Genomic DNA, 60,948 nt, shown 5'->3' with positions numbered 1-60,948 from the left:
CAGTTCTCAGGTATCAGTGACTCTTGTCTAATTGTCCTTTGCATTTTTAAGTGTTTGTGGTCGTGAAGATTGAACCTAGGTTCATTCTACCTCCGAGCAACACCCCCTGCCCTACTCTTAGTCAAACAGGGTCTCACTAAGTTGTGAAGGGCCTCTCCAAGTCGCAGAGGCTGTCCATGAACCGCAATCCTCCTGTTGCTGCCTCCCAAATACTAAAATTCCAAGCATGCACCACCAAGCCCAACTTAGACCATGAGTTTTTATTTAAGGTGTTATTTTTTTATTTATATATTTTTATATATATTTTATTCATTGTATTTTGTGGTACTGGGGTTCCTGGAAGCCATCTACCTCCAGGCTACACTCCCAGACCTATTTTATATTTTTTTATTTGGAAATAGGATCTCTTAAGCCAGCACGGCTGGCTTCGAACCAGCACGATCCTCCTGTCTTTACCTCCCAAGCACGGGAATTACAAGCGTGAGCCACCACACCCGGCTCAGATGTTATGTATGTATGTATGTAGTTATGTATGTATGTATGTGTGTAATCATTTATTGTGGTACTGGATATTGACTCTAGGGACATTCTACCTCCAAGCTGTACTCTCAGCCCTGTTTTTTATTCTTTTTCTTATTCCAGTATTGGGGATGGAACTCAGGGGCATTCTACCTCCGAGCTACACCCCCAGCCCTATTTTTCATCCCTTATTTTGGCACAGAGTCTCTAGAACCGGGATTACAGGTGTGTGCCACAGTACTTAGCTCGTAACCACTTTTTGAGCAGCCCTCTACACGGGCCCTCTCCCAGTGCAGATGACTGTGCCCTCTACCTATCTCTTGATCAGACGAGCACAGTTCACTGGTTAGCTAGCTCTCAGTGAGAAAAAAGAACAAAAGTTTCAGGTTGGTTTCTGTGTGTGTTGCTGTGCGTTGGAAGGTTATCGTAGTGAGAATCATGTAGACTGTCGATGTTGTCCCTATTTATACACCCAAAAGTGCCTGTGATGCCTTGGCTGTTATCTGTCTGTTGAGCTGTACTGTTGGGCTGGAAAGTTGCTCATATAGAGTACCTCTTGGAGCCGGGCGTGGTGGTGCACGCTTGTAATCCCAGCATCTGGGAGGCTGAGACCTGAGGATTGCAGTTCGCGGACAGCCTGAGCTACTTAGTGAGGTCGTCTGCAACTCAGTGAGACCCTGTTTCAAAATAACAAGAATAAAAAATTGGGCAGGAGGTGTAAATTTGACGTCAAATGCCTCTGTGTTCCAACCCCAGACCAAATAAAGAAAGAAAGAAAGAAAGAAAGAAAGAAAGAAAGAAAGAAAGAAAGAACCTACCTCTTGGTCAGTAACATTTGCTATTAAGGATTTGAAGAATGTGGTCAAGTCTCACCATCAAATGAGTTCCATCTGACTTGGGCTTCTCTTTCTCTGGCAGGACCAAACCCACCCCTGCACTCCATTACTCTCTGCCCTCCTGATTTCTCCAACCAGAAATCTCTGGAGCAAAATGTGCTGTGTGGCCACTGCCCCTGCGTCTTCACATGCTTATGTGCAGAAAGACTTGTTGCACCTGGGGACCCCAGCAAACTCCTGGGCCGATATCTCTGCTGGCCGACAACCAGGTTTCTTTCTCTCCTGGTATTTATACAATTTCCAGCTTTGGGTTGCACAGGAATGCAATCATGAAAATCCAAAGCACATATATCACTTTGCGAGTCACACGGGAGCCTGGTACTACATAAACCTAATCTTAACTAGCAGACAGAACAGTTAGCATCAGTCATTCTGAGGGGTCTTATTTACTTAGATTCCATGACTCCAGACCTTGGTGACTCTGGGAAGCACAGTCAGAAGGGCACTTTTGAGTAAGGGTGAGACAAGATAAGATAAAAGCCTTAATGGCTCTCCACACACTATTATGCAAGATGAAGTCCTTGGAAGGCGTAAGGATCGAGTCACTCATAGATCATAAAGTCTGCTTTTGTGTGGAGAGAGACTCTAGGAACTATATCGAGAGATTTCAAGTGAGGAGGAATCTCCAGGAAGAACGGCTTCCTCCTAACAAGTCCCACCTCAGCTGCCTCTTCTCTTGCGTTCTGTGATGTTCCCTTTCTTGCTTTACACTTAGCTCTCAAATATCTGTGTCGTCCTGTCTCAGACTCCCAAATACTGGAATTACAGCATGATCCGCTTTTTAATAAAGCTTGTATTGTAGTTATCCTATCTCTGTAATAACACTGTAGTTAGATGTGCATTTTTATTTCAATGTTCTTAAAACATCTCTGCACGGAGACTTGACGGAGATAACAAGGTACAATGAGAGAAAGTCTTGTTTCCTTCCTTGTGGATCTGGGACAGGCTTGTCAACTTGCCTGATCAAGCATAGAGCAGAGCCTGGCACGCACTTAGTGAGACTTGTAGCAACCTAGGAAGACCCTGTTTCAAACCAAAAAATAAAAGTGCCTTGGCATGCAGCTCTGAAGTAGAATGCCCCTGAGCTCAATCCCCAGTACCACAAAACAAACCACCACCATCGCCACAACAACAAAAAGTAGAACCAAAGGTGTGTTGGTGCACACCTACAATCCTACCCCTGAGGGAGGCTGAGCCAGGAGGATTGCAGGTGTGAGGCCAGCCTCAGCAACTGAGTGCAAACCTCAGTGACCTAGCAAGGCCCATTTCAAAATAAAAAAGCCTGGGGTGTGGCTGGGAGATAGACTGCCTCTGGCTTCAGTCCCAATCCCACCCTTGGCCCCTCCCCTCACATAGCAGAAGTGATATTAAGGGGCCCCTGCGCTCGGTTCAGGAGAGGCCTTAAACTCTCCTCTTCAAACCCTGTTGCTGAGCTTGAGAACTCCAGCCACGGAGCGGCCTCGTGGACACCGGGCAGCGAGCGAGCCACGTGGATGCTCTGTCCTGCCGGGGCTTCACAGGACGGGATCCCAGCCGACGACTGCAGCCTCATGGGAGCCGCAATGACGACCATTCAGCCGAGCCGAGTCAACCTGTAGAACTGGGATGAGGATGATACTTGAATTTCTGCTTTGAGTTCTGAATTGCAGGGCCGTCTGTAACACAACATAGAGAATTGACTTTTGTAAGCGGGAGTCAGTCTTAAAATCATAATAAAAAAAAAGATCAAATTTGTCTGTACACAAATGAATTCTGAACTGGGCATGGTGACACATACCTGTAATCTCAGTACCTAGGGGGCTCAGACCAGAGGATCACAGGTTCATCAACCTCGTAAGACCCTCAGCAACTTAGACCTCATTTCAAAAAAAATAAAGGTGGTGCCCGGTAGTAATCTCAGCATTCAGGAGGCTGAGACAGGAGGATCTTAGTTCATGGTCAGCCTCAGCTACTTGGTGAGGCCCTCTGCAACTCAGTGAGACCCTGTTTCAAAACAAAAATAGGACTGGTGAGTAGCTTGGAGGTCGAATGCCCCTGGGTTCCATCCCCAGTACTGTCAAAAAAAAAAAAAAGTTAATTCTATGATGTACTTCAATGGTGAGAAATCTGACCCCTACCTCCTCCTGTCCACTTACTTAATTGTCTAGTGCAGGTGTTCATGTATTTGGGTTTGAGAATTGTCAAAATATACCTCAATGAGAAACAACGTTTTTTTTTTTGAAAAAAGACTTCTTAAATTTCTTTTTTTTCTTTTTTTTTTTCAGGTGTGGGGATGGAACCCAGGGGCATTTGACCTCCGAGCTACACCCCCAGCCCTATTTTTCATCCCTTATTTTGATACAGAGCCTCTAGAACCGGGATTGCAGGTGTGTGCCACAGTGCTTAGCTCGTAACCACTTTTTGAGCATTCCTCTGCACGGGCCCTCTACCCAGTGCAGATGACTGTGCCCTCCAAACAAGTGCAGCGAGCCCACGCCCCCTCAGATCTCTGCTGAGGCTGTGCAAACTACAACTCCCGTGAGGCCTCGCGGCCGCGGACTACAAGTCCCAGCATCCTCCGCGAGGCGCCTGCCTGTCAGGGAAGGAGGCTGGGCACCGGAAGTTAAAGAGTGGAAGTGACCTTCTGAGATGGCAGCCTCTGAAGGGACACCTGCGGCTCAAATAGATCATGTGGATATAGCGGGAGGCCTGGAGAACTTGCCCATGAGCGTGTGGCCGCCGGGGGCGGGGCCAGCGCCCTTCCAGGTAAGGGAGTGGCTAGTCAGGGGGCGGGACTAGTTGCCCCGCCAATCTGCGTGCCACTCTCCCGGGTAGGGGCGTGGTTAGCCAGGGGGCGGGGCTAGATGCCCGAGACAGCCTCGTGCTGCCCTCCCCTCGGGGGCGGGGCTAACCAGGGGGCGGGGCCAGGTGCCCAAGACACCTGCGTGCTGCCCTCCCAGGGAGGGGCGTGCCTATCCAGTGAGGGGCGGAGCTAAATACGTGAGAGTGGCAGGCAACCCCCACAGGGCGGGGCTGGTATCCTCCTGGGTAGAGGCGGGGCTAGGCGCATAGGGGCGTGGCTATGTGCCCGATAGCTGCAGGCTGCCCCGTGTGTGGGGCTCGGCTGCAGGGCGGGGCTCGGCGGCTGCTCTGATAGGGTTGAGGCGTCCACAGGTGGCATTTTAAAATTCCTCCCCACCTTTTCCTTATCCAGTTTCAGAGCTGTTGGCACGTGCAAAGTTCTTAAGAGGCACAGGCTGAGGTCTTTATAAACCTGTCGTCAGACCTTCGCAAGGATCTTGCCCTCTGCAGTCTGTAGACTGCTGATTCCTTGACGTCAAAGACCCTTTTTGTCCAACTTTTTGTTGACAACACGGTGAAGCATCCACAGAAAATCATTTACCTCTCTGTTCTCCAAAGTCTTATATGAGAATAAGGGTTAAGACCTATTAATAAGTCTGCCTGATGTTAAAAAATAAATCAATAACGGCTCTAAGAAGTCACACCTGGCCGAGGCTGATGCCTTCCTCTTGCTTGGAATTCTTGGGCAAATATAAATTAGCTTCTGCAAAGCCTTCAAACCCTCCAGGGTACAGTTTAAATCATAGCAGCTCTCTTCACACCTGCAGTTTGGAGAACTATTGGCCTGATGTATGTATTGAAGTTAACTCATTTAAACTGGACACCGCGGTCTAGGCTCTAATTCTGGCTACTCAGGAATTAGGCAGGAGTTTCTTGAGATTGAGGCCAGTCTCAGCAACACAGCCAGACCCCCATCTCCCAGCCCAAAAAACTAAAAATGGCTGGGCGTGGTGGCACATGCTTGTAATTCCAGCACTTAGGAGGCTGAGATCCAGGAGGATCGCAGTTCGCAGACAGCCTGGGCTACTTAGTAAGGTCCTCTGTAACATGGTGAGACCCTGTTTCCAAATAGAGAATAAAAAATATGGCTAGGGGTGTAGCTCGGAGGTAGAATGCCCCTCGGTTCCATCCCCAGACCCGCAAAATGAAATAAAAGAACTCACTTTATTTTAAGGATGAAATTAACTCATTTAAGAATAAACGCCAGGCGTGGTGGCACACGCTGGTAATCCCCGCGCTTGGGAGGCGAAGACAGGAGGATCGCGCTGGTTCGGCCTTGCTGGCTAAAGAGACCCTGTTTCCAAATAAAATATAAAAATAGGTCTGGGAGTGTAGCCCGGAGGTAGAAGGGCTTCCAGGAACCCCAGTACCACCAAAATATAATAATAATAATAATAATAATAATAATAATAATAATAAATTAATTTATATAACTCTTCTCTTTAGAATCATCATAATCATTACTGTCCATAAAGTCATGGGTTTTGCTTCACTCGTTATAGTTTCCAAAATGCTCATGAAAATAATACTTGTTGCCGGGCGTGGTGGCGCACACCTGTAATCCCTGCACTTGGAGGCGGAGACAGGAGGATCAAGCTGGTTCGAAGCCAGCTGTGCTGCCTTAAGAGACCCTGTTTCCAAAAATATATATATAAAATATGTCTGGGAGTGCAGCCCGGAGGTAGAAGGGTTTTCAGGAACCCCAGTACCACCAATAATAAAACTAATAATAATGAAAATATTTGTCTATTATATATACATATATATATATATATATATATATATATATATACTTTTTTTTTTTTTGCAGTACCGAGATGGAACCAAGGGGCATTCTACCTCCGAACGACACTCCCAACCCTACTTTTTTTTATTCTTTATTTTGAAACAGGGTCTCACTGAGTTGCAAAGGGCCTCGCTAAGTAGCTGAGGCTGTCTGAGAACCGTGATCCTCCTGTCTCGGCCTTCCGAATGCTGGGATGACAAGCATGCGCCGCCACGCCCGGCTCTATTTGTACTTTTGCTGGCATGTCTCACGCTGACTTGCACCGTTTCTATGTTGACAGTACACCCCGGATCACGTCATGGGACCTGGAGCAGCCACGGACCCCACTCAGATAACCTTTCCCGGCTGCAGGTGCGGCGCCGCCCCCTGCCTCCCCGGCTCTTGCCCCTGCCTCCGCCAGGACGAGAACTATGACGAGCACTTGTGCCTCAGGGTGCTAGGCCCGGGAGCCAAGTACTCCAGGCCCGTCTTTGAATGCAACGCCCTGTGCCAGTGTGCGGACCATTGCACAAACAGAGTGGTCCAGAGGGGGCTGCAGTTCCGCCTGCAGGTGTTCAAGACGGACGGAAAGGGCTGGGGGCTGCGGACCCTGGAGTTGATACCCAAAGGGAGATTCGTCTGTGAATACGCCGGCGAGGTCCTGGGCGCCTCGGAAGCGCGGAGGAGAACTCACTCGCAGAAGAGGCAGGACCCCAACTACATCATCGCCGTCAGGGAGCACGTGTGTGGCGGGCCGGTCCTGGAGACCTTCGTGGACCCCACGTCCATCGGCAACGCCGGCCGGTTCCTGAACCACTCCTGCCAGCCCAACCTGGTCATGGTCCCCGTCCGAGTCGACTCGATGGTACCTAAACTGGCCCTCTTCGCAGCCACGGCCATCGGCCCGGGAGAAGAGCTCTCTTACGACTATTCGGGAAGGTTCCTTAACCCCGTGGAAGGGGGCGAAGAAGAGAGGCCCCAGGGCGGGCAGCTGCGGAATCCCTGCTCCTGCGGGGCCGCAGCGTGTGCCGGGTTCCTGCCTTTTGATGGTTCACTGTACTGCCCTTAGCCAGGTGTCCATCAGGAAGAGTGCAGGGGGAGGCTGGCCTCGAACCCGCGCCCCTCCTGGCTCAGCCTCCCAGTCCACACTCGGATCTCACAGCTCTGATCTTTTAGGAGAAACAGTCTCCTGGTTGAAGCTACCAGTACTGGGCTCTCACCCGAATCCAATCCGTACCGGGACTGCGAACGCATCCCACCATGCCCGGTTGCTTTCTTTTCCTCTTCGTTTTTACATAGATACATAACTGTTCAGAATACTCGCTTTCCCAGTTAGATGCGACTAAGTGTTTTATTGCTTTCAGGATAAAAGCAAAAAATTGTGTGTCCTTAAGTTGGGTATCTTGCCCTTATCTTCTTTCATCCTATAAGCAGAAATGTGTATGTGATGGCCGGGGTAGGGGAAGCAATCCTAGCAGGCCACTCTCCAAGGTGATCCTCAGAAAGGGTCCTGCAAGCCGGGCGTGGTGGGCACGCTTGTAATCCCCGCGCTTGGGAGGCGAAGACAGGAGGATCGCGCAGGTTCGAAGCCAGCCGAGTTGGCGTAAGAGATCCTGTTTCCAAATGAAATATAAAATATAAAATTGGTCTGGGAGTGTAGTACAGAGGTAGAAGGGCTTCCAGGAGCCCGAGGACCACCAAAAAAACAAAACAAAACAAAAAGGGTTGTGCAAACTGAGCATGGTGGTGCACGCTTGTAATCCCATCGCTTGGGAGGCTTAGACAGGAGGATCGCACGGGTTCGAAGCCAGCCTCAGCTACTTAGTGAGGCTCTCAGCAACTTAGTGAGACCCTGTTTCCAAATAAAATATAAAATAGGTCTGTGAGTATAGCCCGGAGGTAGAAAGCCTCTGGGTTCCAGCCCCAGTACCACCAAAAATAAATAAAGAATAAAAAATAGGGCTGTGGATGTTACTTGGAGGTTGAATGCCCCTAGGTTCCATCCCCAGTGCCACAAAAAAAGAGGAAGAGGAAGACAAAGAGGAGGAGGAGGAGGAGGAGGAGGAGGAGGAGGAGGAAGCAAGGGCGTGTTGAACAAATCAGCAAGGTAGAAGGTGGTATGAGTATCAGTACTGTGGAAAACGCTACGTTCTGATCTCACAGCGCTGTTTCTTTAGAAGAAACAGTCTCCTTGTTTAAGCTGCCATTATTGGGCTTTTGCACCAAATCCAGCCATGATTCAAGAAAACCCTAGTTCTGGGAGGCTGAGACAGGAGAATCACAGGTTCAAGGCCAGCCTCAGCAACTTAGCAAGGGCTCCGTAACTTAGTGAGACTGCTTCAAAATGAAAAATTCAAGACAGGTGTGGTGGCACACACTCATAATCCTAGCACTTAGGAGGCTGGGACAGGAGGATGGCAATTTTGATTGTGTGTGTGTGTGGTACTGGGGGAGGAAACCTCTGGACTATACTCCCAGACTTTTTTTTTTTTTTGGTGGTACTGGGGTTCCTGGAAGCCCTTCCACCTCCCAGACCTATTTTATACTTTTTTAAAATTTGGAAACAGGGTCTCTTAAGCCAGCGTGGCTGGCTTCGAACCTGCGTGATCCTCCTGTCTCAGCCTCCCAAGCGCGGGGATTACAAGCGTACGCCACCATGCTCAGCTTGTTTTTAATTTTTTTATTGGTGCATTGTTGCAGAGGGGTTTTTTTGGGGGGGGTACTGGGGTTCCTGGAAACCCTTCTACCTCCGGGCTAAATTCCCAGACCTATATTATACTTTTTTTTTGAAACAGGGTCTCTTAAGCCAGCTAGGCTGGCTTCGAACCTGCGTGATCCTCCTGTCTCTGCCTCCCAAGCGCAGGGATTACAAACGTGCGCCACCACGCCCCGCTGCAATGAATTTTGATCAATCAAAAAATAATCCCCATGCCAGGCATGGTGGCGCACGCTTGTAATCCCTGCGCTTGGGAGGCAGAGACAGGAGGATCGCGCAGGATCGAAGCCAGCCGCGCGCGCTGGCTTAGGAGACCCTGTTTCCAAATAAAAAATGTAAAAAAGTTCTGGGAGTGAAACCCGGAGGTTGAAGGGCTTCCAGCAACCCCAGTACCACCAAAAAAAAAATCCCCAAAGAAAAGTATAATGCAGTACATTAAGCTCCACTCCTGGGCAGTCTCGTTCTCGCTGTGATGATTCCTAAAGAAAAGTATAATGCAATACAGTAACATCCACTAGAGGGCAGTCTCGCAGTCGCTGAGATGATCCCCAAAGAAAGTAAAATGCAATACATTAACCTCCAGTAGAGGGCAGTCTCGTTCTCGCTGAAATTATCCCCAAAGAAAAGTAAAATGCAATACATTGACCTCCAGTAGAGGGCAGTCTCGTCGCTGAAATGATGCCCAAGGAAAAGTATAATGCAAAACATTAACTTCCACTAGAGGGCCGTCTCACTCTCACTGAGAAGATCCCCAAAGAAAAGTACAATGCAAAACATTACCTTCCATTAGAGGGCAGTGTTGTTCTTGCTGAGATGATCCCCAAAGAGTAATTCAGTACATTAACCTCCACTAGAGGGCAGTCTCGTCGCTGAAATGATCCCCAAAGAAAAGTACAATGCAATACATTGACCTCCACTAGAGGGCAGTCTCGCAGTCACTGAAATGATCCCCAAAGAAAAGTTTAATGCAAAATACTAACCTCCACTCGAGGGCCGTCTCATTCTCACTGAGAAGATCCCCAAAGAAAAGTATAATGCAAAACATTAACTTCCAATAGAGGGCAGTGTTTTCTTACTGAAATGATCCCCAAAGAAAAGTAAAATGAAAAAGAGTAAGCTCCACTAGAGGGCAGTCTCGCTCTCGCTGAGATGATCCCCAAAGAAAAGTAAAATGCAATACATTAACCTCCACTACAGTGGAGTCTAAACTCGCTGAAATGATCCCCAAAGAAAAGTATAATTCAATACATTAACCTCCACTAGAGGTCAGTCTCGCTCTCGCTGAGATGATCCCCAAAGAAAAGTAAATGCTAAACAGTGACCTCCACTACGGCTATTCCTTCGAGTGTGTCCACTAGTGTCCAACAGAGATGGACTCCTGGCTGAAGCCTTTGCTGCACTCGTGGCACACGTCCAGCTTCTCTCTGCAGTGCTTTTTCTCGTGGACGATTGTCGGGGCCCACTCGGCAGGACCGAGGTGGCACCCAGGCTTGTTGCCAGCGTGGACTCAAGATGGCGCCTGGGCTTGCAGCCAAGTCACGAGGCTCACGAGGCTGGCGGTGCCCTGAGCCTGCGCAGTGAGCCCTATCAGGCGCCTTACGGATAATTAGTGATGCAACGCCTCGTGCTACCACCTGCCCGCCCAGGAGAAGGTTAAAAAGCGCGCATGCCCTAGCGGGGAGAAGGAGAAGGAGAAGGAGAAGGAGAAGGAGAAGGAGAAGGAGAAGGAGAAGGAGAAGGAGAAGGAGCTAAGAGGGTTGGTGGACAGGAAGTGCAGTTCCTTGGCGGACTGCTCCAGGCTCCGAGCTGGGACGGACATGTTCACAAAGCCACCACTGTGACCGGTGTGTGCTGCAGCAGAGACGTAGAGTGCCACGGAAGAGGGTTGGTGGAGTGATGAGGGAGAGGATAGAAGACTGATGTTGTTTTTACCTGAGAGGGCGTTGAGAGAGTATTAAAGAGGAACGGGAACTGTATAAGAACCTGGGGTAATAAAACTGCTTGAGGAAGATCGTGTAAGAGTCGTCACTGCGCGCGACAAATGGTGGCCCGTACGGGGAACTTCGCTTTGATCAGAACCTCGGCAGTCCAGGGCAGCCGGCTGGTAAGTACTCCTTTGACTCCGAAAAGGGAGGAGGAGGCTCCATTAAGGAGGATATTTTCCCCGATCAAAGGGGGCTCCATTAAGGAGGATATTTTTTAGTGTAAGCAAGTTATTTCCCCGATCAAAGGGGGCTCCATTAAGGAGGATATTTTTTAGTGTTTTCCCCGATCAAAGGGGGCTCCATTAAGGAGGTTATTTTCCCCGATCAAAGGGGGCTCCATTAAGGAGGTAAATAAGGCTCGTGGATAAGCGAGGCTCGCGGAAAAGCGAGGGACAGCGCTGTATTTTCCCCGATCAAAGGGGGCTCCATTAAGGAGGATATTTAGTAAATAAGGCTCGCGGATAAGCGAGGCTCGCGGAAAAGCGAGGGACAGCGCTGTATTTTCCCCGATCAAAGGGGGCTCCATTAAGGAGGATATTTTTTAGTGTAAGCAAGTTATTTCCCCGATCAAAGGGGGCTCCATTAAGGAGGATATTTAGTAAATAAGGCTCGCGGATAAGCGAGGCTCGCGGAAAAGCGAGGGACAGCGCTGTATTTTCCCCGATCAAAGGGGGCTCTATTAAGGAGGATATTTAGTAAATAAGGCTCGCGGATAAGCGAGGCTCGCGGAAAAGCGAGGGACAGCGCTGTATTTTCCCCGATCAAAGGGGGCTCCATTAAGGAGGATATTTTTTAGTGTAAGCAAGTTAGAGAATCGGGCTGGTCCTGATTCGACTCCCTCTCCTAATCCGCCACCATAGATGGAAGACACCTGAGGTTAGTTGGAAAAGGCGCCTAATGTGTAAAGGATAGGTCAGAAGATTAGTTCCTAACGTAAGAGTTGTAAACTGCTGCTCGGTACCGTAGAGATGAGTTGTTTTCTTTAAGATCTTTGGGGAATTATTTCTACTTTTCCTCTTCCTTTACCTTGGTTAATGATAGTTTAGGTTGTTTTATTGATACCTGTTTTCTGACTTTCTGCTATGCTTCTATGCACCCTTGGAGACTTTGGAATTTCTGCTCTTATTGCTGTAATTGTGGCCTCTGTGGCCGTGGCAGTTATTGCAGCCACTATGAATGCTCTATCCTCACATGTGGCTGCTGGCATGGCTCAGCAAGCTCAATTATCTGGACTATATGTATAACGTATGTGCAGTATCAGAATTTCTCCCATGCAGGCAATTTGTTTCGTCAATTAAGCAAGACGCTTCTAGGAACTTGGAGCCGTGAATTTGAACACACCATGATTGAGCTACGAGCGTCCATCGCTGCAATTAATTCTACCCACGTGGAAGTCGCCGCAGTACAACAATGAATGGACTTAATACACGGAACATTGGGTTTTTTAAAAGACTGGGGTGGCATGGCGTTCTGGGCATTCTTGCTGGTGGTAGCATGATGTTTCATGGTTGGATATATCAGGCGAACTCGACAACGCGCACTGCAACAACAGCGCATATTGGTGCAAGCTCTGGCAGCCCTAGAAGCTGGCTTATCTCCCCATGTATGGCTCAGTATGCTGGATCGGTAGTCAGTGACGGGTAAGATCGTCCCCGGGACCTTTCAACCTAAGACAGGGAAACAATCATGCTATTGTTCTCCCAATGACGGGTAAGAATGGTCCTTGAGGGTCGGCAACCTAAGACAGGCACGATCCCGAGCCTTATTTTAATAAAATAAAAAGGGAGATATGTCGGGGCCCACTCGGCAGGACCGAGGTGGCACCCAGGCTTGTTGCCAGCGTGGACTCAAGATGGCGCCTGGGCTTGCAGCCAAGTCACGAGGCTCACGAGGCTGGCGGTGCCCTGAGCCTGCGCAGTGAGCCCTATCAGGCGCCTTACGGATAATTAGTGATGCAACGCCTCGTGCTACCACCTGCCCGCCCAGGAGAAGGTTAAAAAGCGCGCATGCCCTAGCGGGGAGAAGGAGAAGGAGAAGGAGAAGGAGAAGGAGAAGGAGAAGGAGAAGGAGAAGGAGCTAAGAGGGTTGGTGGACAGGAAGTGCAGTTCCTTGGCGGACTGCTCCAGGCTCCGAGCTGGGACGGACATGTTCACAAAGCCACCACTGTGACCGGTGTGTGCTGCAGCAGAGACGTAGAGTGCCACGGAAGAGGGTTGGTGGAGTGATGAGGGAGAGGATAGAAGACTGATGTTGTTTTTACCTGAGAGGGCGTTGAGAGAGTATTAAAGAGGAACGGGAACTGTATAAGAACCTGGGGTAATAAAACTGCTTGAGGAAGATCGTGTAAGAGTCGTCACTGCGCGCGACAGACGATGAAGTGGGACTTCCACCTAAAGCCTCACCTGCCGCACTCGAGGCACATATGGCTTCTCGCCAAGTGCGTCTTCACATGGGTGGGAAGTTGCGGCAGACTGGCTCAGCTGGGCACTGAATATGGGCACTGAGTCCGTTCGGGACCAAGTTTCTCAGAAAGGTGGGCAAAGGTTTCGGTTATAGTTCTGCAGCCACTTCTCTGCAGCGATTTTTTCCCTTTTTTATGAAATAAACTCCTTTAAGTTCCTGTTCACAGAGCTAAAAGTGGAGATTCCTCTCCGGGAAAAAAAATATCTGAAACGATTGACACGGACAAATGCCTCTTGTGCAATTGACACTGTATTCTAGGCACAAGATTTTTTGTACTTCCCTATTTCCCCGTGATTCCCTAGTAGTAAAGTGCAAACACCCAAAAAACAATAGTGAGATATACATGTAAATCACCAACCCTGAACAAGACAAAAGCAAGGCCTGTGACAGCCCAGGTCTTTGTGATTGAAATCAGTCCCATGACCCTGCAGGTGGGTCTTGTGCTTTCAGTCAGCCCCTTTGGCCTTGCCTTGGCCTTGCAGCTGCAGAGGCTTTTAGTGGGCAAATTCCAGAAGAACAAAAGTCACATCCAAAATCCCTTGAAGAATTCAGTTTTTAAGAGTTTTCTTTAACCCTTTTCAAACCTTTTATTCCTAGGGCTTAGTCCAAAGTCCTTCACTATCTAGCAACCTCCTTTGAACTGAATGGGGACGAAGTCGGAGATTCCAGCTTTCATACGTGTAGTTGGCGTAGGGAAATCCGTGTACATTTATGATGATTTAGAGGATTTTGATGAATGTCTGTTGGATTTTGTCTGCAATACCATCTGCTGTCTGAACGCTTCACCCTATTAAACACTGAAAATATATTTTAGTAGACAGGGCCCAAAAAACAACATGAAGTTTTTATTATATCAGTCTTTTGTTCTGTCTTAACTATTTTAACAAGGTGGTGTCGCCCTGTCTCCAGGCAGTGCTATTATTAGGTGCAAAGGTCAAGATTCCTCCTAGCTCTCTGCTCTATTGTAATGATTAGAATGAAGGTCACAGATAGGGAGGAATTCTGCATTTGTAATTGCTGTAGCAGGAATGCTTCCACAGGATCTGAATTCTGACTAGAATTACGTCTTTGAGCAAAGCCGAGGGTGTTTAGAGGCTTAGACAAATTACTAGAAAATTTATTTTCCACAGACTCAGTTTCTCTCACAGTCCTGATCTTATATCACCGGAGCAATTCGTGTGGAAAGTTAAAAGAATCATTACCAAAAGAATAATAGTTATGAAAGAATATCTAGGAGTGGGGGAGTACTTTGGCCAGAGACAACACTTTCCCTCGGGGCTCTGCTTTCTTTAAGCCAGCCAAATTTTTTAAAAATTATTTTTATTGGTGCATTGTAATCATACATCACATTGGAATACAAGACTTGAGAGGATATACAAGCACACATCATCCAATTAGCCCTCATCCAGTCCCCATCCCATTCCCTCCCCCTCCCTCGATCCCATGCTTGTTTGGTGATTAACTTTGATACATTTGTTTATGTTCCTCCTGCTTTTTAAAGAGGCTCCATCCTCCCCTATTCCATACCCTCTGATTGGTCACCTTAATTGCTTCACTATAGGGCCCTTTCTATAGCTCGACCACTTCCTCTTGCCCCTATCCTCCTAGTTATTGCTGATTAGGGGAAGCATCTGGGTTTAATTATCTGCAATATTTCTTTGTGCATGCCGTGTTGCAAATACCGATCCCACTCTTGACGTCCCCATTTGTGGCCTGGCACACATATGTCTTCTTGCCCGAGTGTGTCCTCTGGTGGATGATGAGGCGGAACTTCTGGCTAAAGCCTCTGTCACACTCACTGCACACATATGGCTTCTCGCCTGAGAGTGTCCTCTGGTGGATGATGAGCTGCAACTTCTGGCTGAAACTTTTTCCACACTCACTGCATACATACGGCTTCTCATCTTAGTGTGTCCTCTGGTGTCTGGTGAGTATGGGCTTCAGGCTTAAGCCGTTCCACACTCACTGCACACGCAGGGGTTCTCGCCCAAGTGTGTCCTCTGGTCGATGATGAGGTGGGACTTACGTTTACAGCCTTGCCCACACTCGTGGCACTGGAGAATTTCCCAGGCCACCCCAGAGGCCACCAGGTAGCTCCCAGCATCACATCAGAGCACTGGGGATGGAGGAGAGCCCGGCTCAGACGAGGACCCCCAAAGACTCTGACAAAGTGCTGAGGAGGGCAGAAGGCCTAGGTCTTGGAGCAGTTGCCTGTGGCCAGCGCAGACTGCGTTCCAGCAAGATGACCGGCCTGCTCAGTCACCAGAGGACACACTCGGTGGAGAAGCCATACGTGTGCGGTGTGTGTGGGAAGGGCTTCAGTCTGAAGACGTGCCTGACCAGGCACCAGAAGCTGCACTTGTGGAAGAAGCCCTTTGTGTGTGGCGAGTGCTGGCGACGCTTTACATGGAAGGCCTCCCTCATCATCCACCAGAGGACGCACTCAGGCGAGAAGCCGTATGTGTGCCAAGAGTGCGGGCGAGGCTTCAGGCTGAAGTTTATTCTCACCATCCACCAGAGGACGCACTTGGGCGGGAAGCCGTTTGTGTGCCAAGACTGCGGCAAAGGCTTTACTCTGAAGTCGACCTTGGTTAGACACCAGATTATCCACTCAGGCAAGAAGCCCTACATGTGCAATGAATGCGGGCGAGGCTTTAACCGTAAGTCCAACCTCATCATCCACCAGAGGACGCACTCGGGCGAGAAGCTGTACATGTGCCAGGACTGCGGCAAAAGATTCAGCCAGAAGTCCAAACTCATCTACCACCAGAGGGTACACTCAGGCAATAAGCCATACCTGTGCCATGAGTGTGGGCAAGGCTGTAAACGCAAGTCCTACCTCATCATCCACCAGAGGACACACTCGGGTGAGATGCCCTATGTGTGCAGGGAGTGTGGCAAAGGCTTCATCGAGAAGTCCACACTCACCAGACACCAGAGGGTACACTTAGGTGAGAAACCATACGTTTGCCACAAGTTTGGGCAATGCTATAACCACAAGTCCCACCTCATTCACCAGAGGACACACTTGTGTGAGAAGCCCTACTTGTGCAGCAACTGTGGCAAAGGCTTCAGCCAGAATTACAGTCTCACCATCCACCAGAGGACACACTCGTGTGAGAAGCCATATGTGTGCAGAAGTGTGGCAAAGGCTTCACTCGGAATTCCAGTCTCACCAAACACCAGAGGGTGCACTCAGACTAGAAGCCCTACGTGTGCAGTGAGTGTGGCAAGGGCTTCATCCATAAGTCCAAAGTCACCATTTACCAGAAGACACACTCGGGCGAGAAGCCCTATGTGTGCAGTGAGTGTGGCAAGGGCTTCAGCCGTAAGTACCACCTCATCATCCACCAGAGGATACACTCAGACGAGAAGCCATATGTGTGCAGCAAGTGTGGCAACGGCTTCAGCCTGAAGTCCATACTCACCAGACACCAGAGGACACACTCAGATGAGAAGCTGTATGTATGCAGTGAGTGTGGAAAGAGCTTCAGCTGGAAGTTGCAGCTCATCATCCACCAGAGGACACACTCAGGTGAGAAGCCATATGTGTGCAGTGAGTGTGGCCAAGGCTTTAGCCGGAAGTTGCAGCTCATCATCCACCAGAGGACACACTCAGGTGAGAAGCCGTACGTGTGCAGCGAGTGTGGCCAAGGCTTTAGCCGGAAGTTGCAGCTCATCATCCACCAGAGGACACACTCAGGTGAGAAGCCGTAAGTGTGCAGTGAGTTTGGCAAAGGCTTCATCGAGGAGGCCAGACTCACCATCCACCAGAGGACACACTAAGGGAGAAGCTGTACGTGTGCAGCGAGTGTGACAAAAGCTTCAGCCAGAAGTCCTACCTCACCATCCACCAGAGGACACACTCGGGCGAGAAGCTGTGCGTGTGCAAGGAGTGCGGCAAAGGATTCAGTTAGAAGATCTACCTCATCATCCACCAGAGGACACACTCGGGTTAGAAGCACTATGTGTGCCACGATGTGAGCGAAGTTTGAACCAAAAGTTCCACTTTCTGCCACCTCTGATTCCTCTTCCACCTCTGATTCCTCTTCCACCTCTGATTCCTCTGCCACCTCTGATTCCTCTTCCACCTCTGATTCCTCTTCCTAGGCATTTGCATGCGTGAAAGATTCACGCGCAAAAAATTGGCTGGCTTAAGCAAGGCCGGGATCAGAGCCTGCCGTGAGGCAAGGCTGGTGCTGGGGCCTCCAAGGCCGGGATCAGAGCCTCCTGAGGGGTTAGGCTGATGCCGGGCCCAGCAGCTGGCATCAGAGTCTTCCATGAGGCAAGGCCGCTATTGACGCCTCTGAGGCCAGGATTGGTGCCTGCCGAGGGGTTAAGCTGGTGCTGGAGCTAGCGAGGCCGGCATTGGAGCCTGCCGTGAGACAAGGCCAGTGCTGGGGCCTCCGAGGCCGGGATTGGAGCCAACTGAGGGGATAGGCCAGTGTCAGGGCCAACCAGACCATTATCGGGGCCTCCCATGAGGCAAGGCCGCTGCTTGAGCCAGCAAGGTCTGGATCAGTCCACCGGGTAGCCAGGCTAAAACTGGGGCCGTCAAGAGTGGGATCGGTATTTGCAACGCGGCATGCACAAAGAAATATTGCAGAAAATTAAAACCAGATGCTTCCCCTAATTAGCAATAACTAGGAGGATAGGGGCAACGGGAAGAGGTCGAGCTATAGAAAGGGCCCTATAGTGAAGCAATTAAGATGACCAATCAGAGGGTATGGAAAAGGGGAGGATGGAGCCTCTTTAAAAAGCAGGAGGTACATAAACAAATGTTTCAAAGTTAATCACCAAACAAGCATGGGATCGAGGGAGGGGGAGGGAATGGGATGGGGCTGGATGAGGGCTAATTGGATGATGTGTGCTTGTATATCCTCTCAAGTCTTGTATTCCAATGTGATGTATGATTACAATGCACCAATAAAAATAATTTTTAAAAAATTTGGCTGGCTTAAAGAAAGCAGAGCCCCGAGGGAAAGTGTTGTCTTTGGCCAAAGTACTCCCCCACTCCTAGATATTCTTTCATAACTATTATTCTTTTGGTAATGATTCTTTTAACTTTCCACATGAATTGCTCCGGTGATATAAGATCAGGACTGTGAGAGAAACTGAGTCTGTGGAAAATAAATTTTCTAGTAATTTGTCTAAGCCTCTAAATGCCAAGACATCCTGCTGCCTCGGCATCTATGTGTTGAGACCCCACTCCACATAGTAATCGGCAAGGACGCCCCGAGAAGGAGGTATCGTCTCTGGCTAAAGTACCCCCCACCTTTAGATACCCTTCACTATTATTTCTTTTAACTTTCTACACGAATTGCTCCAGTGATGTGAAATTAGGACTATAAAAAGAAACTGAGTCCGTGGAGATAAACTTTCTAATAATTTGTTTAAACGTCCTTGGCTCTGCTCAACAATAATGAGAGACTGGCCAGAATTCAGGTACTGTGATAAGCACCCCAGCTGCAGCAATCACAAATGGCCTCCGACCTTCATCGTTAACTCTGGCAAATCCTGCCAAGAGACAGAGAAAAACCTTGTGTGTGACCTTAAAGAAACAACTTAGCTGCCCGAATACAATAGACCCAAAGAAAAAGACTGTTAACTTTTACCTCAGTGTGAGCACTCCAGGAGACAGAAAAAATGGCCGCATAGTTAGAAATGAATATGACAGAATAAAGGACAGACATTCTAAATATATATATGTATGAAGAAAAAGAAATACCGTAAGAGTAAGAAAAGCATTTTTGCATGAAAAAGAGCTTATCATAAGAAAGTCCCAACTGGGAAAGAAAGGAATTAGAAAGTTAGAAGCAGGTTGCAGAGAGTTTGTGACAGGGAAGTGGATTATTAAAGATAAGTGGATTCTTTTAATAGGCTTGTTGTTTAAAAAAGAGTGCTCAGCAGTTAAGAAAATACATCTGACAATTAGAACTAAAAACCTTGTGGTGTTGTTTGTGGTATTTTGTCTGCCAAACTGTGTTGTGAGTATGCTTAAGCTTTCAGATTCAGAAGATAAGATGCCAATACCTGAATTACCAAATCTCCCCACACTTGTTATATGAACTGAGCCCAAAAGATGGAAAGTTCCAGGAAGGGTTAAAAGAAGATTCCCCTGAGAAGCTCCCAAGCCTCGACTATCCTGGGAGGCTGCCACCTGGAGCTGCTTATCTGCAAGACCTTGGAGAGAAACAGAAGTTAATTCTTCAAAGGCCAACAGCCAGCTGAGAGACACCCACCCCCCTTTCTCTTAACTTTACTGGTGAAGTGTATAAATTTCTTGGGTTTTTCATAATAAAGTGTCATTGGCTCAAGAAGCCTTTGTCCACTTCAGGTTTCTTTTCCAAAACGTCGTAACTAAAAAACTTGAGGAATTCATAGAGGGAAAGGAACCGCTGCAGATAAGGATCTGCAGAACGCCGCCTGCCTTTTGACCCATCTTTCTGAGGCCCCCGACCGCTAGTGGACTTGCCCCCCACAGAACTGAGCTAGTCGGTAACATCTAAACACCCTCGGCTTTGCTCAAAGACGTAATTCTAGTCAGAATTCAGATCCTGTGGAAGCATTCCTGCTACAGCAATTACAAATGCAGAATTCCTCCCTATCTGTGACCTTCATTCTAATCATTACAATAGAGCAGAGAGCTAGGAGGAATCTTGACCTTTGCACCTAGTAATAGCACTGCCTGGAGACAGGGCGACACCACCTGGTTAAAATAGTTATGACAGAACAAAAGACAGATATAATAAAAACTTCATGTTGTTTTTTGGGCCCTGTCTACTAAAATATATTTTAAGTGTTTAATATATCTTAAGCTTCAGCATTAAGACAGCAGATGGTATTGCAGACAAAATCCAACAGATATTCATTGAAATCCTCTAAATCATCATAAATGTACACGGATTTGCCTACGCCAACTACATGTATGAAAGCTGGAATCTCCGACTTCGTCCCTATGCAGCTCAAAGGAGGTTGCTAGATAGAGAAGGACTTAGGACTAAGCCCCAGGAATAAAAGGTTCCAAAAGGGTTAAAGGAAACTCTTAAAAACTGAATTCTTCAAGGGATTTTGGATGTGACTTTTGTTCTTCTGGAATTTGCCCACTAAAAGCCTCTGCAGCTGCAAGGCCAAGGCAAGGCCAAAGGGGCTGACTTGAAGCACAAGACCCACCTGCAGGGTCACGGGACTGATTTCAATCACAAAGACCTGGGATGTCACAGGCCTTCTTTTGTCTTGTTCAGGGTTGGTGATTTACATGTATATCTCACTATTGTTTTTTGGGTGTTTGCACTTTACTACTAGGGAATCACGGGGAAATAGGGAAGTACAAAAAATCTTGTGCCTAGAATAAAGTGTCAATTGCACAAGAGGCATTTGTCCGTGTCAATCGTTTCAGATTTTTTTTTTTCCCGGAGAGGTATCTCCACTTTTAGCTCTGTGAACAGGAACTTAAAGGAGTTTATTTCATAAAAAAGGGAAAAAATCGCTGCAGAGAAGTGGCTGCAGAACTATAACCGAAACCTTTGCCCACCTTTCTGAGAAACTCGGTCCCGAACGGACTCAGTGCCCATATTCAGTGCCCAGCTGAGCCAGTCTGCCGCAACTTCCCACCCATGTGAAGACACACTTGGCGAGAAGCCATATGTGCCTCGAGTGCGGCAGGTGAGGCTTTAGGTGGAAGTCCCACTTCATCGTCCACGAGAAAAAGCACTGCAGAGAGAAGCCGGACGTGTGCCACGAGTGCAGCAAAGGCTTCAGCCAGGAGTCCATCTCTGTTGGACACTAGTGGACACACTCGAAGGAATAGCCGTAGTGGAGGTCACTGTTTAGCATTTACTTTTCTTTGGGGATCATCTCAGCGAGAGCGAGACTGACCTCTAGTGGAGGTTAATGTATTGAATTATACTTTTCTTTGGGGATCATCTCAGCGAGTTTAGACTCCACTGTAGTGGAGGTTAATGTATTGCATTTTACTTTTCTTTGGGGATCATCTCAGCGAGAGCGAGACTGCCCTCTAGTGGAGCTTACTGTTTTTCATTTTACTTTTCTTTGGGGATCATCTCAATGAGAACGAGACTGCCCTCTAGTGAAGGTTAATGTGTTGCATTATACTTTTCTTTGGGGATCTTCTCAGCAAGGAGACTGCCTGTTACTGGTGGTTAATGTATTGAATTACAATTTTCTTTGGGGATCAAATCAGCGAGAACAACACTGCCCTCTAGTGGAAGTTAATGTTTTGCATTATACTTTTCTTTGGGGAATCGTGTCAGAGAGAACAAGACTGCAGTGCAATGAGGTTAATGTACTGCACTTTACTTTTCTTTGGGGATCATCTCAAAGAGAATGAGATGGCCCTCTACTGGAGGTTAATGTATTGCCTTATACGTTTCTTTGGGGATCATTTCAGTGGCTGCGAGACTGCCCTCTAGTGGAGGTTAATGTATTGAATTACACTTTTTGGGGGGGATGATCTCAGCAAAAACAACACTGCCCTCTAGTGGAAGGTAAAGTTTTGCATTATACTTTTCTTTGGGGATGATCTCAGCGACAATGAGACTGCCCTCTAGTGGAGGTCAATGTATTGCATTGTACTTTTCTTTGGGGATCATTTCAGCGACGTGACTGCCCTCTAGGGGAGGTCAATGTATTGCATTTTACTTTTCTTTGGGGAATCATGTCAGGGAGAACAAGACTGCACTGCAGTGAGGTTAATGTATTGCCTTATACTTTTCTTTGGGGATAATTTCAGCAAGAACAAGACTGTCCTCTACTGGAGGTTAATGTATTGCATTTTACTTTCTTTGGGGATCATCTCAGCGACTGTGAGACTGCCCTCTAGTGGATGTTACTTATTGCATTATACTTTTCTTTAGGAATCATCACAGCCAGAACGAGACTGCCCAGGAGTGGAGCTTAATGTATTGCATTATACTTTTCTTTGGGGATTATTTTTTGATTGATCAAAACTCATTGCAGCGGGGCGTGGTGGCGCACGTTTGTAATCCCTGCGCTTGGGAGGCTGAGACAGGAGGATCACGCAGGTTCGAAGCCAGCCTAGCTGGCTTAAGAGACCCTGTTTCAAAAAAAAAAAAAGTATGAAAGAGGTCTGGGAATTTAGCCCGGAGGTAGAAGGGTTTCCAGGAACCCCAGTAACCCCCCCCCAAAAAACCCTTTGCAACAATGCACCAATAAAAAAATTAAAAACAAGCTGAGCGTGGTGGCGCACACTTGTAATCCCCGCGCTTGGGAGGCTGAGACAGGAGGATCACGCAGGTTCGAAGCCAGCCATGCTGGCTTAAGAGACCCTGTTTCCAAATTTTAAAACAATATAAAATAGGTCTGGGAGGTGGAAGGGCTTCCAGGAACCCCAGTACCACCAAAAAAAAAAAAAAGTCTGGGAGTATAGTCCAGAGGTTTCCTCCCCCAGTACCACACACACACACAATCAAAATTTCCATCCTCCTGTCCCAGCCTCCTAAGTGCTAGGATTATGAGTGTGTGCCACCACACCTGGCTTGAATTTTTCATTTTGAAGCAGAGTCTCACTAAGTTACGGAGCCCTTGCTAAGTTGCTGAGGCTGGCCTTGAACCTGTGATTCTCCTGTCTCAGCCTCCCGGAACTAGGGTTTTCTTGAATCATGGCTGGATTTGGTACAAAAGCCCAATAATGGCAGCTTAAACAAAAAAGACTGTTTCTTCTAAAGAAACAGCGCTGTGAGATCAGAACGTAGCGTTTTCCACAGTACCGATACTCATACCACCTTCTACCTTGCTGATTTGTTCAACACACCCTTGCTTTTTCCTCCTCCTCCTCCTCCTCCTCCTCCTCCTCCTCCTCCTTCTCCTCTTCTTCTTCCTCTTCCTCTTCTTTTGTGGTACTAGGGATGGAATCTAGGGGCATTCGACCTCCAAGTGACATCCCCAGCCCTATTTTTTATTCTTTATTTATTTTTGGTGGTACTGGGGCTGGAACCCAGAGGCTTTCTACCTCCGGGCTATACTCACAGACCTATTTTATATTTTATTTGGAAACAGGGTCTCACTAAGTTGCTGAGAGCCTCACTAAGTAGCTGAGGCTGGCTTCGAACCCATGCGATCCTCCTGTCTCAGCCTCCCAAGTGCTGGGATTACAAGCGTGCACCCACCACGCTCAGTTTGCATGATCCTTGTTTTGTTTTGGTGGTCCCGGGGCTCCTGGAAGCCCTTCTACCTCCGTACTACACTCCCAGACCTATTTTATATTTTATATTTCATTTGGAAACAGGATCTCTTACGCCAACTCGGCTGGCTTCAACCTGCGCGATCCTCCTGTCTTCGCCTCCCAAGCGCGGGGATTACAAGCGTGCGCCACCACTCCCGGCTTGCAGGACCCTTTCTGAGGATCACCTTGGAGTGTGGCCTGCTAGGATTGCTTCCCCTACCCCGGCCGTCACATACACATTTCTGCTTATAGGATGAAAGAAGAGAAGGGCAAGATACCCAACTTAAGGACACATAATTTTTTGCTTTTATCCTGCAAGCAAGAAAACACTTAGTCGCGTCTAACTGGGAAAGCGAGTATTCTGAACAGTTATGTATCTATGTAAAAACAAAGAGGAAAAGAAAGCAACCAGGCATGGTGGGATGCGTTCGCAGTCCCGGTACGGGTTGGATTCGGTGCGAGAGCCCAGTACTGGTAGCTTCAACCAGGAGACTGTTTCTCCTAAAAGATCAGAGCTGTGAGATCCGAGCGTGGACTGGGAGGCTGAGCCAGGAGGGGCGCGGGTTCGAGGCCAGCCTCTGCCTGCACTCTTCCTGATGGACGCCTGGCTAAGGGCAGTACAGTGAACCGTCAAAAGGCAGGAACCCGGCACACGCTGCGGCCCCGCAGGAGCAGGGTTTCCGCAGCTGCCCGCCCTGGGGCCTCTCTTCTTCGCCCCCTTCCACGGGGTTGAGGAACCTTCCCGAATAGTCGTAAGAGAGTTCTTCTCCCGGGCCGATGGCCGTGGCTGCGAAGAGGGCCAGTTTAGGTACCATCGAGTCGACTCGGACGGGGACCATGACCAGGTTGGGCTGGCAGGAGTGGTTCAGGAACCGGCCGGCGTTGCCGATGAACGTGGGGTCCACGAAGGTCTCCAGGACCGGCCCGCCACACACGTGCTCCCTGACGGCGATGATGTAGTTGGGGTCCTGCCTCTTCTGCGAGTGAGTTCTCCTCCGCGCTTCCGAGGCGCCCAGGACCTCGCCGGCGTATTCACAGACGAATCTCCCTTTGGGTATCCACTCCAGGGTCCGCAGCCCCCAGCCCTTTCCGTCCGTCTTGAACACCTGCAGGCGGAACTGCAGCCCCCTCTGGACCACTCTGTTTGTGCAATGGTCCGCACACTGGCACAGGGCGTTGCATTCAAAGACGGGCCTGGAGTACTTGGCTCCCGGGCCTAGCACCCTGAGGCACAAGTGCTCGTCATAGTTCTCGTCCTGGCGGAGGCAGGGGCAAGAGCCGGGGAGGCAGGGGGCGGCGCCGCACCTGCAGCCGGGAAAGGTTATCAGAGTGGGGTCCGTGGCTGCTCCAGGTCCCATGACGTGATCCGGGGTGTACTGTCAACGTAGAAACGGTGCAAGTCAGCGTGAGACACGCCAGCAAAAGTACAAATAGAGCCGGGCGTGGCGGCGCACGCTTGTCATCCCAGCATTCGGAAGGCCGAGACAGGAGGATCACGGTTCTCAGACAGCCTCAGCTACTTAGCGAGGCCCTTTGCAACTCAGTGAGACCCTGTTTCAAAATAAAGAATTAAAAAAAGTAGGGTTGGGAGTGTCGTTCGGAGGTAGAATGCCCCTTGGTTCCAATCTCGGTACTGCAAAAAAAAAAGTTTATATATATATATATATATATGTATATATAATAGACAAATATTTTCATTATTATTAGTTTTATTATTGGTGGTACTGGGGTTCCTGGAAATCCTTCTACCTCCGGGCTGCACTCCCAGACATATTTTATATATATATTTTTGGAAACAGGGTCTCTTAAGGCAGCACAGCTGGCTTCGAACCAGATTGATCCTCCTGTCTCCGCCTCCCAAGTGCAGGGATTACAGGTGTGCGCCACCACGCCCGGCAACAAGTATTATTTTCATGAGCATTTTGGAAACTATAACGAGTGAAGCAAAACCCATGGCTTTATGGACAGTAATGATTATGATGATTCTAAAAAGAATAGTTATATAAATTAATTTATTATTACTATTATATTTTGGTGGTACTGGGGTTCCTGGAAGCCCTTCTACCTCCGGGCTACACTCCCAGATCTATTTTTATATTTTTATTTGGAAACAGGGTCTCTTTAGCCAGCAAGGCCGAACCAGCGCGATCCTCCTGTCTTCGCCTCCCAAGCGCGGGGATTACCAGCGTGTGCCACCACGCCTGGCGTTTATTCTTAAATGAGTTAATTTCATCCTTAAAATAAAGTGAGTTCTTTTATTTCATTTTGCGGGTCTGGGGATGGAACCGAGGGGCATTCTACCTCCGAGCTACACCCCTAGCCATATTTTTTATTCTCTATTTGGAAACAGGGTCTCACCATGTTACAGAGGACCTTACTAAGTAGCCGAGGCTGTCTGCTAAGTGTGATCCTCCTGGATCTCAGCCTCCTAAGTACTGGAATTACAAGCATATGCCACCACGCCCAGCCATTTTTAGTTTTTTGGGCTGGGAGATGGGGGTCTGGCTGTGTTGCTGAGACTGGCCTCAATTAAGGAAACTCCTGCCTAATTCCTGAGTAGCCAGAATTAGAGGCCTAGACCGCGGTGTCCAGTTTAAATGAGTTAACTTCAATACATACATCAGGCCAATAGTTCTCCAAACGGCAGGTGTGAAGAGAGCTGCTATGATTTAAACTGTACCCTGGAGGGTTTGAAGGCTTTGCAGAAGCTAATTTATATTTGCCCAAGAATTCCAAGCAAGAGGAAGGCATCAGCCTCGGCCAGGTGTGACTTCTTAGAGCCGTTATTTATTTATTTTTTAACATCAGGCAGACTCATTAATAGGTCTTAACCCTTATTCTACATATAAGACTTTGGAGAACAGAGAGGTAAATGATTTTCTCTGGATGCTTCACCGTGTTGTCAACAAAAAGTTGGACAAAAAGGGATCCTTGACGTCAAGGAATCAGCAGTCTACAGACTGCAGAGGGCAAGATCCTTGCGAAGGTCTGACGACAGGTTTATAAAGACCTCAGCCTGTGCCTCTTAAGAACTTTGCACGTGCCAACAGCTCTGAAACTGGATAAGGAAAAGGTGGGGAGGAATTTTAAAATGCCACCTGTGGACGCCTCACCCCTACCAGAGCAGCCGCCGAGCCCCGCCCTGCAGCCTAGCCCCGCCCCCGGGGCAGGGCGCGGCTCTCCGGCACATAGCCACGCCCCTAAGTGCCTAGCCCCGCCTCTACCCAGGAGGATGCCAGCCCCGCCCTGTGGGGGTTGCTTGCCACTCCCACGTACCTAGCCCCGCCCCTCACTGGATAGGCACGCCCCTCCCTGGGAGGGCAGCACGCAGGTGTCTTGGGCGTCTGGCCCCGCCCTCTGGTTAGCCCCGCCCCCAAGGGGAGGGCAGCACGAGGCTGTCTCGGGCATCTAGCCCCGCCCCCTGGCTAACCACGCCTCTACCCGGGAGATTGGCAAGCAGAGTGGCAGGGCATCTATTCCCGCCCCCTGACTAGCCACCCCCTTACCTGGAAGGGCGCTGGCCCCGCCCCCGGCGGCCACACGCTCACGGGCAAGTTCTCCAGGCCTCCCGCTATATCCAGATGATCTATTTGAGCCGCAGGTGTCCCTTCAGAGGCTGCCATCCCAGAAGGTCACTTCCTCTCTTTAACTTCCGTGACACCGGCCGCCTGGTGGAGCCTCCTTCCTTGACAGGCGGCGCCTCGCGGAGGATGCTGGGAACTGTAGTCCGCGGCCGCGCTGCCTCACGGGAGTTGTAGTTTGCACGGCCCCAGCAGAGGCCTGAGGGGCGGGGGCTCGCTGCACTTGTTTGGAGGGCACAGTCATCTGCACTGGGTAGAGGGCCCGTGTAGAGGGCTGCTCAAAAAGTGGTTACGAGCTAAGCACTGTGGCACACACCTGCAATCCCGGTTCTAGAGACTCTGTCAAAATAAGGGATGAAAAATAGGGCTGGGGGTGTAGCTCGGAGGTAGAATGCCCCTGGGTTCCATCTCCACACCTGAAAAAAAAAAAGAAATTTAAGAAGTCTTTTCTCAAAAAAAAAAAAAAAAAGTTGCCCCGGGGTTCCATCCCCACACCTGGAAAAAAAAAAAAAAAAAAAGAAATTTAAGAACTCTTTTCTCTAAAAAAAGAAAGTTGTTTCTCACTGAGGTATATTTTGACAATTCTCAAACCCAAATACATGAACACCTGCACTGGACAATTAAGTAAGTGGACAGCAGAAGGTAGGGTTCAGACTTCTCACTATTGAAGCACATCATAGAATTAACTTTTTTTTTTTTTTTCTTTTTTGGCAGTACTGGGGATGGAACCCAGGGGCATTCTACGTCTGAGCTACACCCCCAGCCCTATTTTTTATTCTTCATTTTGAAACAGGGTCTCACTGATTTGCAGAGGGCCTAAGTACCTGCAGCTGGCTGCGAACTGCGTTCCTCCTGTCTTAGCCTCCCGAATGCTGGGATTACAAGAGTGCCCACCACGCCCGGCTTAAGATGCTCTAGATTTTATTCTACTACGGTGCTGCTTCAAAATTCAGGACCTTATTATCTCTGTCAAGTGTGTGTGCAGATGTTTTAAGAACATTGAAGTAAAAATGCACATCTAACTACAGTGTTATTACAGAGATAGGATAACATACAATACATAGGATAATACAGAGATAGGATAACAGAGATACAATACATGCTTTATTAAAAAGCAGATCATGCTGTAATTGCAGTGTTTGGGAGTCTGAGACAGGACGACACAGATATTTGAGAGCTAAGAGTAAAGCAAGAAAGGGAACATCACAGACCGCAAGAGAAGAGGCAGCTGAGGTGGGACTTGTTAGGAGGAAGCCGTTCTTCCTGGAGATTCCTCCTCTGACTTGAAATCTCTCGATATAGTTCCTAGAGTCTCTCTCCACACAGAAGCAGACTTTATGATCTATGAGTGACTCGATCCTTACGCCTTCCAAGGACTTAATTCTTGCATAATAGTGGACCTAAGATTTCAAAATATCTGTTATTTATTTCTTATAAACATGTCAAAGTTCCAGATCTGTAATGAAGCAAAATTAAAATAAAGGCCACAAAACACAAAGACATTCTGAGACCACTGATGGAAGGTGCTTTTTATTACATTTCGTGGAATCGTAAAGAGGTTGACTACTGGTCCTCTCCTCCACCCTCACTTTCAAAGAGAACACAAGGGGCCCGAAGACTGCCCCAGACAGGCCTCTGAGTGGAGCTGGAGTGGCGGCTTGCGGTGGGCGCGCTGCATCCTCCTAGGTCTGCTGAGGGAGCCTTCTGGCCCCAGCCCTGCCCACAGCCCCTGCACGCACGAGGATCCTCCCCCCGCTGTGGCACCTGATGCAAGGCCAGGTGTGACCTGTGGCTAAAGCCTCGGCCACACTCTCTGCACACGCACGGCCTCTCTTCCAAGTGCACCCGCTTGTGTGTGAGTGAGGCTGACTTGCTGCTGAAGCCCAGGCGGCACTGCCGGCACGTGTACGGCTTCTCCCGCGAGTGCTTCCTCCGGTGCTGATGAGCCCTGCCTGGTGGCTGAAGCCTCGGCCGCACTCCTGGCACACGTAAGGCTGTTCCTTCGAGTGTGTCCACTAGTGTCTAACAGAGATGGAATCCTGGCTGAAGCCTTTGCTGCACTCGTGGCACACATACAGCTTCTCTCTGCAGTGCTTCTTCTCGTGGACGATGAAGTGGGACTTCCGGCTAAAGCCTCACCTGCCACACTCGAGGCACATGTATGGCTTCTCACCGAGTGCGTCCTCCCAGGGATGGGAGGTGGAGCTTCTGCTTAAAACTTTGCTAGCATCGTGGCACACGTAGGGCTTCTAACCCGAGTGTGTCCTCTGGTGGATGATGAGGTAGGACTTCTCGTTGAAGCCTTTGCCACACTCACTGCACACGTATGGCTTCTCCCCGAGCATGTCCTCTGGTGGACGATGAGGTTGTACATCACGCTGAAGCCTTTGCCACACTCACTGCACACATAGGGCTTCTTGCCCGAGTGTGTCCTCTGGTGTCTGGTGAGTGCGGACTTATGGCTGAAGAATTTGCCACACTCACTGCACACATATGGCTTCTCACCCGAGTGTGTCCTCTGGTGGACGATGAGGTTGGACTTCACGCTGAAGCCTTTGCCACACTCACTGCACACATAGGGCTTCTCGCCCGAGTGTGTCCTCTGGTGGATGATGAGGTAGGACTTCTCACTGAAGTATTTGTCACACTCACTGCACACGTAGGGCTTCTCGCCTGAGTGTGTCCTCTGGTGTCTGATGAGTGTGTTCTTCGCGCTAAAGCCTTTGCCACACTCACTGCACATGTAGGGATTCTCACCTGAGTGTGTCCTCTGGTGTCTGATGAGTGTGGTCTTCTCGCTGAAGCCTTTGCCACACTCACTGCACACGTAGGGCTTATCGCCCGAGTGTGTCCTCTGGTGGACGAAGAGGTTGGACTTAATGCTGAAGCCTTTGCCACACTCACTGCACACGTAGGGCTTCTCGCCCGAGTGTGTCCTCTGGTGGTTGATGAGCTGGAACTTATGGCTGAAGCTTTTGCCACACTCAATGCACGCGTAGGGCTTCTCACCTGAGTGTGTCCTCTGGTGGATGGTGAGGTGGGATTTCTGGCTGAAGCCTTTACCACACTCGCTGCAAACGTAGGGCTTCTCGCCCCAGTGTGTCCTCTGGTGGATGATGAGGTAGGACTTCTCGCTGAAGCCTTTGCCACACTCGCTGCACACGTAGGGCTTCTCACTCGAGTGTGTCCTCTGGTGGACGAAGAGGTTGGACTTAATGCTGAAGCCTTTGCCACACTCACTGCACACGTAGGGCTTCTCACCTGAGTGTGTCCTCTGGTGTCTGATGAGTGTGGTCTTCTCGCTGAAGTCTCTGCCACACTCACTGCACACGTAGGGCTTCTCGCCCGAGTGTGTCCTCTGGTGGTTGACGAGGTGGTAATTCCGGCTGAAGCCTTTGCCGCACTCACTGCACACGTAGGGCTTCTCGCCCGTATGTGTCCTCTGGTGGATGATGAGGTGGGACTTACAGTTAAAGCCTCGCCCGCATTCAAGGCACACGTAGGGCTTCTCGCCTGAGTGTGTCCTCTGGTGGATGATGAGATGGGACTTATGGTTAAAGCCTCGCCCGCATTCAAGGCACATGTAGGGCTTCTCGCCTGAGTGTGTCCTCTGGTGGATGATGAGGTTGGACTTACGGTTAAAGCCTCGCCCGCATTCAAGGCACACGTAGGGCTTCTCGCCTGAGTGTGTCCTCTGGTGGATGATGAGGTTGGACTTACAGTTAAAGCCTCGCCCGCATTCATTGCACACGTAGGGCTTCTCGCCTGAGTGGGTAATCTGGTGTCTAACCAAGGTCGACTTCAGAGTAAAGCCTTTGCCGCAGTCTTGGCACACAAACGGCTTCTCGCCGAAGTGCGTCCTCTGGTGGATGGTGAGAATAAACTTCAGCCTGAAGCCTCGCCCGCACTCTTGGCACACATAGGGCTTCTCGCCTGAGTGCGTCGTCTGGTGGATGGTGAGAATAAACTTCAGCCTGAAGCCTCGCCCGCACTCTTGGCACACAAACGGCTTCTCGCCTGAGTGCGTCCTCTGGTGGATGATGAGGGAGGCCTTCCGTGTGAAGCGTCGCCCGCACTCGCCACACACAAAGGGCTTCTTCCATGAGTGCAGCTTCTGGTGCCTGCTCAGGCACGTCTTCAGACTGAAGCCCTTCTCACACACACCGCACACATATGGCTTCTCCCCCGAGTGTGTCCTCTGGTGACTGAGCAGGCCGTTCATCTTGCTGGAACGCAGTCTGCGCTGGCCACAGGCAACTGCTCCAAGACCTAGGCCTTCTGCCCTCCTCAGCACCTTGTCGGAGTCTTTGGGGGTCCTCGTCTGAGCCGGGCTCTCCTCCATCCCCAGTGCTCTGATGTGATGCTGGGAGCTACCTGGTGGCCTCTGGGGTGGCCTGGGAAATTCTCCAAAAGTAGTTTTCTTGGGCCTACCAAACCGAGACTTGGAGCCTTCTCTGTCTTGATCTTCTGCTCTGTCACTCCAGGATCTATCATCCGAGGCTCGCTGCTCCTTCTGGTCCTCCACGTGTGGGTCCCCAGGTGCAACAAGTCTTTCTGCACATAAGCATGTGAAGATGCAGGGGCAGTGGCCACACAGCACATTTTGCTCCAGAGATTTCTGGTTGGAGAAATCAGGAGGGCAGAGAGTAATAGAGTACAGGGGCGGGTTTGGTCCTGCCAGAGAAAGAGAAGCCCAAGTCAGATGGAAATCATTTGATGGTGAGACTTGACCACATTCTTCATATCCTTAATAGTAAATGTTACTGACCAAGAGGTAGGTTCTTTCTTTCTTTCTTTCTTTCTTTCTTTCTTTCTTTCTTTCTTTCTTTCTTTCTTTCTTTATTTGGTCTGGGGTTGAAACACAGAGACATTTGACCTCCAAGCTACACACCCTGCCCAATTTTTTATTCTTGTTATTTTGAAACAGGGTCTCACTGAGTTGCAGACGACCTCACTAAGTAGCTCAGGCTGTCTGCGAACTGCAATCCTCAGGTCTCAGCCTCCCAGATGCTGGGATTACAAGCGTGCGCCACCACGCCCGGCTTCAGGAGGTACTGTATATGACCAACTTTCCAGCCCAACAGTACAGCTCAACAGACAGGGGACAGCAAAGGCATCACAGGCACTTTTGGGTATATAAATAGGGACAACATCGACAGTCTACATGATTCTCACTACGATAACCTTCCAACGCACAGCAACACACACAGAAACCAACCTGAAACTTTTGTTCTTTTTTCTCACTGAGAGCTAGCTAACCAGTGAACTGTGCTCATCTCATCAAGAGATAGGCAGAGGGCACAGTCATCTGCACTGGGTAGAGGGCCCGTGTAGAGGGCTGCTCAAAAAGTGGTTACGAGCTAAGCACTGTGGCACACACCTGCAATCCCGGTTCTAGAGACTCTGTGTCAAAATAAGGGATGAAAAATAGGGCTGGGGGTGTAGCTTAGAGGTAGAATGCACCTGAGTTCCATCCCCAATACTGGAATAAGAAAAAGAATAAAAAACAGGGCTGAGAGTACAGCTTGGAGGTAGAATGTCCCTCGGGTCAATATCTAGTACCACAATAAATGATTACATACATACATACATACATACATAACTACATACATACATAAATAACATCTGAGCCGGGTGTGGTGGCTCACGCTTGTAATCCCCGTGCATGGCAGGTGGAGAAAGAAGGGTCACGCTAGTTCAAAATCAGCTGTGCTGACTTAAGAGATCCTATTTCCAAATAAAAAATATAAAATAGGTCTGGGAGTGTAGCCCGGAGTTAGAAGGGCTTCCAGGAACCCCAGTACCACAAAATACAATAAATAAAATAAATAAAATAAATATAAAAATATATAAATAAAAAAATAACACCTTAAATAAAAACTCATGGTCTAAGTTGGGATTGGTGGTGCATGCATGTAATTTTAGTATTTGGGAGGCAGCAACAGGAGGATTTCGGTTCAAGGACAGCCTCTGCGACTTGGTGAGGCCCTTCACAACTTAGTGAGACCCTGTTTCACTAAGAGTAGGGCAGGGGTGTTGCTCAGAGGTAGAATGAACCTAGGTTCAATCTTCATGACCACAAAAACTTAAAAATGCAAAGGAAAATTAGACAAGAGTCACTGATACCTGAGAACTGCTGCGCTCTTAGGTTTTATATCAAGTAGTACTTGATGAAGAAGAATACGGAAAGTTAAGGATGTATATGATACTTGGAACAGGGGTCAGTCAACTTTTTCTTAATGAAACTAAATAGTTTAAGTTTTAAGGGCTGAAAGAAAAAATGAAGGACATTATATTAATTTTTACATAACCTTTTTTTTTTTGGTCCTCGTAATGGAACTCAGGGACACTGTACCCCCGATCCAAACCCCTAGCTGTATTTTTTAAGTCTTTTCATTTATTTATTTATTTATTTATTTATTTATTTATTTATAAAGAGGGTCTCACTGAGTTGCGAAGGGCCTCGCTAAGTAGCTGGAGCTGCCAGTGAACCATGATCCTCTCATCTCAGCCTCCCCAAGACTGGGATTACAAGCGTGCGCCACCACGCCTGGCAGTTTACATAACCATGGAAAAGTGTACAAACCACTCTTAGCTTCAGTTGCTTTGAGCACTCCGCTTAAATTTCTCAACTGACTTTTAAGCTTTATGTCTCCCACTGGGCTTTGTTTTCTTTACATCATTCAGTGTCTGCTCTATTCTTCTTGATCTTTTCTAAAAAGATGTTAACAAAAGAGAAAAAAAAAACCCACAAACATGTACAAGAGTTACCCCGGGAAGGCCAGGGCTTCCTGGAGGAGGAAGGCGACAGGAGACCCAGGGAAGCGCTCACGGGGTGAGGATGAGGTCTGGAGGGGAGGCCGAGCCAGGCAACGTGAACGCAGGCCGAGAGCTCCAGAGGCAGCTCCCTGCACTCGGGCTCGGCGCCGCCTCCCTCCGGCCTCTCGGCTGCTCACACCCTGCATCCTGGAGCTCACTGGCCCAGTTTCCTGCCACTCACCCGCACGGGAGGCTGGCGCGCATCTGCTCTCTTCTCTCCACGCCTCTTTCCCTTGCTCCAGCTGGGCGATCAGCTTTGGCTTAGAAAACGCAATTCCTGCACACAGGAAAGGAAGACAAGATGACCTTACGTCGTGGGTCAAGGGCCAGGGAAGAATTCAGAGGCAAGGCAGGTGAGGAGCTTGAAAGGGTGCGGCAAGGACCTGAACGAGTGGGGCCGATCCACTCACGGAGGCGCTGATTCTGTTCCAAGCCAGGTGGATGAACACCGCTGTCAACCATCACGGAAAATAGGTTACTAAGGAAGAGAGCCCAGCTCAGAGGAAAAGGCCCAGAAATTCAGAGTATCAGCCAGAGCGCATGTGCGTGTGCACACACACACACACACACACACACACACACACACACACATTTTGAATTTGACAAAACCTTACCTTCAAGAGAGAAACAAAATATTTTTGGTATTGAGTGCTACCCAAAGATCCAGTTAAAAATAAACATTGCTAGCCAGGCATGGTGGCACACACTTGTGGTCCCAGTACTTAGAAGACTGTGACAGGAGGATCTCATGTTTGTGGCCAGCTCAGTAACTTAGTGAGGTCCTGTTTTAAAATAAAATAGCGCTAGGGGTGCAGCTTGGAGGTAGAATGCCCCTGGGTTTAATCTCCAGTACCATAAAGAGAGCAACAGAAAGAGAGAGAGAGAGATAGAGGGACATTGTTGCCTCAAATATATCCTCAACTGGAAGAAATGACAGTCCTAAGCATACCACACTTACCCAGAGAGACCAGGTTTCTGTAGTTCTCCAGCATCACCTCCCTGTACAGGGTCCTCTGATCAGGGCTCAGCAGGCTCCACTCCTCCTGGGAGAAATACACGGCCACACCCCTGAACGCCATGAGAGCCTGGAACACAGACACGGCCCTGCTCACCTGAGGCCTGGCCTTGCTCGGGTGAGAGCCAGGGAGCAGGCTGCTCTGGAAAGCAGGGGCCTCTAGATCCAGCCTCGACTGCACCACTGTTGCCATGGGTGCCGACACCTTTAAACCCTGTTCCTATCCAGCCAGCTGCACTTGTGAACACACACATTCAACGTCCTGGGTGTCCTGCTTGGGGTATACATGAGAAAATGAAAAATCCCTAAGTTTTGAAAACTTTAGCTCTAGGCAGAAGAGCAAACAATATAAAAAAATTAAACGGTAGTCAAGTACAATAGACTAAATTTTAAATATTTAAAAGGACAGTGATCCTATTGGTGCTGGGGGATCTAAGGAACTGAACTCATACAGTTCCACAACGGCAAAGACTAAACCACAGCCCAGCCTTTTCTGATTCCCACAGACCGTGGCCTGCTCTGGCTGAGCTCATGAGAAGTGGCCACGTATGTACAGCACAGTGTCTGAGGGGGAGGCCTCCTCCCCACCAGTGAAGGCCGCCATTCTCTTCCACTATGCAGTGTGAGGGCCATGGAAACCCACGACTGAATGTTGTTCAAAGCAGCACACAGCCAGGCAGGAGAACCGACAGCTGCCGAGAGAGGAATGCGGGACTATGGGTGGAGGAGCAGTGAGGGGAGCACCGGGCTCCGTGCTCCCTGGAGAAGCTCTCACCGTTAGAGCCTCTTTTCCTGGAGGAACCAGCTGGAACTCCGATCCGTGGAGAGAACACTGCGGGAAATGCTAATATTGAACGCAGAAACCTGCGCATGGTTCAAGAGGCAAAGGCAGAGGCACCACCTGAGCCGGGCAGTCAGGAGCCCAGGAGTCCTCCCTCTCCCCAGCAGGCAGTCCTCCTGGGCAGACAGGGTCACCGGACACAGAGCAAGAACAAAAAGTGTTCAGCGAAGTCACTGGGAATCCTCCAGGGCCAACATGGCGGCACCTCCTCCTCCTTAAGCATCAGGGGGGATCTGCCACAGAAGACAAGGACAGGCTGCGAGCGGCTTCCTAGCCGCAGAGCTGGGATGTGGTCTAGGAGCTGAGCCTGCCAGCGGCGGCAATGGAGTTCACGTGTAATCCCAGCATCGCAGGAGGCTGAGGCAGAAGGATTGCAACCTTGAGGCTAGCCAGGAAACTTAGTGAGACCCTGTTTCAAAATTTAAAAAGATAAAAAAAAAATAAACATCTGGGGTGCGACTCAGTGGCAGAGCATTCCTAAATTCAATCCCCAGAACTACAAGAAGGAAAGAAGAAAGGGAGGAAGGCAAGCAAGGAGGGAGGTATGAAGCCTCCTCTGACACGCTGTCAACACTGAGCATGAAGCCTTCCTCTGCTACTGAAGATGAAAGGAAAGACGTGCTGAGCTCGTACTACACAGAGACTGTTCCAGACACCGCGTCACGCCTCATCTGTCTTTACAACAGCCCCATCAAGAAGCCGTGTTACCACTTCACAGACGACAACACTGAGGCACAGTGAGATCAGTCCCTCGCCCCTGGTGACAAATTATAAAGCGACAAGCTGCAGAGATCTGGCTGTGGAGACGAGGCTCTTCAAGGCTGTAGGAGTCTGTGAGATGAGTCAGGCTGGTCACGAGGCTCTTCAGTGTGGATTCTGCGTGACAAGTCTGGGGAGGGCCTCCTGTTTCTGGGCACCTGCCGTTTCTCATTGTAAAACAGGAAAATGGAACATAAAACCCTGTGTGTTTGGTGGCCAATGCCAGACCCCTGGACCTTGCAAGACTTGCCAAAGGAGCCCCAGCTCGACCGCCTCCTCCAAGGCCAAACCCAGGGACGGTCAGACAGATTGATACCTAGATCGTGCCACCGTGGCCACCCCATGCCCAGTCAAACCACGCTTGTCCGCTTAAGCCACGTGCCCTGCGCCCTGCCTTAGAAAGGCAGGATTGAAACCAAGGGGTCTTTCTATTCCGGGTTCTTTTCCAGCGGATATCGACGAACTCTGAGAACTAGGAAGAGTACAGAAATATGAAAGCTTCTTTTAGGTTAGGGAAAGATAAGGCAACAGAACAGAAAAGAGCAAAGACAGAGTACAAAGGGGGGTCCTGAAAATAGTGATCCTGACACCCTTGGGAAGTAGAGTGTGTGTGTGTTACTGGAGAGGGAACCCGCGGCATTCTACCTTCGTGCTAAATCCCAGCCTAGTTTTCATTCTTCATTTTGAAACAGGGTACAAGTGGGCTTTTTAACATACCTGAGGGTGTCTATCAGCTTTTTTTTTTTTTTTTGGTGGTACTGGGGGTGGAACCGAGGGTCTTTCTACCTCCGGGCTATACTCCCAGACCTATTTTATATTTTATGTAGAAACAGGGTCTAAGTTGCTGGGAGCCTCACTCAGTAGCTGAGGCTGCCTTCAACCTGTGCGATCCTCCTGTCTCAGCCTCCCAAGCGCGGGGAGTACAAGCGTGCACCGCCAAGCCGGCTTCGATCTGCTTTTTTATGATTAGTCAGAATTGGGTTGGGGGACCGCGGCTTGTGCAGTGTCCGCCCTTCACCTGAACCACCTGGGGGCCGCTGGGGCCTGGTTCCGTGGCCTCGCACTCTCACCCTCTGCTCACCTCGCCAAGCTCCCTGGGGACGCAGATGGCCACTTTAAAGCTTTCTGTTCCTGGCCCTCGGCCCTGCCTCCGATCAGGCCTGACCACCACCAATACGGAAGCCAACGAACCACGGACACCTGGTGCCAGGGACAGTCCCGTCGCCTGCGATCTCAGACCCCTACCACCCCACGCCCCAAGCCCCCGACCCTGCAGCCCTACGGCATGAGCGACCCCGTCGCCATGTCGGATTCCACCCCAGGCCGAGTCTCTCCGCCACGAGAACCCTAGGACAGAGGCCCGGCCGCGCACTCACCTCCCACCGCTCGCAGCTCACCGCAAGTTACTTCTCCAGAGGCAGCGCTGCCACGGGCTCCGCCACCCGCGGCCGGCTCGTCCGCACCGCGCTGCGGGCTCTCCTCCACGCAGAAAAGGGCAGGGCGAGCGAGGGGCTCCGGCCTCACTCACCACGCCGGGAGGAACGAGGGGTGGTCCGCCCCTTAGCGCGGGCTCTCCACAAGAAGTTTGCCTGGACTACAACTCCCAGGATCCTCTGCGCAGCAGGCCTCTCCTCCCAAGATGCTCCACGGCTGCCATTGGCTTGCTGGGTGTGTGTCTAGGTGACACGATAGGGCCAGCTGGAGATGGCGGCCTCTTTAACTTAAAATGACACTCTTTAGTCATGAAGAGCCTCTCTGATGACGCTCCGCCTTGCTGAGTACCTGCTCGGTGCTTCGCATAGACTACAAGTCCCAGCGAGCCCTGCAGGGACTTCCGCATCCGGGCCCTCCCCCTGGCAAGCGGAAGTGCCCAACCAGGCGGCGCTTTGGCGCTTTTACTGGAGCGGAAGTTCACCAGCGGTCTTTTTACCTGGACTTGGGCAGGTCCTAGGGCCTTGTTCTCCCATCCAGCGCTATGCAGTTGGAAATCTGTGCCCATATTCCGGGGTCGCGGGCAGGTGGATCCCTATCCACCTTGTTTACAATTGAGGAGGTGGCCCTGGGCACTGAATCCGTGGTTGCCGGAGGCTTGCCTGGAACTTCAAACCTTCAGTCTCAACTCCAAGTCCTGAGATTACAGGTGTGCACCATCGCCGCGCCTGTCCTTATATACTTTTCCCCTTTTTTGCAGTACTGGAGATTGAACCCAGGGGCATTCTACCTCTGAGCTACTATCTTTTATCTTTTTTTCTTAATCCTTTATTTTTAAACATCCCCACTAAGTATCTGAGGCTGGCTGCTAACCTGTGATTACTCCTGTCTCAACCTCCCAAGGACTTGAATTTCAGGCCTGTGCCACATGCTCAGCTAACAGAATAAAAGAGACAAAACATAAGCAATCACAAGAGAATATAATTTCATTTTTATAATATGAGACAAAATACACTGACAAAAGAGTAGAATTGAAATAAGAATTTGATAGCCGGACTTGGTTGCCTACGCTTGTAATCCCAGCATTCAGGAGGCTGAGACTGGAGGATGGCGGTTAGCGGACAGCCTCAGCCAGTTAGCGAGGCCCCTTGCACCTTAGTGAGACCCTGTTTCCAAATAAAGTATAAAATATGTCTGGAAGTATAGCCCAGAGGAACAAAAGCCCCTGGGTCCCACCCCAAGTATCACAAAAATAAATAAAAAGCCAAAAAATAGGGCAGAGGGGATAGCTCGGAGGCAGAATGCCTCTGGGTTCCATCTCCAGTACTACCAAAAAAATTGATAATCAAATTATTGTTAAAATATCTATATTATAATTGATTGATAACTTCACTGAAGGCATGGGGAATAGAGGTTATGGCCCAAATAACGTTAAATATTTAGCTTAGGAATTTAGAATACCTTTTAAATTTATAATTTAGAAACTAGATTTTAGAAATTTCACTTTAGAGCCGGACGTGTTGGCACACACTTGTAATCCTAGTACTTGGGAAGCTGAGACAGGCAAATCTGGGTTCACAGGCAGCTTCAGCTACTTAGTGAGGCCCTTGGGAGGTACAATGCCCCTGGGTTTAATCCCTAACACTGCAAGTATGCACACACACACACACACACACACACACACACACACACACACACGGCTCACAGTTCAGAGGCCAGCAAGATCCTGTTACAAAATAAAAAATCAAAAGGCCTGGGGAGTGGTTTGTGGTGTAGAATGCCCCTGAGATTAATCTCTATTACAAAAATAATTAACTTTAGTATTGACCTTTATTAAACTTATATTTAAAATTAATACTAGAAATTTAGAATAGATGTTCTAGCTGGTCGTGGTGGCACATGCTTGTAATCCCAGCATTCAGGAGGCTGAAACTGGAGGATTGTGGTTCGTGGACGGCCTCAGCTACTTAGGCCCTATGCAACTCAGTGAGACCCTTTTTCAAAATAAAGAATAAAAAATAGGGCAGGGGGTGTAGCTCAGAGGTCAAATGCCCCGGGGTTCCATCCCCACACCTGAAAAAAAAAAAAAAGAAATTTAAGATTTTTCTCAGAAAAAAAAAAAGTCATTTTTCATTGAGGTATATTTTGACAATTCTCAAACCCAAGTACATGAACACCAGCACTGGACAATTAAGTAAGTGGACAGCAGGAGGTAGGAGTCAGATTTCTCACTATTGTAGCACATCATAGAATTAACTTTTCTTTTCTTTTCTGGCAGTACTGGGGATGGAACCCAGAGGCATTCGTCCTATTTTTGTTTTGAAACAGGGTCTCACTGAGTTGCAGAGGGCCTCACCAAGCAGCTGAGGCTGACCATGAACTAAGATCCTCCTGTCTCAGCCTCCTGAATGCTGAGATTACTATCGGGCACCACCTTTATTTTTTTTGAAATGAGGTCTAAGTTGCTGAGGGCCTTAAGAGGTTGATGAACCTGTGATCCTCTGGTCTGAGCCTCCCAGGTTCTGAGATTACAGGTATGTGTCACCACGCCCAGTTCAGAATTCATTTGTGTACAGACAAATTTGATCTTTTTTTTTATTATGATTTAAGACTGACGCCCGCTTACAAAAGTCAATTCTCTATGTTGTGTTACAGACGGCCCTGCAATTCAGAACTCAAAGCAGAAATTCAAGTATCATCCTCATCCCAGTTCTACAGGTTGACTCGGCTCGGCTGAATGGTCCTCATTGGGCTCCCATGAGGCTGCAGTCGTCGGCTGGGATCCCGTCCTGTGAAGCCCCGGCAGGACAGAGCATCCACGCGGCTCGCTCGCTGCCCGGCGTCCACGAGGCCGCTCCGTGGCTGGAGTTCTCAAGCTCAGCAACAGGGTTTGAAGAGGAGAGTTTAAGGCCTCTCATGAACCGAGCTCAGGGGCCCCTTATCACTTCTTCTATTTGAGGGGAGGGGCCAAGGGTGGGATTGGGACTGAAGCCAGAGGCAGTCTATCTCCCAGCCACACCCCAGGCTTTTTTATTTTGAAATGGGCCTTACTAGGTCGCTGAGGTTTGCACTCAGTTGCTGAGGCTGGCCTCACACCCGCAATCCTCCTGGCTCAGCCTCCCTCAGGGGTAGGATTGTAGGTGTGCACCAACACACCTTTGGTTCTACTTTTAGTTTTTGTTGTTGTGGTGGTGGTTTGTTTTGTGGTACTGGGGATTGAGCTCAGGGGCATTCTACTTCAGAGCTGCATGCCAAGGCGCTTTCATTTTTTGGTTTGAAACAGGGTCTTCCTAGGTTGCTGCAAGTCTCACTAAGTGCGTGCTAGGCTCTGCTCTACGCTTGATCAGGCAAGTTGACAAGGCTGTCCCAGATCCACAAGGAAGGAAACAAGACTTTCTCTCATTGTACTCAAATAGGGAAGGAAGGAATTGAGGATGTCTGTCTCAGAGAGTACACAGTCTGCCCTCTCAACACTAAATTTCATCGGCATCCTATGTGAAATGTATATTCATGCCTCTTGCTAATATGCGCTAGATTTTTTGCAGAACTGAGGATGGAACCTAGGGGCATTCTACCTCTGAGATACACCCCCAGCCCTATTTTTTATTCTTTATTTTGAAACAGGGTCTCACTGAGATGCTGAAGGCCTAAGTAGCTGAGGCTGTGTGCGAATCGCGATCACCTGTTTCAGCCTCCTGTCTCAGCCTCCCGAATGCTGGGATTACAAGCGTGCACCACCACGCCCGGCTTAAGATGCTCTATTTAATTCTACTATGGTGCTGCCTCAAAATTCACGACCTTGTTATCTCCGTCAAGTCTCCGTGCAGAGATGTTTTAAGAACATTGAAGTAAAAATGCACATCTAACTACAGTGTTATTACAGAGATAGGATAACTACAATACATGCTTTATTAAAAAGCAGATCATGCTGTAATTGCAGTATTTGGGAGTCTGAGACAGGACGACACAGATATTTGAGAGCTAAGAGCAAAGCAAGAAAGGGAACATCTCAGAACGCAAGAGAAGAGGCAGCTGAGGTGGGACTTGTTAGGAGGAAGCCGTTCTTCCTGGAGATTCCTCCTCTGACTTGAAATCTCTCAATATAGTTCCTAGAGTCTCTCTCCACACAGAAGCAGACTTTATGATCTATGAGTGACTCGATCCTTACGCCTTCCAAGGACTTAATCTTGCATAATAGTGTGTGGGGAGCCATTAAGGCTTTTACCTTATCTTGTCTCACCCTTACTCAAAAGTGCACTTCTGACTGTGCTTCCCAGAGTCACGAAGGTCTGGAGTCATGGAGTCTAAGTAAATAAGACCCCTCAGAATGACTGATGCTAACTGTTCTGTCTGCTAGTTAAGATTAGGTTTGTGTAGTACCAGGCTCCCGTGTGACTCGCAAAGTGATATATGTGCTTTGGATTTTCATGATTGCATTCCTGTGCAACCCAAAGCTGGAAATTGTATAAATACCAGGAGAAAAAGAAACCTGGTTGTCGGCCAGCAGAGATATCGGCCCAGGAGTTTGCTGGCGACCCTCCCATGCTTGTTCATCCTCACGCCTCCCTTCAGAACCTGTACTTTTGCCGACTGGCTCCGGCAATAGTGCACCTAAGATTTCAAAATATGTGTTATCATTTCTTATTTCTTATAAACATGTCAAAGTTCCAGATCTGTAATGAAGCAAAATTAAAATAAAGGCCACAAAACACAAAGACATTCTGAGACCACTGATGGAAGGTGCTTTTTATTACATTTCGTGGAATCGTAAAGAGTTTGACTACTGGTCCTCTCCTCCACCCTCACTTTCAAAGAGAACACAAGGGGCCCGAAGACTGCCCCAGACAGGCCTCTGAGTGGAGCTGGAGTGGCGGCTTGCGGTGGGCGCGCTGCATCCTCCTAGGTCAGCTGAGGAAGCCTTCAGGCCCCAGCCCTGCCCACAGCTCCTGCACGCACGAGGCTCCTCCCCCTGCTGTGGCACCTGATGCAAGGCCAGGTGTGACCTGTGGCTAAAGCCTCGGCCACACTCTCTGCACATGCACGGCCTCTCTTCCAAGTGCACCCGCTTGTGTATGAGTGAGGCTGACTTGCTGCTGAAGCCCAGGCGGCACTGCCGGCACATGTACGGCTTCTCCCGCGAGTGCTTCCTCCGGTGCTGATGAGTCCTGCCTGGTGGCTGAAGCCTCTGCCACACTCCTGGCACACGTACGGCTGTTCCTTTGAGTGTGTCCACTAGTGTCCAACAGAGATGGACTCCTGGCTGAAGCCTTTGCTGCACTCGTTGCACACATACAGCTTCTCTCTGCAGTGCTTCTTCTCGTGGACGATGAAATGGGACTTCCGGCTGAAGCCTCACCTGCCGCATTGAGGCACATGTATGGCTTCTCACCGAGTGCGTCCTCCCAGGGATGGGAGGTGGAGCTTCTGCTTAAAACTTTGCTAGCATCGTGGCACACGTAGGGCTTCTAACCCGAGTGTGTCCTCTGGTGGATGGTGAGGTAGGACTTCTAACTGAAGCCTTTGCCACACTCGCTGCTTACGTACGGCTTCTCCCCGAGTGTGTCCTCTGGTGGATGGTGAGTTTGGCCTCCTCGCTGAAGCCTTGGCCACAGTCGCTGCACACATATTGCTTCTTGCCTGAGTGTGTCCTCTGGTGTCTGGTGAGTGTGGACTTCTTGCTGAAGCCTTTGCCACACTCACAGCACACGTATGGCTTCTCGCCCGAGTGTGTCCTCTGGTGTTTGGTGAGTGTGGACTTCTCCCTGAAGCCTTTGCCACACTCACTGCACACATAGGGCTTCTCGCTCGAGTGTGTCCTCTGGTGGAAGATGAGGTAGGACTTCTGGCTGAAGCCTTTGCCACACTCACTGCACACGTAGGGCTTCTCACCTGAGTGTGTCCTCTGGTGGATGATGAGTGTGGACTTCTCGCTGAAGCCTTTGCCACACTCATTGCACACATACGGTTTCTCGCCCGAGTGTGTTCTCTGGTGTCTGGTGAGTGTGGACTTCTCCCTGAAGCCTTTGCCACACTCACTGCACACGTAGGGCTTCTCACCTGAGTGTGTCCTCTGGTGGATGATGAGTGTGGACTTCTCGCTGAAGCCTTTGCCACACTCATTGCACACATACGGCTTCTCGCCCGAGTGTGTTCTCTGGTGTCTGGTGAGTGTGGACTTCTCCCTGAAGCCTTTGCCACACTCACTGCACACATAGGGCTTCTCGCCCGAGTGTGTCCTCTGGTGGATGATAAGCTGGAACTTATGGCTGAAGCCTTTGCCACACTCACTGCACACTAGCTTCTTGCCCAAGTGTGTCCTCTCATGTTTGATGAGGTAGTACTTATGGCTGAAGCCTTTGCCACACTCACTGCACACATAGGGCTTCTCGCCCAAGTGTGTACTCTGGTGGATGCTAAGGTAGGACTTCTCGCTGAAGCCTTTGCCACACTCACTGCACACGTAGGGCTTCTCGCCCGAGTGTGTCCTATGGTGGTTGATGAGGTAGGACTTAAGCTGAAGCCTTTGCCACACTCACTGCACACGTAGGGCTTCTCGCCCGAGTGTGTCCTCTGGTGGATGATGAGGTAGGACTTCTCACTGAAGCCTTTGCCACACTCACTGCACATGTAGGGCTTCTCACCCGAGTGTGTACTCTGGTGTCTGTTGAGTATGGACTTCACGCTGAAGCCTTTGCCACACTCACTGCACACGTAGGGCTTCTCGCCCGAGTGTATCCTCTGGTGGATGATGAGGTGGGACTTCTGGCTGAAGTCTTTGCCACACTCACTGCACACGTAGGGCTTCTTGCCTGAGTGTGTCCTCTGGTGTCTGATGAGTGTGGTCTTCTCGCTGAAGCCTTTGCCACACTCACTGCACACGTAGGGCTTCTCGCCCGAGTGTGTCCTCTGGTGGATGATGAGGTAGGACTTCTCACTGAAGCCTTTGCCACACTCACTGCACATGTAGGGCTTCTCACCCGAGTGTGTACTCTGGTGTCTGTTGAGTGTGGACTTCACGCTGAAGCCTTTGCCACACTCACTGCACACGTAGGGCTTCTCGCCCGAGTGTGTCCTCTGGTGGATGATGAGGTGGGACTTCTGGCTGAAGTCTTTGCCACACTCACTGCACACGTAGGGCTTCTTGCCTGAGTGTGTCCTCTGGTGTCTGATGAGTGTGGTCTTCTCGCTGAAGCCTTTGCCACACTCACTGCACACGTAGGGCTTCTCGCCCGAGTGTGTCCTCTGGTGGATGATGAGGTAGGACTTCTCACTGAAGCCTTTGCCACACTCACTGCACATGTAGGGCTTCTCACCCGAGTGTGTACTCTGGTGTCTGTTGAGTGTGGACTTCACGCTGAAGCCTTTGCCACACTCACTGCACACGTAGGGCTTCTCGCCCGAGTGTGTCCTCTGGTGGATGATGAGGTGGGACTTCTGGCTGAAGTCTTTGCCACACTCACTGCACACGTAGGGCTTCTTGCCTGAGTGTGTCCTCTGGTGTCTGATGAGTGTGGTCTTCTCGCTGAAGCCTTTGCCACACTCACTGCACACGTAGGGCTTCTCGCCCGAGTGTGTCCTCTGGTGGATGATGAGGTAGGACTTCTCACTGAAGCCTTTGCCACACTCACTGCACATGTAGGGCTTCTCACCCGAGTGTGTACTCTGGTGTCTGTTGAGTGTGGACTTCACGCTGAAGCCTTTGCCACACTCACTGCACACATAGGGCTTCTCGCCCGAGTGTGTCCTCTGGTGGATGATAAGCTGGAACTTATGGCTGAAGCCTTTGCCACACTCACTGCACACTAGCTTCTTGCCCAAGTGTGTCCTCTCATGTTTGATGAGGTAGTACTTATGGCTGAAGCCTTTGCCACACTCACTGCACACATAGGGCTTCTCGCCCAAGTGTGTACTCTGGTGGATGCTAAGGTAGGACTTCTCGCTGAAGCCTTTGCCACACTCACTGCACACGTAGGGCTTCTCGCCCGAGTGTGTCCTATGGTGGTTGATGAGGTAGGACTTAAGCTGAAGCCTTTGCCACACTCACTGCACACGTAGGGCTTCTCGCCCGAGTGTGTCCTCTGGTGGATGATGAGGTAGGACTTCTCACTGAAGCCTTTGCCACACTCACTGCACATGTAGGGCTTCTCACCCGAGTGTGTACTCTGGTGTCTGTTGAGTATGGACTTCACGCTGAAGCCTTTGCCACACTCACTGCACACGTAGGGCTTCTCGCCCGAGTGTGTCCTCTGGTGGATGATGAGGTGGGACTTCTGGCTGAAGTCTTTGCCACACTCACTGCACACGTAGGGCTTCTTGCCTGAGTGTGTCCTCTGGTGTCTGATGAGTGTGGTCTTCTCGCTGAAGCCTTTGCCACACTCACTGCACACGTAGGGCTTCTCGCCCGAGTGTGTCCTCTGGTGGATGATGAGGTAGGACTTCTCACTGAAGCCTTTGCCACACTCACTGCACATGTAGGGCTTCTCACCCGAGTGTGTACTCTGGTGTCTGTTGAGTGTGGACTTCACGCTGAAGCCTTTGCCACACTCACTGCACACGTAGGGCTTCTCGCCCGAGTGTGTCCTCTGGTGGATGATGAGGTGGGACTTCTGGCTGAAGTCTTTGCCACACTCACTGCACACGTAGGGCTTCTTGCCTGAGTGTGTCCTCTGGTGTCTGATGAGTGTGGTCTTCTCGCTGAAGCCTTTGCCACACTCACTGCACACGTAGGGCTTCTCGCCCGAGTGTGTCCTCTGGTGGATGATGAGGTAGGACTTCTCACTGAAGCCTTTGCCACACTCACTGCACATGTAGGGCTTCTCACCCGAGTGTGTACTCTGGTGTCTGTTGAGTGTGGACTTCACGCTGAAGCCTTTGCCACACTCACTGCACACGTAGGGCTTCTCGCCCGAGTGTGTCCTCTGGTGGATGATGAGGTGGGACTTCTGGCTGAAGTCTTTGCCACACTCACTGCACACGTAGGGCTTCTTGCCTGAGTGTGTCCTCTGGTGTCTGATGAGTGTGGTCTTCTCGCTGAAGCCTTTGCCACACTCACTGCACACGTAGGGCTTCTCGCCCGAGTGTGTCCTCTGGTGGATGATGAGGTAGGACTTCTGGCAGAAGCCTTTGCCACACTCACTGCACATGTAGGGCTTCTCACCTGAGTGTGTCCTCTGGTGGATGATGAGTGTGGTCTTCTTGCTAATGCCTTTGCCACACTCACTGCACACGTAGGGCTTCTCGCCCGAGTGTGTCCTCTGGTGGATGATGAGGTAGGACTTCTGGCAGAAGCCTTTGCCACACTCACTGCACACATAGGGCTTCTCGCCTGAGTGTGTCCTCTGGTGTCTGATGAGTGTGGTCTTCTTGCTGAAGCCTTTGCCACACTCACTGCACACGTAGGGCTTCTCGCCCGAGTGTGTCCTCTGGTGGTTGACGAGGTGGTAATTCCGGCTGAAGCCTTTGGCGCACTCACTGCACACGTAGGGCTTCTCGCCCGTATGTGTCCTCTGGTGGATGATGAGGTGGGACTTACAGTTAAAGCCTCGCCCGCATTCAAGGCACATGTAGGGCTTCTCGCCTGAGTGGGTGATCTGGTGTCTAACCAAGGTCGACTTCAGAGTAAAGCCTTTGCCTCAGTCTTGGCACACAAACGGCTTCTCACCCAAGTGCGTCCTCTGGTGTATGGTGAGAATAAACTTCAGCCTGAAGCCTCGCCCGCACTCTTGGCACACATACGGCTTCTCGCCTGATTGCGTCCTCTGGTGGATGATGAGGGAGGCCTTCCGTGTGAAGCATCGCCTGCACTCACCACACACAAAGGGCTTCTTCCACGAGTGCAGCTTCTGGTACCTGGTCAGGCATGTCTTCAGACTGAAGCCCTTCTCACACACACCGCACACATATGGCTTCTCCCCCGAGTGTGTCCTCTGGTGACTGAGCAGGCCGGTCATCTTGCTGGAACGCAGTCTGCGCTGGCCACAGGCAACTGCTCCAAGACCTAGGCCTTCTGCCCTCCTCAGCACCTTGTCGGACTCTTTGGGGGTCCTCGTCTGAGCCGGGCTCTCCTCCATCCCCAGTGCTCTGATGTGATCCTGGGAGCTACCTGGTGGCCTCTGGGGTGGCCTGGGAAATTCTCCAAAAGTACTTTTCTTGGGCCTACCAAACCGAGACTTGGAGCCTTCTCTGTCTTGATCATCTGCTCTGTCACTCCAGGATCTATCGTCCGAGGCTCGCTGCTCCTTCTGGTCCTCCGCGTGTGGGTCCCCAGGTGCAACAAGTCTTTCTGCACATAAGCATGTGAAGATCCAGGGGCAGTGGCTACACAGCACGTTTTGCTCCAGAGATTTCTGGTTGGAGAAATCAGGAGGGCAGAGAGTAATGGAGAGCAGGGGTGGGTTTGGTCCTGCCGGAGAAAGAGAAGGCCAAGTCAGATGGAACTCATTTGATGGTGAGACTTGACCACATTCTTCATATCCTTAATAGCAAATGTTACTGACCAAGAGGTACTTTATTTATTTATTTATTTATTTATTTATTTATTTATTTATTGGGTCTGGGGATGGAACACAGAGGCATTTGACCTCCAAGCTACACACCCTGCCCAATATTTTATTCTTGTTATTTTGAAACAGGGTCTCACTGAGTTGCAGACGACCTCACTAAGTAGCTCAGGCTATGTGCGAACCGCAATCCTCAGGTCTCAGCCTCCCAGATGCTGGGATTACAAGCGTGCACCACCACGCCCGGCTCCAAGAGGTACTGTATATGAGCAACTTCCCAGCCCAACAGTACAGCTTAACAGACAGGGGACAGCAAAGGCATCACAGGCACTCTTGGGTGTATAAATAGGGACAACATCGACAGTCTACATGATTCTCACTACGATAACCTTCCAACGCACAGCAACACACACAGAAACCACGCCTGAAACTTGTGTTCTTTTTTTCTCACTGAGAGCTAGCTAACTAGTGAACTGTGCTCGTCTGATCAAGAGATAGGTAGAGGGCACAGTCATCTGCACTGGGTAGAGGGCCCGTGTAGAGGGCTGCTCAAAAAGTGGTTACGAGCTAAGCACTGTGGCACACACCTGCAATCCCGGTTCTAGAGACTCTGTGTCAAAATAAAGAATGAAAAATAGGGCTGTGGGTGTAGCTCGGAGGTAGAATGCCCCTGAGTTCCATCCCCAATACTGCAAAAAGAAAAAGAATGAAAAACAGGGCTGGGAGTACAGCTTGGAGGTAGAATGTCCCTCAGGTCAATATCCAGTACCTCAATAAATGATTACATACATACATACATTCATACATACATACATACATAACATCTGAGCCAGGTGTGGTGGCTCACGCTTGTAATCCCCGTGCTTGGAAGGCAGAGTCAGGAGGATCGCGCTGGTTCGAAGCCAGCCGTGCTGGCTTAAGAGATCCTATTTCCAAATAAAAAATATAAAATAGGTCTGGGAGTATAGCCCGGAGGTAGAAGGGCTTCCAGGAACACCAGTACCACAAAATACAATAAATTAAAATAAAGAAAATAATATAAATATATATATATAAATATATAAATAAAAAATAACACCTTAAATAAAAAGTCATGGTCTAAGTTGGCATGGTGGTGTATGCATGTAATTTTAGTATTTGGGAAGCAGCAACAGGAGGATTGTGGTTCATGGCTAGCATCTGCGAATTGGTGAGGCCCTTCACAACTTAGTGAGACCCTGTTTCACTAAGAGTAGGGCAGGGGTGTTGCTCAGAGGTAGAATGAACCTAGGTTCAATCTTCACGACCACAAAAACTTAAAAATGCAAAGGACAATTAGACAAGAGTCACTGATACCTGAGAATTGCTGCGTTCTTAGGTTTTATATCAAGTAGTACTTGATGAAGAAGAATACGGAAAGTTAAGGATGTATATGATACACACTTGGAACAGGGCTCAGTCAATTTTTTCTTAATGAAACTAAATAGTTTAAGTTTTAAGGGCTAAAAGATAAAATGAAGGACGTTATATGTATTTTTACATAACCTTTTTTTTTTGAGGTCCTAGTGATGGAACTCAGGGACACTGTACCCCAGATCCACACCGCTACCTGTACTTTTTAAGTCTTTTCATTATTTATTTATTTATTTATTTATTTATTTATTTATTTATAAACAGGGTCTCACTGAGTTGCGAAGGGCCTCGCTAAGTAGCTGGAGCTGCCAGTGAACCATGATCCTCTCATCTCAGCCTCCCCAAGACTGGGATTACAAGCGTGCGCCACCACGCCTGGCAGTTTACATAACCATGGAAAAGTGTACAAACCACTCTTAGCTTCAGTTGCTTTGAGCACTCCGCTTAAATTTCTCAACTGACTTTTAAGCTTTATGTCTCCCACTGGGCTTTGTTTTCTTTACATCATTCAGTGTCTGCTCTATTCTTCTTAATCTTTTCTAAAAAGATGTTAACAAAAGAAAAAAAAACCCACAAACATGTACAAGAGTTACCCCGGGAAGGCCAGGGCTTCCTGGAGGAGGAAGGCGACAGGAGACCCAGGGAAGCGCTCACGGGGTGAGGATGAGGTCTGGAGGGGAGGCCGAGCCAGGCAACGTGAACGCAGGCCGAGAGCTCCAGAGGCAGCTCCCTGCACTCGGGCTCGGCGCCGCCTCCCTCCGGCCTCTCGGCTGCTCACACCCTGCATCCTGGAGCTCACTGGCCCAGTTTCCTGCCACTCACCCGCACGGGAGGCTGGCGCGCATCTGCTCTCTTCTCTCCACGCCTCTTTCCCTTGCTCCAGCTGGACGATCAGCTTTGGTTTAGAAAACGGAATTCCTGCCCACAGGAAAGGAAGACAAGATGACCTTACGTCGTGGGTCAAGGGCCAGGGAAGAATTCAGAGGCAAGCCAGGTGAGGAGCTTGAACGAGTGCGGCAAGGACCTCAATGAGTGGGGCCGATCCACTCACGGAGGCGCTGATTCTGTTCCAAGCCAGGTGGAGAACACCGCCGTCACCCATGACGGAAAATAAGTTACTAAGAAAGAGAGCCCAGCTCAGAGGAAAAGGTGCAGAAGTGCAGAGTATCAGCCAGAGCACATGTGCATGTACACAAACACACATACACACACACACACACACACACACACACACACACACACTTTCAATTCGACAAACCTTACCTTCATGGGAGAAACAAAATATTTTTGGTTTGAGTGCTACCCAAAGACCAAGTTAAAAATAAACATTGCTAGCCAGGCATGGTGGCACACACTTGTGGTCCCAGTACTTAGAAGACTGCGACAGGAGGATCTCATGTTTATGGCCAGCTCAGTAACTTAGTGAGGCCCTGTTTTAAAATAAAATAGCGCTAGGGGTGCAGCTTGGAGGTAGAATGCCCCTGGGTTTAATCTCCAGTACCATAAAGAGAGCAAAGGAAAGAAAAGAGAGAGAGAGAGGGAGATTGTTGCCTCAAATATATCCTAAACTGGAAGAAATGCCAGTCTTAAGCATACCACACTTACCCAGAGAGACCAGGTTTCTGTAGTTCTCCAGCATCACCTCCCTGTACAGGGTCCTCTGATCAGGGCTCAGCAGGCTCCACTCCTCCTGGGAGAAATACACCACCACATCCCTGAACGCCATGAGTGCCTGGAACACAGACACGGCCCTGCTCACCTGAGGCCTGGCCTTGCTAGGGTGAGGGTCAGGGAGCAGGATGCTCTGGGAGGCAGGGGCCTTCTAGATCCTGCTTTGACTGCACCACTGTTGCCATGGGTGCTGATACCTTTAAACCCTGTCCCTATCCAGCCAGCTGCACTTGTGAACACACACATTCAACGTCCTGGGTGGCCTGCTTGGGGTATACATGAGAAAATGAAAAATCCCTAAGTTTTGAGAACTTTAGCTCTAGGCAGAAGAGCAAACAATATAAAAAAATTAAACGGTAGTCAAGTATAATAGACTAAATTTTAAATATTTAAAAGGACAGTGATCGTATTGGTGCTGGGGGATCTAAGGAACTGAACTCATACAGTTCCACAACGGCAAAGACTAAACCACAGCCCAGCCTTTTCTGATTCCCACAGACCGCGGCCTGCTCTGGCTGAGCTCATGAGAAGTGGCCACGTATGTACAGCACAGTGTCTGAGGGGGAGGCCTCCTCCCCACCAGTGAAGGCCGCCATTCTCTTCCACTATGCAGTGTGAGGGCCATGGAAACCCACGACTGAATGTTGTTCAAAGCAGCACACAGCCAGGCAGGAGAACCGACAGCTGCCGAGAGAGGAATGCGGGACTATGGGTGGAGGAGCAGTGAGGGGAGCACCGGGCTCCGTGCTCCCTGGAGAAGCTCTCACCGTTAGAGCCTCTTTTCCTGGAGGAACCAGCTGGAACTCTGATCCGTGGAGAGAACACTGCGGGAAATGCTAATATTGAACGCAGAAACCTGCGCATGGTTCAAGAGGCAAAGGCAGAGGCACCACCTGAGCCGGGCAGTCAGGAGCCCAGGAGTCCTCCCTCTCCCCAGCAGGCAGTCCTCCTGGGCAGTCAGAGTCACAGGACACAGAGCAAGAACAAAAAGTGTTCAGCGAAGTCACTGGGAATCCTCCAGGGCCAACACGGCGGCACCTCCTCCTCCTTAAGCACCAGGGGGGACCTGCCACAGAAGACAAGGACAGGCTGTGAGCGGCTTCCTAGGCACAGAGCTGGGATGTGGTCTAGGAGCTGAGCCTGCCAGCGGCGGCAGTGAGTTCACGTGTAATCCCAGCATCTCAGGAGGCTGAGGCAGAAGGATTGCAACCTTGAGGCCAGCCAGGAAACTTAGCGAGACCCTGTTTGAAAATTTAAAAAGATAACAACAACAACAAAAATCTGGGGTGCAACTCAGTGGCAGAGCATTCCTAAATTCAATCCCCAGAAATACAAGAAGGAAAGAAGAAAGGGAGGAAGGCAAGCAAGGAGGGAGGTATGGAGCCTCCTCTGACACGCTGTCAACACTGAGCATGAAGCCTTCCTCTGCTACTGAAGATGAAAGGAAAGACGTGCTGAGCTCGTACTGCACAGAGACTGTTCCAGACACCGCGTCACGCCTCATCTGTCCTTACAACAGCCCCATCAAGAAGCCGTGTTACCACTTCACAGACGACAACACTGAGGCACAGTGAGATCAATCCCTCGCCCCTGGTGACAAATTATAAAGCGACAAGCTGCAGAGATCTGGCTGTGGAGACGAGGCTCTTCAAGGCTGTTGGAGTCTGTGAGATGAGTCAGGCTGGTCACGAGGCTCTTCAGTGTGGATTCTGCGTGACAAGTCTGGGGAGGGCCACCAGCTTCTGGGCACCTGCCGTTTCTCATTGTAAAACAGGAAAATGGAACATAAAACCCTGTGCGTTTGGTGGCCGACGCCAGCCCCCTGGACCTTGCAAGACTTGCCAAAGGAGCCCCAGCTCGACCGCCTCCTCCAAGGCCAAACCCAGGGACGGTCAGACAGATTGATACCTAGATCGTGCCACCGTGGCCACCCCATGCCCAGTCAAACCACCCTTGTCCGCTTAAGCCACGTGCCCTGGGGTTAATGGATTGCATTATACTTTTCTTTGGGGATCATCTAGCTAGAACGAGACTGCCCTCTAGTGGGGATTACTGTTTTTCATTTTACTCCTTCTTTGGGGATCATTTCAGCCAGAGCGATACTGCCCTCTAGTGGAGGCTAACGTATTGCATTATTTCTTTGGGGATCATCTCGGCGAGAACAACACTGCCCTCTAATGGAGGTTAATATATTGCATTATACTCTTTGGGGAAAACAGTCCTTAATCAAGGCCCATAAACTGAGAGCATCCACAGACACCTGCTCAGGCCCATGGATATCAAAATACTCCTGTATGTCTTTTCCAACCTTTCCCCATGTTTTTACGCTAACTGTCCCTTCTTCAGGACACCAGAGACAAACATTATTGACAAAGCATATCTTTTAACATATGTACAAAAAGCAAGCGACTAGCCTTTTGACCCATTGTATATCACAACTCCCCAGTTACTCACCGCCACCACAAATCTTCGAGCGTGCTCTTTTTCTCTTCAGCGCTTGCCGAGACCAGCTGTGTTCTCTCGGCATCTCCATGGAGACCACCCACGCAGCTCATAGGCGGATTCTCAACGCGAGAAATAAGCCCCGAGAGAGGGTGTGGTCTCTGGCCAAAAGTACTGCCCCCACTTTTAGATATTCTTTCATAACTATTATTCTTTTGGTAATGATTCTTTTAACTTTCCACACGAATTGCTCCGGTGATGTATGATCAGGACTATGAGAGAAACTGAGTCCGTGGATAATAAATTTTCTAGTAATTTGTCTAAGCCTCTAAACACCCTTGGCTTTGCTCAAAGATGTAAATCTAGTCAGAATTCAGATCCTGTGGAAGCATTCCTGCTACCGCAATTACAAATGCAGAACTCCTCCCTATCTTTGACCTTCATTTTAACCATTACAATAGAGCCAAGGGCTAGGAGGATTCTTGACCTTTGCACCTAGTGATAGCGCTGCCTGGAGACAGGGCAACACCACCTGGTTAAAATAGCAATGTCAGAACAAAGGACAGATAAAATAGATGTGTAAATGTGAAAGAAAGAAAATATGGTGAGAATAAGAAGGCATTTTTGTAGGAGCTTATCCTAAGATTGTCCCAAATGGGAAAGAAAGGAATTATAAAGATTAAACGCAGGTTGCAGAAAGATCGTGGTGCGGAAATGGATTATTAAAAGAGGAATAGGCTTCCAATAAGCCTATCGTTTGAAAAAAGTGCTCGGCTGCTAGAGAAGTACATGTGACAACTAAATCTAAAAACTTCATGTTATTTCTTGGTGTTTACCTGCTAAACTGTGTTATGAGCTTGCTTAAGCTTTCAGACAGCAGATGGTATTGCAGACAAAATCCAGCAGACATTCATCGAAATCCTCTAAATCATCATAAATGTACACGATTTCCCTACGCCAACTACATGTATGAAAGCTGGAATCTCGGACTTCGTCCCCCATTCAGCTCAAAGGAGGTTGCTAGATAGAGAAGGACTTTGGACTAAGCCCTAGGAATAAAAGTTCCAAAAGGGTTAAAGAGAACTCTTAAAAACTGGATTCTTCAAGGGATTTTGGGTGTGACTTTTGTTCCTCTGGAGTTTGCCCACTAAAAGCCTCTGCAGCTGCAAGGCCAAGGCAAGGCCAGAGGGCCTGACTTAAAGCACAAGACCCACCTGGGCTAATGGGACTGATTTCAATCACAAAGACCTGTGATGTCACAGGCCTCACTTTTGTCTTGTTCAGGGTTGGTGATTTGCATGTGTATCTCACTATTATATTTTGGGTGTTTGCACTTTTCTTCTAGAGAATCACGGGGAAATGGGGAAAATATAAAAAATCTTGTGTCTAGAATAAAGTGTTTGATTGCACAAGAAGCATTGATCCATGTCAGATTCTTTCCAGAAGCACCATAAATAGGAACTTAAAGAAATTTATTTCCTACAAGAAAAAGAATCTCTGCAGATAAGCGGCTGCAGTACGGCACCCTATCCTCCCCCATGTTTTCTGAGATCGATTTGATCATGAGTGGAATAGCGCCCCATTTGGACTAAGCGAGTCTGCGACAAGTGGGGTTCTTCACGGGATCCTCAGTTTCAGAATCTCCCCATATGGGCCACCACCTGCCGGAGCCAGCCGGCAAAAGTACAGGTTCTGAGGAGAGGCGTGAGGATGAACAAGCATGGGAGGGTCGCCAGCAAACTCCTGGGCCGATATCTCTGCTGGCCGACAACCAGGTTTCTTTCTCTCCTGGTATTTATACAATTTCCAGCTTTGGGTTACACAGGAATGCAATCATGAAAATCCAAAGCACATATATCACTTTGCGAGTCACACGGGAGCCTGGTACTACACAAACCTAATCTTAACTAGCAGACAGAACAGTTAGCATCAGTCATTCTGAGGGCTCTTATTTACTTAGACTCCATAACTCCAGACCTTGGTGACTCTGGGAAGCACAGTCAGAAGTGCACTTTTGAGTAAGGCTGAGACAAGATAAGGTAAAAGCCTTAATGGCTCCCCACACACTATTATGCGAGATTAAGTCCTTGGAAGGCGTAAGGATCGAGTCACTCATAGATCATAAAGTCTGCTTCTGTGTGGAGAGAGACTCTAGGAACTATATCGAGAGATTTCAAGTCAGAGGAGGAATCTCCAGGAAGAACGGCTTCCTCCTAACAGTCCCACCTCAGCTGCCTCTTCTCTTGCGTTCTGTGATGTTCCCTTTCTTGCTTTACTCTTAGCTCTCAAATATCTGTGTCGTCCTGTCTCAGACTCCCAAATACTGCAATTACAGCATGATCCGCTTTTTAATAAAGCTTGTATTGTAGTTATCCTATCTCTGTAATAACACTGTAGTTAGATGTGCATTTTTACTTCAATGTTCTTAAAACATCTCTGCACAGAGACTTGATTGAGATAATAAGGTCCTGAATTTTGAGGCAGCACCATAGTAGAATTAAATAGAGCATCTTAGGCCGGGCGTGGTGGTGCACGCTTGTAATCCCAGCATTCGGGATGCTGAGACAGGAGGAATGCGGTTCGCAGCCAGCCTCAGCTACTTAGTCCCTCTGCAAATCAGTGAGACCCTGTTTCAAAATAAAGAATAAAAAATAGGGCTGGGGGTGTAGCTCAGAGGTTGAATGCCCCTGGGTTCCATCCCCAGTTCTGCAAAAAATCTAGCGTATATTAGCAAGAGGCATGAATATACATTTCACATAGGATGCAGATGAAATTTTGTGTTGAGAGGGCGGACTGTGTACTCTCTGAGACAGACATCCTCAATTCCTTCCCTATTTGAGTACAATGAGAGAAAGTCTTGTTTCCTTCCTTGTGGATCTGGGACAGCCTTGTCAACTTGCCTGATCAAGGGTAGAGCAGAGCCTAGCATGCACTTACTGAGACTTGCAGCAACCTAGGAAGACCCTGTTTCAAACCAAAAAATAAAAGCGCCTTGGCATGCAGCTCTGAAGTAGAATGCCCCTGAGCTCAATCCCCAGTACCACAAAACAAACCACCACCACCACAACAAAAACTAAAAGTAGAACCAAAGGTGTGTTGGTGCACACCTAAAATCCTGCCCCTGAGGGAGGCTGAGCCAGGAGGATTGCAGATGTGAGGCCAGCCTCAGCAACTGAGTGCAAATGTCAGTGACCTAGCAAGGCCCATTTCAAAATAAAAAAGCCTGGGGTGTGGCTGGGAGATAGACTGCCTCTGGCTTCAGTCCCAATCCCACCCTTGGCCCCTCCCCTCACATAGCAGAAGTGATATTAAGGGGCCCCTGCGCTCGGTTCATGAGAGGCCTTAAACTCTACTCTTCAAACCCTGTTGCTGAGCTTGAGAACTCCAGCCACAGAGCGGCCTCGTGGACGCCGGGCAGCGAGCGAGCCGCGTGGATGCTCTGTCCTGCCGGGGCTTCACAGGACGTGATCCCAGCCGACGACTGCAGCCTCATGGGAGCCCAATGAGGACCATTCAGCCGAGCCGAGTCAACCTGTAGAACTGGGATGAGGATGATACTTGAATTTCTGCTTTGAGTTCTGAATTGCAGGGCCGTCTGTAACACAACATAGAGAACTGACTTTTGTAAGCGGGAGTCAGTCTTAAATCATAATAAAAAAAAAGATCAAATTTGTCTGTACACAAATGAATTCTGAACTGGGCGTGGTGACACATACCTGTAATCTCAGTACCTGGGAGGCTCAGACCCGAGGATCACAGGTTCATCAACCTCTTAAGGCCCTCAGCAACTTAGACCTCATTTCAAAAAAAATAAAGGTGGTGCCCGATAGTAATCTCAGCATTCAGGAGGCTGAGACAGGAGGATCTTAGTTCATGGTCAGCCTCAGCTACTTGGTGAGGCCCTCTGCAACTCAGTGAGAACCTGTTTCAAAACAAAAATAGGATGAATGCCTCTGGGTTCCATCCCCAGTACTGCCAAAAAAGAAAAGAAAAGTTAATTCTATGATGTGCTTCAATAGTGAGAAATCTGACCCCTACCTCCTGCTGTCCACTTACTTAATTGTCCAGTGCTGGTGTTCATGTACTTGGGTTTGAGAATTGTCAAAATATACCTCAATGAAAAATGACTTTTTTTTTTTCTGAGAAAAATCTTCTTAAATTTCTTTTTTTTTTTTTTCAGGTGTGGGGATGGAACCCCGGGGCATTTGACCTCTGAGCTACACCACCTGCCCTATTTTTTATTCTTTATTTTGAAAAAGGGTCTCACTGAGTTGCATAGGGCCTAAGTAGCTGAGGCCGTCCACGAACCACAATCCTCCAGTTTCAGCCTCCTGAATGCTGGGATTACAAGCATGCGCCACCACGACCAGCTAGAACATCTATTCTAAATTTCTAATATTAATTTTAAATATAAGTTTAATAAAGGTCAATACTAAAGTTAATTATTTTTGTAATAGAGATTAATCTCAGAGGCATTCTACACCCCAAACCACTCCCCAGGCCTTTTTATTTTGTAACAGGGTCTTGCTGGCCTCGGAACTGTGAGCCGTGTGTGTGTGTGTGTGTGTGTGTGTGTGTGTGTGTGTGTATGTGTGCGTGCACGCTTGCAGGGCTAGGGATTAAACCCAGGGGCATTGTACCTCCCAAGGGCCTCACTAAGTAGCTGAGGCTGCCTGTGAACCCAGATTCGCCTGTCTCAGCTTCCCAAGTACTAGGATTACAAGTGTGTGCCAACACGTCCGGCTCTAAAGTGAAATTTCTAAAATCTAGTTTCTAAATTATAAATTTAAAAGGTATTCTAAATTCCTAAGCTAAATATTTAACGTTATTTGGGCCATAACCTCTATTCCCCATGCCTTCAGTGAAATCATCAATCAATTACAATATAGATATTTTAACAATAATTTGATTATCAATTTTTTTGGTAGTACTGGAGATGGAACCCAGAGGCATTCTGCCTCCGAGCTATCCCCTCTGCCCTATTTTTTGGCTTTTTACTTATTTTTGTGATACTTGGGGTGGAACCCAGGGGCTTTTGTACCTCTGGGCTATACTTCCAGACATATTTTATACTTTATTTGGAAACAGGGTCTCACTAAGGTGCAAGGGGCCTCGCTAACTGGCTGAGGCTGTCCGCTAACCGCCATCCTCCAGTCTCAGCCTCCTGAATGCTGGGATTACAAGCGTAGGCAACCAAGTCCGACTATCAAATTCTTATTTCAATTCTACTCTTTTGTCAGTGTATTTTGCCTCATATTATAAAAATGAAATTATATTCTGTTGTGATTGCTTATATTTTGTCTCTTTTATTCTGTTAGCTGAGCATGTGGCACAGGCCTGAAATTCAAGTCCTTGGGAGGTTGAGACAGGAGTAATCACAAGTTAGCAGCCAGCCTCAGCTACTTAGTGAGGCCTGTTTAAAAATAAAGGATTAAGAAAAAAATAAAAAAGATAGTAGCTCAGAGGTAGAATGCCCCTGGGTTCAATCTCCAGTACTGCAAAAAAGGGGAAAAGTATATAAGGACAGGCGCGGCGATGGTGCACACCTTTAATCTCAGGACTTGGAGTTGAGACTGAAGTTTTGAAGTTCCAGGCAAGCCTAAGGCAACCACGGGTTCAGTCCCCAGGGCCACCTCCTCAATTGTAAACAAGCTGGATAGGGATCCACCTGCCCGCGACCCTGGAATATGGGCACAGATTTCCAACTGCATAGCGCTGGATGGGGAGAACAAGGCCCTAGGACCTGCCCAAGTCCAGGTAAAAAGACCGCTGGTGAACTTCCGCTCCACTAAAAGCGCCAAAGCGCCGCCTGGTTGTGTACTTCCACTTGCCAGGGGGAGGGCCCGGATTCGGAAGTCCCTGCAGGGCTCGCTGGGACTTGTAGTCTAAAGAAGCGCCGAGCAGGTACTCAGCAAGGCGGAGCTTCATCAGAGAGGCTCTTCATGACTAACGAGTGTCCTTTTAAGTTAAAGAGGCCGCCATCTCCAGCTGGCCCTATAGAGTCACCCAGCGAGCCAATGGAAGACCCAGAGCATTCTGGGAGGTGTGGTCCGCCGCGCAGAGGATCCTGGGAGTTGTAGTCCAGGCAAACTTCTTGTGGAGAGCCCGCGCTAAGGGGCGGACCACCCCTCGTTCCTCCCCGGCGTGGTGAGTGAGGCCGGAGCCCCTCGCTCGCCCTGCCCTTTTCTGCGTGGAGGAGAGCCCGCACCGCGGTGCGGACGAGCCGGCCGCGGGTGGCGGAGCCCGTGGCAGCGCTGCCTCTTGAGAAGTAACTTGCGGTGAGCTGCGAGCGGTGGGAGGTGAGTGCGCGGCCGGGCCTCTGTCCTAGGGTTCTCATGGCGGAGAGACTCGGCCTGGGGTGAAATCCGACATGGCGACGGGGTCGCTCGTGCCGTAGGGCTGCAGGGTCGGGGGCTTGGGGCGTGGGGTGGTAGGGGTCTGAGATCGCAGGCGACGGGACTGTCCCTGGCGCCAGGTGTCCGTGGTTCGTTGGCTTCTGAGCTGGTGGTGGTCAGGCCTGATCGGAGGCAGGGCCGAGGGCCAGGAACAGAAAGCTTTAAAGTGGCCATCTGCATCCCCAGGGAGCTTGGCGAGGTGAGCAGAGGGTGAGAGTGCGAGGCCACGGAACCAGGCCCCAGCGGCCCCCAGGTGGTTCAGGTGAAGGGCGGACACTGCACAAGCCGCGGTCCCCCAACCCAATTCTGACTAATCATAAAAAAGCAGATAGAAGCCGGCGTGGCGGTGCACGCTTGTACTCCCCGCGCTGGGGAGGCTGAGACAGGAGGATCGCACAGGTTGAAGGCAGCCTCAGCTACTGAGTGAGGCTCCCAGCAACTTAGACCCTGTTTCTACATAAAGTATAAAATAGGTTTGAGAGTATAGCCCGGAGGTAGAAAGGCCCTGGGTTCAACCTCCAGTACCACCAAAAAAAAAAAAAAAAAAAAAAAAAAGCTGATAGACACCCTCAGGTATGTTAAAAAGCCCACTTGTACCCTGTTTCAAAATGAAGAATGAAAACTAGGGCTGGGGATTTAGCACGAAGGCAGAATGCCGCGGGTTCCCTCTCCAGTAACACACACACACTCTACTTCCCAAGGGTGTCGGGATCA

General features: G+C 49.4%; 2 protein-coding genes across 2 annotated transcripts; one reads left to right on the top strand and one right to left on the bottom strand.

The window, feature by feature from the left end:
- Positions 1 to 4,043: 4,043 nt before the first annotated feature.
- Positions 4,044 to 7,090, top strand: LOC308277269 (histone-lysine N-methyltransferase SETMAR-like; the record flags this gene model as incomplete). The annotated part of the gene is made up of 2 exons (XM_080716436.1): positions 4,044 to 4,160; positions 6,323 to 7,090. The coding sequence occupies 2 exons, from the start codon at positions 4,044 to 4,046 to the stop codon at positions 7,088 to 7,090; spliced, it is 885 nt and encodes a 294-aa protein (XP_080572562.1).
- Positions 7,091 to 23,997: 16,907 nt separating this feature from the next.
- LOC308277169 (histone-lysine N-methyltransferase SETMAR-like) lies at positions 23,998 to 27,012 on the bottom strand (the record flags this gene model as incomplete). The annotated part of the gene is made up of 2 exons (XM_080716292.1): positions 23,998 to 24,765; positions 26,896 to 27,012. The coding sequence occupies 2 exons, from the start codon at positions 27,010 to 27,012 to the stop codon at positions 23,998 to 24,000; spliced, it is 885 nt and encodes a 294-aa protein (XP_080572418.1).
- Between the last annotated feature and the right edge of the window lie 33,936 nt (positions 27,013 to 60,948).

The sequence above is a fragment of the Muscardinus avellanarius genome, assembly GCF_963383645.1.
Source record: "Muscardinus avellanarius genome assembly, chromosome: 19".
In the NCBI taxonomy this organism is placed as follows: domain Eukaryota; kingdom Metazoa; phylum Chordata; class Mammalia; order Rodentia; family Gliridae; genus Muscardinus; species Muscardinus avellanarius.
This window is presented reverse-complemented; position numbering and strand designations above follow the sequence as displayed.